Source organism: Pinus tabuliformis, chromosome J, assembly GCF_031772625.1.
Source record: "Pinus tabuliformis cultivar Carrire ecotype Pingquan chromosome J, CPIR1, whole genome shotgun sequence".
NCBI classification, from domain to species: domain Eukaryota; kingdom Viridiplantae; phylum Streptophyta; class Pinopsida; order Pinales; family Pinaceae; genus Pinus; species Pinus tabuliformis.
The window spans coordinates 309,778,091-309,850,179 of record NC_142295.1 but is presented as its reverse complement, the minus strand read 5'-3'; the positions used below and the strand labels follow the sequence as shown (position 1 = coordinate 309,850,179).

Sequence of the window (72,089 nt, the reverse complement as noted above, 5' to 3'; positions counted from 1 at the left end):
GCACGCAATATCGTTCAATATCTACAACCACTCCATTTAGGCAACTCAACAGAATTATGTTTTGTTGGTTTTCCATGCGCAGCTAGATTGGCGACCACTACAACTTAGGTTTCCCCATACGTTCCCAAGTCTATTTTGGTAGTACATTAGCATCAAATCCTAATCTAGAATTATCTGATCCATGTTAAAATCACCAATTTGTGTTATCAACTTCATCTCCCTACCAATCCTTTTCTTGCTTCGGTTCACCTTATTTACTATGTGTTGTTCTAGTAACAACTTGTCCTTGCTAGCGCAGTTATCTATCAGTTCTTGTAGTCCCTCAACTACCTTCTAGTTCCTCAGAAACTTCATGCATGTCTTCAGAAATGACTTCAGCACTATGGGATCAGAGTCCTCCATCGTAGTACTTTATTCAGATTTCTCTTTTGTGGGACTATTGGTATCTAAGTTTTAGAAATGAAACACCTAGATCCATAAAACATTTTCTTATCTCCAGAAACATCTCATTTTTTCTTTGTAAGTCAAATCCAACATTCTTCTTTCCAACCCTATGAACCCATGTATCCAATACCGGCTCCTTGCCTTCTACCTTGTCTTCACCAGTGGCTATACCACTTCGCATGGCTATATTGACACTAGGATTTTCTTCACACAGCTCAGATCTCATTATCTGAATGTTTTGTTTTTCTTGTTGGTTCTTCTTTTCCTGCATCTTTGCTATTAATACAAGACAATCTTCTATAACATGATCAAATTTCTTACAGTATTGACAAGAAGGATGAGTTGGATTCTGAAAGTCACACGTAAAATGGCCTGGTTCTCCATAGTTGTAGCAGATTATTTAGGCCCAACCTCTTCCAGTGCCTCCTCCTCCTCGTCTTCCCTATCCTTGGAATCCTCTGCGAGCCACAAGTGAGACTTGGTCATTCTACACGCAGTTTTTAGCATTCATCATATACATCGGGGTTCTTTCTATCATTAAGTCATAGTTTTGGTAATCTCTTTCAATGTTGCCAACCGATTTACAAAACTTGCAAAATAGTTGCTTTGGTGATTTTACAAACTTTTGCAATAGATAACAATTGTCTGTCGTATGCATTCCTGACACTTGGCAGATACTATACTAGACACTTGAACAAGCACTTGATCTAGCAGGAGATTTTGGTTTTAGAAAGTTAGGACCTCCCATAGCTATATAGTCCTAGTACACATGGCACTAATCCTTATAGTGGCCTATAGCCTTGCACTTCGTGCACCAAACTTTATGGCGTAGTCCTGACTAGACCTCCTTTCCATTCTTCAGATCCTGCAATTCCATGTGAAGACTTGCTAACTACGAAAGGATCTATTGGACTTCTCTATTTGTATCCTGGATCAGTGAAGCTTGTAGCTTCATCGTTATCTATAATGCTTCGGCCTGATATCCAATATTTTGTTGAGACAATGGCAGTCTTAGGTGTGGAAATAGTGAAGCGATGTACCATTCCTTATGTTGTTCATCTAAAATTTGAAGATTAGATTGTATCAATAAGCACTTCAACCTCTGATCTATATTCCATACAGACTCATTAGCTGTCTACTTGATCTCCTTTATTTCAGTAACACATTGGGCTTCTGATTTCGGCTTTCTAAATTTTGCGTTCAGTGTAATCTTTGTCTCAGCTAACATAGCATTCAGATTGGTTGTACTATATTTGATATACCATGTAAGTGCCTTATCCTGGAGCACTATAACCAGTTGATATTTCTTCATGTCACTATCATTGATATGCTTCTCCTTCCACATAGCTTCTACTACAAACCAAAACTAATCAGGATCCTCTGATCCCTAACCCTTGAATACAAGCATTTTCATTGTATTCTCCATACTGAAGAATGAAGGTGGAGGTGGAGGTGGGGGTGTAGTTGTATGAGGTGGTGATGAAGGTGGAGATGGGGTGGATGGATGCTTAATCCCAGAATTTCACTGACCTTCTGTCTACGGCACACCTCCAGGTGTGTTAGGGCTTGTCCTTTCTCCTTTATTGTCTAATTATCCTAATAATGGATTGTACATGCCCTCAATATATTTGTCCCAATTGGATATGAATATTTTTCTGCTTCACATAGATCCAGTCTGACCTCTTTTAAACATCAATTCAAATGCGTAACACCATTTATGCACAACAACATTTTAATCTATGTTTTTAGCGAGCTTAGGTACTTTCCTCTCAGACCCTTAAAGAATCGGTGTTCAACTTTGTGATAAGATACTGATGTATCAATTTCAAATTCAGTGATGTAACCACCCAAAATACTATCGATCCAATAGTTGAAAGCCCTTGCAACCTTATTGGATCGATAGTTACTAAAAATGACTAAAATTTTCATATAAATTACCATTTTTTAGTCAATGACCAATAGTGGCTAATTTACAGTATCTTATAATGCGACCAAATTTTAGTCGTATTTAGCTTATTCATTAATTGGTTTTCTCAATTTTATCATCTAGTAGTATATTTACTCATAAATTTGTTCATTAATTCAGTCATCAATTTAGTCATTAATTTCCACAATTAATGACCAAATACAGAACAAAATATACTACTACATGATCACCCAAGAAAACCAATTAATGACCAAAGAAATATGACCAAAATGTTGGTCGCGTCATAAGATACTATAAATTAGTGACTAATAGTCATATATATGCAAATTTTAGTCATCGTTTGAAACCAATTAATGACCAAAGAAATATTACTAAATTTTGGTCATGTTATAAGATACTGTAAATTAGCTATTAATAGTCATTTATATCAAAAATTTAGTTGACATTTGTAATCACAAATTAATCATTTACAGTAGTCATTTATCTTTTTTTGGTAGTTTCATATTCATTATATAAATGACTGATTTAGCAGTTTATATTCATTTCATTTACTTTCATTAATAACCATTAAAAACAACTAATTTAGTTGTTGTATACTCGTTTTATTTGCATTCATCATTAATCAATATAGACTACTAATTTAGTAGTTTTAGTTTTAGATTGGTTTTATGTGTTCATTATTAATGAACATAAATTAATTAGTACGATTTTGCGACTAAATTAAAAAAAATGTCATAAAATGTGCATTTTCACCTAATATGAAAATGCAAAGTTACATAAGTTAATTATAATACTAAATAATATCAAGTACAACTATAAATAACTACAACCACATAAATTATATTATATGAAATAACAGGTATTAGAATGAGTTTCCAACTTAATATTGGTTGGGCTACAACTTACACCTGAAATATTGTTTTATCATTGCAAACCATTATCATTGTGTTGTCAAGGCATTGCAGGTGAATTCACCAACTCTAAAGACTTCACTATCATTATGCACGATATATATTTTAAAGGCATCACTAGACCAACTCTCTTCTCTCTCTTTCTGCATTTGTTGCTCCAGTGTTATTGTTCTCCTCTTTCTTCAATTCCTACTTCTTACCATCAATAATAAGTTTCTCTTCTAAAAATGAAAGAAGACACAATGTAAAGTATAAGACATGAGAAACGATGTGTTATCACTTAGAACTATAGTTCATGTATATAAGGTTGTCCATAAGTTTCATATAAGGGTTTTCAGTTTTGTGAATAGGTTTATTGGTGTATGTCAATTTGAAATTTGAATTTCAAAGGGTATTGATGTGAATTCGTGTAAGGAAAAAATCATTAGATACTCTCCATCATTGTTAGTTAAAGCATGTCATGTCATTAGTACTTTGCGCAGTTTCGCAGCGCATGTTTGATTGGTCAGTTTAGCTGCGAAATGATGTTTTCGTTTTTTCGCAGCATTCTGTTTGTCAGCCATTTAGTAGCGCATCTTGTTAAGTTTGAACTGTCCGCGCTACGAAATCGGGGTTTCAGGGTTTTTTGTAGCGCTCTTCCTTTGAATGTCAAATCCGAGAGAGGTGAGTCATAGGTCCGTTCATGATTGTCAGTTTACGTCCTCTCCATGTCATGATAAACCATCATTCCGCCATAAGGTCCAGAGTCATGCATTTGAGTGTCAGTTTAAGGGATTTTACAAGGAATGGTTATATCATAATGGGTTTTTCATAATGTGTAAACATGTTTGCTGTATGAGAAGCCCAAGTTCTTATTTAAAGGGATCATTGCAAGCGAGCCTGCACTCCAAAGTCGAAGTTTGTTTTCGCGCTACAAGCTACCATTAGTTCTCTGTGTGAAAATATTCAAAGCAAGATGGAAAAGAGGGAACATCGATCCGGTAAGTGTGTGAGGACAGAGCCGGAGGGGTTAGATGTTACTCTCAGGGATGAAGGTGTAGCAAGAGCCTTTCGAAATGCTGGTTGCTGGAGGTTTTGCGAAAAATTGAAGGGAGGACATGCAGAGGTAACGAAGGCTTTCGCATTAAATTTTACTGGACTGAATTCGAAGGTGTCAATGTTAGAGTTTCCTGTGTCTCCTGAAGTTATTTCCACTGTCACTGAAATTCCGAGAGGTGGTCAAGAATGTTTCAAAAACTTCAAGTTCGACATGAGTCCCTGTAAAGAGTTTTTGAAGGAACCTTATGTAGATGAAGACCTCACCAAAGCGGTGCCAAGGAGTTATATAAAAGAAAATTATGCTATGCTCCTCACATGCATCCAGAAATACCTGACATGCGAGGGTAGGTACAATAAAGTTTACTCCTACCACTTCAAACTTTTGTTACATTTCACAGGTAAGGTTTCAATAGACATACCTTTCTATTTGTTCAGGAGCATTAGCAAAATGTGTGATAAAATTCAGTTAAAGAAAGATGGTTGTGAAACATCCCTGTTTCATCATGGTCTAGTAAAGTTGCTGGTGTTGGATAGTTTACAAAAAATTGGCAGAGATTGGGATTCATTTGTGTTTATGGCCGGCTTCCCAAGAAAAACAGGCCTCACTCCATTGCCTATGAGAGAAAGGGAAGAAAGGAGTGAAGAACCCACTTTGGCTGAACTTAGAAGAGAAGTGACAGACCAAAAGAAGCCTAAAACTAAATCAAGGAAATCAGAGAAGTCTGTGGCAGCTAAAGAGACACCTGAATCATCAGTGAAGAAAACTCCTAAGCCATTATCTAAGGAGACATCTAAAGTATCAGAAAAGGAAACTCCTAAGTCATCATCTAAGGAAACACCTCAGTCATCAAAGCAGAAGATTCAGAAAAAGAAGGATGAAGCTAAATCAAGTGAAGTTGAAAGGATTTCAAGGGTGAGAACCAGAGGTCAACTAAACAAGGAGAAAGGTAAGTCAATTACTGTGGAAGAAAGCCCTATTTCAAAAGGTAGTTTAAATGACTTACTTGAAGCCATTGAACTAGAGCAAGATCAGCCAATACAAATTGAACCACTAGAATTTGAGCAAGATCACTTGGTGCAGCCAATGCATATTGACCTCACTCAGTCTTCACCTGAAAGTTCTAAAAAATCAAGGGCTTCTAAAAGGTTGAAATTTGAAGAACCTAGTAAAGAATATGCTTTTAAGCCACGCAGACCAGTCACAAGAAGGCAAATCAAAGAAGTGGAGAAAGCGCAGAAAGAAAAGGCACCTTTAGAAGTGCCTAGGACAGAGGTACTTGAGGTTTTGACCGGAATAGTTCAAGCAGCCAAAAGTAAGAACAAGGATGATAGGGTTATCATCAGTCAAGGTGGAAATGTTATTGCTATCAAGAAACAAGCTGGAGCAACAAAAGAAGAAATACCTCAGATTAAAAATGTTTCTAAGGAAAGGGCAGTAAGATATGCAAATTATAAAAAGGCTGTAATGAAAGGCAGAACAAGTTTGATCAGCCAAACTGACTCAGTCTCTGATGCATATGTGTGGACGGTGCCAGCTCTGAAGCAGGCAAAAATCATGAAACAGATGAATACAAGCTTAAGAGCAGAAAATAAGATTTTAAAGGAAGAAGTCAGCAGTTTAAAGAAGAAGCTAGGCAAACTAGCTAATTAATCCAAGGGGAAATTTGCCTTTCAAGTTTTGGTAAATTTTGGCTGTCATCATTTTGAAACTTTTTGAAACTTTTTGAAGTCCTTACACCTGTGTAAAATAGCTGAAGAAATCACAGAGTTAAGTCATTGTTGCTTTAAGGTTCATATGCTTAGTTTTGATTACCTACAGCAGTTTCGTAGCGCGCTACGAAACTGCTGTAGATGACTGTTTATGTGAAAAATTTGAGATTGAATGCTGAAGTCAGCGAATCTTAAAGGGATGACTCGAGGCTAGCATGGAGATTATATAAAGCCATTCAGATGTTTAAAAGGTGACAGGTGTGAGTATTTAAGGAAAAGGTGAAATTTTTGTCTTTTGTTAAAGTCTTCACTTTATATCCGAATTTTTAGGGTTCTGGTAGGGCTACCGAGACTTTGAGTGGTACACCTGTTCAGTTTATGAGATGGCCAGATCATAAGGTTTCTTCCATCATACGTGATTATTAGAGGATTAAATGGCTTGAAGCATAATCTTAAATGCATGAAGACTAATGGGAGGCAGAGACCGTGAACATAGGGCACAGATTCTTATCAGTTGATGAATCATCCACATATCAGGCATCCGAAGCTGCTCATTCAGTGAATGTTCTTCCAGCATGGCTTGGCTATTATTGAAGTGATACAGGTGTCAAATTTCAAGAACGCATCAATGCACACGAGGAGATAGACTTGAAGTTTCAATGGGAATGGAACCCTCTGTTTTCACAGCGCAATACCTTTGTAATTAATTAGTTTGTTTAGATATGGATAAGATAATTAATGATAGGATTCCGAGCTCCCTTCATGCTTGTTGAGGAGTCTCAGGTAGTAGTATTTTGGTTTGCTATATATAGAAATGACTGTGATGTAAAAAAGGTTGGACATTTTATACAAAAACAGAGTTATTTGGGCCATTGTAAGACTTGTTACAGTAATAGTAAAACAGTGTTTATTTCTTCTCAAGATTCTCGATGGATTATTGTGTTCAAATATAATGGTGGTGTTTTATATTATATGTTCTTTTACAGCCTTGTTATAGCACAATCACTCAGAATTCATATCTTATGCTCTGACTTCCTGTGTGTTTGGCAAGTTGTGGTTTTTATGGAGTATGTTTGAACATTTAATACAAAGAGCCTTGACTTCCATGAAATGACTATGTTTTTCTTGTTTACTTAGTGTATGAGACTCCATAGCCCAATGAGGACTAGTTTGATATGTATCCAACCAGCTTTTGTTTTCATGAATGAGTAAAGAGTTAGCCATCTGTTGTAGTAAAGGATTTTTATCAAGAGTTTGTGAGAGAGCCCTCTCTGACCAAAGAGGCTAATCTTTGGTCTAAAGTCTGGTTGAAAGAGTTACATGAAATCTTGCTTGGTTGCAGCCCTCAGTAGTGATTTTGTGATAACACGATGAACACTACAATATAAACTAAATTAGTCTACAAAATATTTATATGAAATATACCTCAACATCAACAATGTCAATGTCATTTTTCCCCAAAAAAGAAAGAAACTCAAACAATGTTTCTTCAGTTGGGCAATAGTGGCCACTATGTGGCTAGATGACCTGTATAAACAAAGAAAATAAAATGTTTCCATAGAAAAGAATACATTACAAACATAGTATTCAACCATCAGGAAAATCTTAGGCACAATCATGCCAACTAAATTACATTGTAAAAAGCTCAAATTGTAGATAGCTAGTGAAGAACTTGAGTGTTTTGTAGTTGACTTAGTGATACAATCTTTGAAATTTATTATGATTGGCTTTCCAGTTTTTTCAATGTAGTATTTTTCACAAAATTTATATACTTAAATATTTCGCAAGGTTTGAAATTTTTTTTGAATATTCCTATTATAAATATTATAAATATGATAATGAGTATACCATGGATATACAAAAGGGAAATTAGTGCTAGGAGTGGGATAGTCAAAGGAAATGTTCTTTATTTCAAATAGAGCGATAAGTGAAAGTCTTTTTCAATTTGAGGGATGGATTAACTATTGTTATGAAGGAGTTATCGAGATGACTTTTTTTTTCTCTTTTAAAGCTCTAAATGACTTGAGTAATAAAGACTTTAGAATAGATTTTGTTTGGGTAGTATATATATATATATATATATATATATATATATATATGAATTTATTATCAAAATAATTATAGACAAAAACATTAAAAAAAACCAAAACATTTTCATTATTTTGATTTATATTTTAATAGTAATAAAATATCAATAAGTTCCCATTGCAGCTCAATTAAAAAGTACAAACCCAAATTAATTGCCTATTTCCCTAAATACAAATATATATGTAGATACAAACTTAACATTTAAAAACTACTTAACTTAATTTTCAAAAAAAATGAATTACAATTATTAAAAATTTTATATTTATAAACTGACCATTCAATTTTTATGAATATAGAAAATACAAAAAAAAAAAAAGAGTTTTTTAATGAAAATACATGCATTTATATTAGGTCACGCAACCAACAAAAATGGAAATGAATGTTGCACATGATGAAGGTAACTTCGTTAAAAATAATTGAGGAGAAACCCTCATAAGTTGGGCCCTTCAATTTGTGTGTCATTCGATTTTTATGAATATAAAAAATACAAAAAAATAGTTTTTTAATGAAAATACATGCATTTATATTAGGTCACGCAACCATCAAAAATGAAAATGAATGTTGCACATGATAAATGTAACTTTCTTAAAAATAATTGAGGAGAAACCCTCATAAGATGGGCACTTCAATTTGTATGTCAAATTCTTCACCAGTGTAGTGGAGGTGATTGTCAGCCAAGGATCGACCTCATTAAACATTTGGTCAGCATGTGTGGAGTAGACAGAATTTCTCTCAAATTTATGTTTACGGTATCAATCGTGTGGTCTGCACCATGTGCACCGAGTTCATCAACTAGTTTCAAAAGTGAAATGAATCCTCACACAAATGAATTAAAAGTGAGTAAAAAGGGAGTAAAGGACACTTATTGTTAGACCACAAATTGGGAGTATATAATCAGAGGCAAGGCTGCCCTATTTTCACAGTTCATTGCAACACCCCAAAGAGAGTCTTTATTTTTTAATTCTTTCAAAATCACTTATTTCACAACATAAGTAACTCTTGTGATCTTTAAAACTGGCTACCTTACTTGCCATAAAACAGAACTCCATTGCAGGCCTCAAGAATATATCAAACTGCACTCCCAGAGGCTCTCCATCCACTCTAAATTCGCTGAAGAACCCTTCACAAAAGAACTTAGTTTGGTCTAAACGACTGGGCTACAATAACCCTTCCCTTCGCTTGTCTTTCCTTGAGACTTAGGGCTAGTAAGATACCCTAAGTGACCTTCACTTGACTTCCTTTCTCTCTTTCCTCCAAGATCGAACCAAAGATAGCCCCATCGCAGAAACCCTAACTTCGACTTGCACATGGGAGAGAGAGAAGTAGCCCAAGCTCTTCGAATTTCTTCAACCTATTCCTCGTCCTTCTTCTTCGACCACTCTTAGCCCGCTTATTCGCATAGAATGAAATGTGAGTGAGTGAGGCTAATGGAGGACAATTTTTTGTTTATATTTAGGCTTCTTCAAGGGTAGATGTGGCTCTTCATGTAGGCCGACTTGACAACTTATAGGTCAGCCTGATCTTGGAGGTATTTTTACACTTTAAAGACAAAATACTTTTTCCTTTACAAGATACAATGTTCCCATAGGGTCTTCAATATATGAAAATCTCTCTTAAACCTAGGAAAAACCCTAGAAGCACTCAATGGGTGCTTGACCTATAAAATAAAAGAACTTGAGCATGAAACCCATGCTCCAATAATAACAATTTCTCTTCATTTTTAGGCCGATAGGTCTTCTTTTGAATCAGTGCATCTCTGGTTTCCATCTGACGTTTGTGCACAATGTTTTACACCCACCCTTATGCTCCACCCGAAATCTGTGTGCTTGGAGTTCTAGGAGGGTCTGACAGATTAGAGTGTGCGTAGAAGAAAAAATGGTTAGGCACTTATGCTTCATGTTAATGCCATGATCCTCTCAGCGGCTCAATTGTACTGTTTCCACCATGCATTCATTCATGTGTGTAATTAGGAGCAGTCTTGTATCCATCAAAAAGGTTTAACTATCATTAAATAATGGAGTGCTCCAATCCCACATGCGTAGCATCAATTAACTTGCACTCCGGAATAACTGGAATTTTGTTTGAAGAAAAATTTCTTGTATCAAGCAGAAATTAAATTAACTCCACTCCCACATGCCTAGCATCAATTAACCTGCACTTTGGAATAAATGGAATTATGTTTTAAGAAAACATTTAGGCATCAAGCATAAATTAAATTCATATAAAACCTACAACTGTTTATTTTAAAAGCTTGCAACTATTTGTTTTAAACTTGAACATAAAATTTACATTCCAAACCTCACTCAATAGAATGCAAAATACTATGGGATAACCGTTGTCCTGTGTCAAATTTTGTGATTTAGTAATTTATCTGCACCGTTGTTTGTAGCTAGCTTGTCCAATATTTCAATATCCGAACAAAAAATAATCTTCATGAAGAATATTGTCTCACCAGGAAAGTGTTTTGATATTGGAACCTCTTATGATTTAGGAATCACCAGATAAGTTTTCCTAAATAACTGGAATTCTATTTGAAGATTTTCTTTTAGTATTAAGAAAAAAATAAATTCATATAAAGACTTCAACTATTTCTTTTCACTCTGAATGGAAAATTTACATTACAATCCTTAATCGAATGCAAAATCTGGTGGGATAATCGTTGTCTTGCATCAAATTTTGCGATTTAGGAATTTATCTGCATGACTTGTCCAATCTCGGAATATCATAATGAAAAATAATCTTCGTGAAGAATATTATCTTGCCTGTTAAGTGTTTCAAGCTTGGCACCTCTTACAATTTAGAAATCACCAGATAAGTTTGCCTAGGGCCAGCAATAATGCTAGTAAACCCACTTGTCGAGGGTCACCTATAGTGTTGGAAAACGAGATTAATGCGTACTAATAGCTTCGTCGCCTCATCTTTGTCAGTTCGGTAAAAATATGCATTTAGAATCCCTTATATTGTGGTGGAGTTCGAACTCAAAGAAGGTCCAACATAAGTAACAGAAGAAATGCTAAAATCAAACAAAGGATTTCTTATTCAAACCACAAAAGTTAAGGCCCATAGATAACATTCAAGGCTAGGCTTCTAACATCAAAGGTCACTTTTCTGGAAATCTTGACTTCAACTATAACCACCAAATCAACTATGGAAATCTTCACTTCCATCAATACTTGCATAAAAAACAATGAGCAACTCGGAAAACACCATAGATGAATTACAAATAAATGTTGATGAGTGGAGCAATGTTGTTTCTCCTTTCCTTCAGAGCATTAATAATTTGACAAAACTTACACCTCACTCACATAACAAAATCTACAGTCTTCAGAAATAGTTATCTTTGTCTTCAACTCCCATATGAAAATAACAAAATGTTGTACAACCAAACACAAAAAGGGATGCAAACACCAAAAACATGGCTCCCAGCCCAATAACATCAGCATGATTTAGGATAGAAGGTATTGCAATGCTCCCAATTATAGAAGCTCCAGTCAAGAATTTTGCTGCATCCACCCATCTGTTATTACAAATGTTGAAAATGATAGAAAATATCAGTTGCACACTACTTCAGAATTTGCAAAAATGCTGAATAGAGTGGATGTTGTAAAACATGCCCTCCACCTTCTGTAGAACTAATAACTGAAGAATCTCCAGGTCCAAAAAATAACAATGGTATTGGCAGCATTACATACATAATGGCTGCAAAAAAAATCCACCTTCCAACATTAGTTTCACACTAGTGCAGTTCATATCTTGAATTGTGTCTTCCATGATACCAATAGGAAAAAAAATCTTTGGTCTCAAATAGACACAAGAAATAGTACTTATTAGCATAGGCCACCAATTCTTGTATAAAGCACAAGCCTTCTTGTCACATGAGTGTTGGCATTATGAGACAAGTGTTGTCCTTGATGGAAAATCACACAAATGACAGATCATAGTGCAGCAGGTCAGCAACAAGGATTTGATGATCAGACTACAATAATGAAGAAAAAATATATATACGCAGGTTCATCGTGACCGAGACACGTATACACGCGAGTTAGACGTTACAAAGGCGTGTATGCATATACACGCACTTTCATGCAAGGAAAAGTGTGTATATGTTGGAGAACTTACTTTTGGTCTGTGGTAGTTAGTCCTTGGTATTTGAACCTATGGTTTTGGACCATAGTATCTCGTCAGATGTGTTGATCCCAAGTATTGGGTCCTTGGTATTGGTTTGTTATGGTTTTGGACCATGGTATTGAGCAAGGCCTAAGACTATAAAAGGAGAAGAAGATCATTAGGCAAGGGTATGGAAAAAGTCTTGAATATCTGATGAATGAGGAGATCCAGTATGCAGGTTATGGGTTGATGATGCATTGCTTGATCTCAGCTAAGGAGGGATCTCACCGGTTGATGGAGAACAAGATCTAAAGATAGATCGGGATCAAATGGTTTGAAATGAACTATCTCTATATGGTTGATTATGCTTATTCTAGATCTGTATACTGACGCATGTAATGAACTGAACTGGGTTTAACTTAAGTTTGAAATCACTGCAAGTCATGATTGAATATTTATAGATCTATACGCAGGTTGGATTTGATGTAAGCACGTATGTACGCGGGTTTAATTCATTGTAGTAGCGTATACCATTTGAGCTATGATGTCTGAAGTTACAGGTGGTTCTGATTGTTGATGACAGTTTAATGGTGTCAATATTCTGCATATTCAGATTGGTTGATTGTGTTTAGCTTCAGTATTGAAGGATGAGAACTAATATTGGATCAGGATCATAATGACTCATATTTATGTGATCTGATGGACTAGATCTAGGTGCTAACACATATATTACCCTTGTATACGTAATGATCTGGGTATGTCTGAAGTCAGGAAGTGCAGCGAAGTTATGAATAAGTAACTAATGACATATACACTGGTTCGCTTTGGTGAAGTTGCATATACACGCTGGTTCGGCACTTCCAAGTAGCATATGCACTCTGATGCATGATTTTGATGGTACAGTTGGTTCTGATTGTTGTTGCAGAGTTATGTTGTCTGCTCTGTGTTTTGGTGGCTGTGTTGATTGACAGGGTTTCAGTGTTTCAGTGATTCAGAGATTGATGATGCTAGTATTGATTGTTTTGTGCTTCAATGATATTTATGGGTCGAGTATGAAAATTTTATGAAACGTGGCCTTCAGATTATAGTGTTGTGCTTCAGGAGTATCCAGTCTGAAAATATATGAAATGTGGTCCCTGGAGGATGAAAAGAGATTGTAGGCCGGCGCCTACTTACTAGTACATCAGCTAGTACAAGAGCAAAGGGGTGGTAGCTCCCTTCCAGTAGCAGCTGGAGATCGAGTGAAGATTGGAGCATTCAGTAGGTAGGCACCTACGTACTAGTAAATGGATCAGCTAGTACAAGAGCTAAGGGGGTTGTAGCTCCCTTCCAAGAGAAGCTGGAGAACGAGAGAGGGTTGTAGCTCTCTACAGGTAGAATCCTGCGTACTGGTAAAGGACTGCACCAGTACAAAATATTGTAAAATGAAGTATCTTATTGAAAGAAGATAGAGACGACTTGCAGCAGGTGGTTTTCACCCACATTGGGTTTCCACCTTATATCATGGTGTTCATGTGTGCCTGTTGTGTGTGATGATCTATTATGTTTTACTGCACCTGCTTACTGTTCATATGGTTAATGAAGTTCTGATGCACTAACTAAAGATCAACATTTAATGGATTAACTGAATCATAAGTATTTTGGATATACGCTAGTTGCATTAGACACAGTTGCGTATACACGCAGGTTCCCTTGAATGAAGTAGTGTATATGTATCTAAGTATGGAAATGAAAAAGTTTTATTGATCTGATAATACTGATTCACCCCCCCCCCCCCCCCCCCCCTCTTAGTATTATTTCCAACAATTGGTATCAGAGCAGGTCCTTTGGTAGAATCTTGATCGCTTAAAGGAGATCCGTGGAACAATGGGAAAGAAGCTTAAGAAGAAAGCGCCTAAGCAGAAGAAGACATCTCAGAAGAACTATGACAGTGGGAGAATCGATTATGGATTATGTGGAAGAAGCACTTCAGATTCAGAATCATTTCAGAATGAAGATGAACTATCAGGTATGAATTTGTTATCCTTTGATGTTCCAGCTATCTATCCATTTGGAAAAGATGAAAGTGATAGCGAAACAATTGAATTTTCTTTTATGGGTGAGCAAGAAAGATATCAAATAGAGGTAGAATTTAAAAGGTTTACTGACAAAATTAGAGATCAACAAGATCTATTGAACAAAAGGGAATGTGTCTTCAAAGAAGAAGCTGCCAAACTAAAATCTCAACTAGAGGAAGGAAACAAGGTAAGAAAGTTATTTAAGGACAAATATCAAAAGTTGCAGGATGAAGTAACATCACTAAGAGATGAAGTCAATGAAAGAAGCACAACCATCAAGAAACTCAGAGATAGATCGAGTTACTATGAAAGTATTGAAGCCACGATTCGCTCGCTAAAATAAGATCTTGAAGAATCAAAGAAGTAGAATAAAAGACTACTCCAAGCTCATGAAAATGAAGTTCTTGAACTAAGACGTCAGTTGGAAGAAGAAAGAAATGCTGAAGAAAACATGAAGAAGCAGTATCTTGAAAAGGAAGAACAACTTCAGATTGAGGTAAATATCTTAAAAGGTAAATTAGAAGAAAAGGATAAACTGTTGCGATTTCAAGATAGTACTAAAGCCTTGGATGATATTCTTAGTAGTCAAAGGTCTCCTGCTATCAAGACTGGTCTTGGTTTTCATGAATCTATTGAAGGTGAAACTAGTTCACAAGGTGAGGCAAGGAACTCTAAAGAGAAATCTAAAATGATCAACAAGGAGATGAGAGAGATGAAAGGTCAACCCCATCAACAATCAAGGAAAGAGATTCTTCAAAGAAAATCTTTCACTCCTAGCTATGGAAGTAATAGTCGGCCATTTACTCAGATGAATAATATTGAATGTTATGAATGTCATAATCTTGGACATGTTGCAGCTAGATGCAGAAGAAGAATGGTTCAAGATCATCACACAGGAAGATCATCACATTCCAGGTACTTTAATGGATATTTCTTTGCTTGCAATATGTTTGGTCACAAAGTTACTGATTGCTACAGAAGGAATATGAAACATGTAAGATGTTATGCATGCAACAAGCTTGGACATACAGCAAAGGAATGTAGAAACAAAGTACGGGCACCATACCAAAAGAAGAAAACATCATCACGCTTGAAGATATGGAAGAAGAAGGAAGTACAGTCAGAAAGATGTGGCACAACACAATATAATCAGACATAGCACAGCACAAACATAACAGAATCAGGGGGAGCTGAAAGTGTAAAACTTCAGTGTCCTGAATCTCATACGCATGTTTCTTAAAGGGAAGGCCCGTATATACGCGAGTTAGACACTGCAAAGTCGCGTATATATGTCAGTCTGAGGAAAAGCAGTAGGGAAAGGCTCAGAAAAAGGGTCTAATAATGATTCAGTCCATTATTTGCTCTATTTGTTTATAGTTACAGTCTGCTGAGGATGTGTGGAAATGCTTTGATACTTGTAAGATTAGAAGTGTTTTGATCCTAACTTGATGATGATGATGTCTTGATGCTTATTGCTGATATATGCATGATCAGATCTAACAAATGGCACAGGTTGAGGGGGAGCATATGCCTTTAATAATGCATTGTTGGCATTATGGTTAATAGTCCTTGGTGATGATGCTTATATGGCTAAATGATATATCTTGCTATGATGTGGTTATGAGTTGTCCATGATAAAATCTCATATGATTCTTGGGGTTACATAGTTGATGTTCAGATCTTATTTGTGGATTGATTCTTAGATGGTGCATATATGATGCTTACATGGTGATCTTCATAAGGATAAGGAGAAGTACAAAGTACTTGGTAATGGGCCACTCATATGCTACTACGGTCATATACATAAAGATCATATAATACAGTTATGATGCAGGCACTCATGTGGATAAGGATTGTTGTTGTTGATGATATCAAGAAGTTTTGTCAAATGAGCTTGAGCTCAAGATACATAGTGTTGATACATGGATGACTACTCAAAGTTGCTTTGTTGGAGACACGATGATGAGTTCTTATCTATATGATACTTACATATGTTGACTGATGCAGATGTTCCCAAGTAATGATACTTGGATCATGTAGATCTTGATGTTGATGAAATGGCTATGGTGGTTTCACACATGATATAATGTGAATGACTCTGTATGACATATGCAGAATTCTGTTCAAAGGGATGAATTGATGCAGACATACCTTGTTATAGGTTGATGACTTATACTCTACAGGACATTTACAGGTTGCTGATCTGGAAGTGGTTGTACGCGAGTTCTATGAGTAATATCCACGTATATACGCTTGTTTCTGTGGATACAGTCATGTATATGTTGGTTTGAAGGAAATCAGTAAGAAGGGTCTGATATGGGTCTGACAGAAACCATCTGGCACAAGTAGATTGGCTGAAGGAGAACATGATTGCTGATGATTGACAGATGCTGCTGATATTAGTCTTGCGCTTGATATTTGGTCTCTATGTCATGTATTTCTTTTATTATCAAGGTCATGTAACGGCCTATATTGATTTCCCCACTATGCCTGGGATGGATGATGTAATGTTCTTGCTTTATCATGTGTAAACTTTTGATATATCCCCACTTGGTTGGGAGATGGATGTATGAGTCTTTGGTGCTAGGAAGGTCACTTATGATGTATAGAGTCATGTTCTTTCTTGTAGAACATCTTTTTTCAGACCTTGCTTACAGTCAGGGGGAGCATGAACAGCACAATTCAGCAAGAGCAGAGCTTTAACATGTACTCACAGGGAGCATGGTCAAATTGGTACAACTTGGCATATACAAAGGGGGAGCTCATTCAGAGATTTCAGCAGGTACTCAGGGGGAGTATGGTCAGTAGGATGTTTATCACAGAAAGTGAATATCTTGGTCCGCCCTTTTCCCTTGATGTCAAAGGGGGAGAGTGACTTGGTGTTGTTGCCATCAAGTCCAAAGGGGGATATTGTTGGCATTATGATGCATGTGTTGTACTTGCTGGCAACCCACTCATAGAAGAGCATCTCTCTTAGTTATAACTATATGAATCTTCAGAAGAGATATCAGATGTGACTGAATGCATGGGATGCAGGATAGCTCAAAGGAATTAGATGATAGTTCTAAGTGTGACAAGTTAGCTTTGCCATCAAGTCCAAAGGGGGAGATTGTTGGCATTATGAGACAAGTGTTGTCCTTGATGGCAAATCACACAGATGACAGATCATAGTGCAGCAGGTCAGCAACAAGGATTTGATGATCAGACTACAAGAATGAAGAAAAAATATATATACGCAAGTTCATCGTGACCGAGACGTGTATACACGCGGGTTAGACGTTACAAAGGCGCGTATGTGTATACATGCACTTTCATGCAAGGAAAAGCGCGTATATGTTGGAGAACTTACTTTTGGTCCATGGTAGTTAGTCCTTGGTATTTGAACCTATGGTTTTGGACCATAGTATCTCGTCAGATGTGTTGATCCCAAGTATTGGGTCCTTGGTATTGGTTTGTTATGGTTTTGGACCATGGTATTGAGCAAGGCCTAAGACTATAAAAGGAGAAGAAGATCATTAGGCAAGAGTATGGAAAAAGTCTTGAATATCTTATGAATGAGGAGATCCAGTATGCAAGTTATGGGTTGATGATGCATTGCTTGATCTCAGCTAAGGAGGGATCTCACCGGTTGATGGAGAACAAGATCTAAAGATAGATCGGGATCAAATGGTTTGAAATGAACTATCTCTATATGGTTGATTATTCTTATTCTAGATCTGTATACTGCAGGGAAAATTTTAAGAACCCCCTCTAAATTTACATGTATAATAAATGGGCGAATCTCCATGGTATATAGGAAAAATGGAAGGCGATTTTATCAATAATATGATATGTATATATAAATTTTTGGTGAATCTCTCACTAGGCATGGCGAATATTTTACTCAATTATAAAATCTTGTGTTTATTGAATACACAAATGAAATCATCGCATTTCTTTAAAATATCTTTTGAAACCAAAATTACCAAAATTACATATAGATAATCTAGTGGGTGTAGGATAAAATTCACCCGTGCCATTCACAGAAAGCATGAGAAAAAACCTAATACTATATATAAAACCAAGAAAAATTCAAATTCATCACTTCTAGGGACCTCGTAACCACCTTGCCAATACACAAGTATGTTCCTGTTTGCAGTTAGAAAAATTACCCAAATTACAATCTGTTTACTCCAGCATACGTTGGAAAGTTATAGAAGGATGACTAGTGCAATCAATCCATTCCTTTTAGCCCTGGATTTGTTTCAGTTTAAAACAGAAGTATACAAATATACTTGTCCAATGTCTATGCTTTAACCATTCACCTTAAGATGTTTTTACAATATAATTTCCTAAGTCTATTTATTATCTTCATTATCATAAAAACCAACCTATATCCATCTCAACTCCACATCTACCACTCTTAGGGGGATGAAATCTACTTATCCCTCTGAGCACTTGGTAGACCGAGAATTAAGATGGATCTAAGATGATAGAATTTCCCGTTTAAATAGTCTATGCTCACATGAATACCATGGTATTACCATGGGTCAATACCAAGGGTTATCATAAACCTGGAGCTTAAAAATTACTATTAGTAATTTATAAAAATTAATAAAATTAATAGTTCATTTGTATTTTATTTTTTATTTTAACCAAGCTAAAATGTTTAACATACATTAAATTACAACATCCATTTTTACTCTTGATCGGATCAAATATTTTTTCACTCTATGCTAGTTTGCATATCACGATATTTGATACCTCTCGGGGGTTAGTAGATCTAGAGTAAAGATGGATCTATGCTGGTTTAATTCCCCCATTTAAATAGGCTACATTCTAGGTGAATACCATGGGAAAATACCGTGTGCCATTTTGGTGAATACCATGGGTCAATACCATGTGTCATTTTTATTTTTATTAATACTAATATTAGGGTTAATAATGTTTTTGTGCATGGTATTAATAACAATCTAGTCCATGGTATTTGTCCCATAGTATTTTTCCCATAGGTTTCACCTAAATATAACGCATTTTTTGAGTGTTCGTAAATATAAGGTGACTTATGGAGTAAATATATAAAAAATGTTTTATTTGTTTACCATACCTCCCGTTTATTTATAGTTTTATTAATTTACCATACCTCTTTTACAAATATGGTATTTGGCCCATAGGATTCACTTAAATAAAACCTCTTTCTTGAGCCTTCATAAATAGAACGAGGGTTATGGACTAAATATAAAAAGAGGTTTTATTTATTTACCATGCGTCTAGTTTATTTATATTTTTATGTATTTACCATACCTTTTGAGTAAGTATAAAAAGACGTTTTATTTATTTACCATACCTCCACTTTACTTGTACTTTTATTTGTTTACACCCTTGCATGTATATAAGGTGACTTATGGAGTAAATATAAAAAATGTTTTATTTATTTACCATACCTCTCATTTATCTATATTTTTATTAATTTACCATACCTCTTTTATAAATATGGTATTTGGGCCTTTGGCCCATAGAATTCACTTAAATAAAACCTATTCTTCAAAACAGGTGAATGGATTCACTTAAATAAAACCTATTCTTCAAAACAGGTGAATGGATTCACTTAAATAAAACCTATTCTTGAAAATGGGCGAATGGAAGGTTGTAACTCCAAATTTCAAGGGCTAAATTTACCTTGTTTACCCTCTCCCTTAAAATAAGGTGGGCTATTTGAGGTGATTTGTAAAAATGTACTATGATACAAAATATTCGCCCACTAAAAATTTAAAACCCCTTAATTTCGCTAAAGGGCGAACATTCACCCCTAAAATTTTCTATGGTATACTGATGCATGTAATGAACTAAACTAGGTTTAACTTAAGTTTGAAATCGCTGCAAGTCATGATTGAATATTTATACATTTGTACGCGGGTTGGCTTTGATGTAAGCACGTATGTACGCGGGTTTAATTCATTGTAGTAGCGTATACCATTTGAGCTATGATGTCTGAAGTTACAGGTGGTTCTGATTGTTGATGACAGTTTAATGGTGTCAGTATTCTGCATATTCAGATTGGTTGATTGTGTTTAGCTTCAGTATTGAAGGATGAGAACTAATATTGGATCAGGATCATAATGACTCATATTTATGTGATCTGATGGACTAGATCTGGGTGCTAACACATATATTACCCTTGTATATGTAATGATCTGGGTATGTCTGAAGTCAGGAAGTGCAGCGAAGTTATGAATAAGTAATTAATGACATATACGCTGGTTCGCTTTGGTGAAGTTGCGTATACACGCTGGTTCGGCACTTCCAAGTAGCGTATGCACTCTGATGCATGATTTTGATGGTACAGTTGGTTCTGATTGTTGTTGCAGAGTTCTGTTGTCTGCTCTGTGTTCTGGTGACTGTGTTGTTGACAGGGTTTCAGTGTTTCAGTGATTCAGAGATTGATGATGCTAGTATTGATTGTTTTTTGCTTCAATGATATTTATGGGTCGAGTATGAAAATTTTATGAAATGTGGCCTTCAGATTATAGTGTTGTGCTTCAGGAGTATCCAGTCTGAAAATATATGAAATTTTAGTTTGCAGATTACTGTGGTGTGATTTTTGAATGGAGTTCGGATTTTCCACAGTGTTCATGTTTTGTAGTCGACATTTCGAGTCTGAAACTAGACTCATCATCAGGACAAAATGTGAGGAGAAAAGAAGGAAATGTTAGGTATAAATATGAAAAACCCAGGATGTGAAGACCAATGGCCGACTCTTTGCCTCATTGATAATTTAATTTATTATTGTCATTTAAATTTTTTGATTTTACAATTTAATTATTTTAATAACTACCTTGTAATTATTTTTAATTTTTATATTAATATTACAATTTTATATTTTGTCTTATTTTATCATTATGCCTCATAATTAAATTCTTGCTTATTAATTATGGTTTATGCTTATTGATATTTATGATGCTATTCTTAATTGATTAAAATGAGACTTTATTAGTATTGTTATGTAAGTTTGTTTATTATGTCTTCTTATAAATTAATTTATTTGTTATTAAAATCTCTTTTTGTAATTCTTAGATTATTTAGTATTATTCTTATTAGTATTTTAATATTTAATGCTTTTTTGTTTATATTTATTATTTGTTCTTGTTAATGTTATTCTAATTCTATATTATTATTTTGCTCCTATTATCTATATTATTATTAATGATATTTGCTCTGATCTTAGTTGAAGCTCCTCTATATATACTTATTGTTACCTATTATAATTGATATTTATTATGATATTTATTAATGCTCTACTATATGTACTTATTAATTTATCTATTATTTATCTATTATAATAGATGTTTGTTTATTGATAGTTGCTAATCTATATTATTATATATGTTATTTACTAAGATATTTATTAATGTTCTTCTATACATGCTTATTATATCTATTATAATTTTTATTTGTTTTTATATTTGATGAGGTTCATGTTAGCCTTATCATTTATTTAATATTAATGTTATTAATGCTTCTATTATTTGCATCCATTAATGCTTTTTATACCCTTCTTATTAGATGTTTAATTTTATTATTATTGCATTATAGTAAATTATTAGGTTTCTTCTTGTCTCGGATTCTCAAGAGTAGCATGGTTAGTTTTATTATTATGATGGCAGGTTAGGAATTTCTAACATCATTATTAGGATTATTAGCGAGGGTTAGCACGGGGTTCCAATTTTTGCTAATCTCCATGCCACCATCCCTATTAAGGTTTTTAGGATGTTTAATGATTTCAATAGCTTCCCTAACTTTACGCTTGAATTGGTGTTCTACATTAGCAATGACTTTGGTGTCTTCTAAGCAAATATGATGATTAGTTTTACCTACATGCTCAGCTAGGGCTGAGGATTTGGTTCTTTCGTTACGAATGTCTGCACTATGCTCTTTGAGTCTAATCCTAACCGATCTACCAGTTTCTCTTATGTATTGATCCCCACAAGAAAATTTGATGATATAAACTCCTTTTTGCTGAAGTTGCTCTTGGTTATCCTTAACAGATCTCATTCTTTGCTTAATGGTAGACAAGGGTTTGAAAGCAGTTTTTATATTTTTCTTGTTGAGGATTTTGGCTATTTTGTCAGTGACTCCTTGGATGTAAGGAAGGCAGGTATTGGAGGTTGGGTTGTCTTTTGTTTTGTTTTTATTGTTATCAGTTTTTGCTTTTTGAATGGCTTTGTATATGTTTTCATTGCTGTACCCTAGGTTGGCAAAGGTTCTTTTAAGGTAGGAAATTTCTTCATCGGTATGGTTTATATCAGAGATTCTATAAGCTCTAGTGAAGAGGGTTTGTAGTACCCCCATTTTTTGGGCGGGGTGGTGATGAGAGTCGGCATGAAGGTAGTTATCTGTATGGGCTTTCTTTCTAAAAACTTTGTGACCAATGGAACCATCCTTCCTTCTAATGAGGAGAATGTCTAAGAATGGAATGCAATTATTTTCTTCAACTTCCATGGTGAATTTGATGTCTTCAGACAAGCTATTGAGATGATCCAGGAACTTGCTTAGCTCTTTCTCGCCATGAGGCCAATTGACACTGGTGTCATCCACAAACCTAACCCAGGATTTGGGTTTTAGTGGATATGAATCTAGCGCCTTCTTCTCAAATTTTTCCATGAAAAGGTTTGCCATGATAGGTGAGAGAGGTGATCCCATAGCAACACCTGAAGTTTGTTCAAATATTTCGCCCTGGAAGGAGAAGAAGGTTGAGCGGAGACAGATTTCGGCTAATTTAGCGGTCTGGGGATCTGCTACATCTTTAACTACCTGAATAGCATCATCTAGGGGAATTTTGGTGAAGAGCTGGACTACGTCAAAACTCACGATTTTGTCTCCTGGTTCTAGCTTGGTGTTTTTTATGTGATTTACAAATTGATTGGAGTCTTTAATGTAAGAGCTAGTCTTACCCACTAGCGGGGATAGAATGCTAGCGACGTACTTGGCTAACTCATAAGTGGGAGACCCTATGGTGTTGACTATGGGTCTTAGGGGGACATCTTTTTTATGAATTTTAGGGGCTCCATAGATCCTGGGGGTGATTTCGCTGTTAGGAGTCAATCTCTTTTTTATTTTATCATCAAGGCTTGTTTCTTTAATGGCTTTCTTTACGAGGTTTGTGATTTTGGAGATGGGGTTTTTATCTAGCTTTTTGTAGCTACCACTATTGTATAGGTGGTCTTTCATTTTGTTTATATAATCTACATAATCCATAACGACAGTGGCGCCTCCTTTGTCGGCTTTTAAAATGACTATGTCCTTATTATTTCTAAGGCTTTTTAGGGCTTTAAGTTGATCAGGGCTTAGGTTTCTTCTGGGGGGCTTGGCTTTTCTAAGGATAACAGCGACCTCTTGCCTGATGAGCTCTTTGTCATATATAAAATTGTAATATTAATATAAAAATTAAAAATAATTACAAGGTAGTTATTAAAATAATTAAATTGTAAAATCAAAAAACTTAAATGACAATAATAAATTAAATTATCAATGAGGCAAAGAGTCGGCCATTGGTCTTCACATCCTGGGTTTTTCATATTTATACCTAACATTTCCTTCTTTTCTCCTCACATTTTGTCCTGATGATGAGTCTAGTTTCAGACTCGAAACGTCGACTACAAAACATGAACACTGTGGAAAATCCGAACTCCATTCAAAAATATATGAAATGTGTTCCCTGTAGGATGAAAGGAGATTGTAGGTCGGCGCCTACGTACTAGTACATCAACTAGTACAAGAGCAAAGGGGGTGGTAGCTCCCTTCCAGTAGCAGCTAGAGATCGAGTGAAGATTGGAGCATTCAGTAGTAGGCACCTACGTACTAGTAAATGGATCAGCTAGTACAAGAGCTAAGGGGGTTGTAGCTCCCTTCCAGGAGAAGCTGGAGAACGAGAGAGGGTTGTAGCTCTCTGCAGGTAGAAGCCTGCGTACTGGTAAAGGACTGCACCAGTACAAAATATTGTAAAATGAAGTATCTTATTGAAAGAAGATAGAGACGACTTGCAGCAGGTGGTTTTCACCCACATTGGGTTTCCACCTTATATCATGGTGTTCATGTGTGCCTGTTGTGTGTGATGATTTGTTCTGTTTTACTGCACCTGCTTACTGTTCATATGGGTAATGAAGTTCTAATGCACTAACAAAAGATCAACATTTAATGGATTAACTGAATCATAAGTATTTTGGATATACGCTAGTTGCATTAGACACAGTTGCGTATACACGCGGGTTCCCTTGAATGAAGTAGCATATATGTATCTAAGTATGGAAATGAAAAAGTTTTATTGATTTGATAATACTGATTCACCCCCCCCCCCCCCCCCCCCCCCCCCCCCCCTCTCAGTATTATTTCCAACAATGAGCCCAAAAACAAATGAGGAAAACCAAAACAAAAAGAAAGATTTGAAAAAACCATAGACAATATGACTCAAATCATAATTCCAGAAAAAAGTTACACACCAGGAATTGCAAAATGATTTCAGCCGAAACCATAATCGCCAAAATAGAAAGCCTGCATGAATGCAAGCAATGTTGCACATATGTTGGCAAATCAGCCATCTAAGTCTGCCACAACATATAAGAATTTCAATGTCAAACCAATGTCTTTGCACCTACACTGATGCACAGAACATTGCCAATTGTTGTAACCATTTCAATGTCATTGTAAATGCATCACAAGAGAACAATATACATATTAAAATAAATTGTTTACAGGAAATTGATACAATATTGTAATGTTTCAACTTTTAAAGATAGAATGATGCAAAGCTCAATAAAAGTAGGTAGCAAACTTGGGAACCCTGAGAATGGTGCATCTCAGACTTAAGTATGAATCACAAATCAATTATAAAAAGCATAATATTTTAACCGGGTTCAAGGCATTGCAGGGTTGAGTTCTTTGCACTTACATTGATGCATATACCATTGCCAATTGTTGTAACCATTTCAATGTAATTGTAGATGCATCACACAATTTTTTACAGGAAGTTGATATAATATTTTAATGTTTCAACTTCCAATGTTAGAAATTTTCAAAGCTCAATAGAAATAGGGAAGAAACTTGGGAACATTGAGAATGGTGTGACTCAAAGTATGAATCACAAATCAATTATAAAAAAAGCATAATATTTTAACTAGGTTCAAGGCATTACTGGGTTGAGTTCCCAATGAATCCAGACGATAGAAAATTGGGAGCCTATGATGCCTTCATAAAAATGAAACTGATTACCATGAATATGCATTAAAAAAAATAAAATTTTCAAACCAAGATAGTCTAAAAAACTCAGATTTGTAGATGGATAATTTTTAGATTTCTAAGTTTGGCTTCCATAAATCACAACATAATGGGGAGAAGTTTGAGTTAGCTATTAAATTCTGCCAAGAAAATGTTGGAATTAAAAAGAGTGTTGTCTTTGACTCTTTCTAATATTCTACATGCCATATCCAACTATAATTGTATTCCATGAGACCACGTTTCTTGCTAACATACTGTTAAAAAAAATTGTGCAATATGTATCTTCCCACATTTTGGCATACATTTCGATAAGGGAAGTCACAACAACAACATCCAGATCAAATCCATTTCTTAGTATATAACAATAAATAGACTTGGTGTAAAGTTGCTAAATGGGCACATGCCGGAAGCACACTCACCAAAGTCACAGAGTCAGGTAACTCATCAGGTTTCATTTGATTCAAGAATGTGAAGGCTTCGTGGTCATGTCCACTTTTCACATAACCAATAATCATTGTATTCCATGAGACCACATTTGTTGTGGTCATCGTCTCAAATAATTGGTTTGCAGGTTTTATGTTCTCACACTTGGCATACATGGATACAAGGGAATTTTCTACAAAGATATTTGTTTCAAAACTACTTTGAATCATGTAATCATGGATCCATTTTCCTTGTTGTAGAGCCTCCAGATGGGAACATGCTGAGAGGGCACTCATGGTGTTACTTGAGTTGGGTTTTATAGATTTTAATAGCATTTGATTAAAAACTTAAATTTAATATATCAATTGATTTTTTCTTGATTATGGAAACCACGTACAACTTCTTCAATTTAAAAAAATTATCGATGTCTCCTTGCACCTTTTATGGCAATTTATAATATAATTTATAGGAATACATTTCGTACTTATGAAGACTGAACCTAGTTACACATTTTTTCAACATTCCAATAATCAACACTTTGTGTGGCCTTTTAGAAACCAGTGAAACAATTATACATATTGAAGGCATATTTCCCAAGTGGTACTCATGATCTGTCACAACATACTCTTACTGATGCACCATTGTAGGCAAATGAATTTGTTTGGGTACATTACATTCAACCCTTGAAATGTTGTCTAGATGGCTTGTGCATTGGAGACTAGAGGATTTTGTCTATTGCTTAAGATTTTAAATAACCTGAATTTTCACTTGTGTTCATTTAGTATTAAACTTCCACTTCACCCTCTCCCTGACTTCAATAAAGTGGCCTCTAAGGTCACTTTCAATTTTCGAGAACTGGGACTAGAGGTGATTCTTATTCCCATCCCTCCATGTGGACATGCTCATGATATCTTCGCATTTTACAATTGCTTAAATTTCTTGCACTACTTTCTTTTGGAGAAAATGAGTAAATAATATTGATCACCCACAGATATTTAAACTATTTGTGCCTTGGTACATGTTTTAAAGTGCATTAATGGAATAATCATGTTGTTGGATGCTTCCATATATTTATGATCTAAGCAATTGTTACCCCTCAAAACACATGTCTTTCTAAGGCACTTTGCACAATAGTGTGATGGACATTTATAGTAGTTATATTCATCATTCCAAGCAACTATATTTTATATACCTGTTGAGTTATTTTCCAAGAGAGTTCAATTATTGTAAGAAGGGTGTACACTTAGAGGGGGCTTAATACTCCCATTTTTCCCTCATCCAAAGATAGAAGTAAATCTAACAGGGATCATGAAGGAGAAGTAAAATCACTTGCCTTCTTTAGATATATTTAAGGAAGGATTAGGTAGAAGTATTCTCAAGACTTTCAAGAGATATACAACCAAATACATCAAACCACAATATAGTGGGGATATAGTCCATTGGGATAAAAATAAATAAATTTCTCATTCTAGGCATAAGGTTGTTATTCTTATTGCTAGCTCTTACTTTCTCCATAGTTGTTTTCATGTCTTGATGGGCTGAAAGTGTTAACAAGATCAAGTTTCAGACTTCTTCTCAATAAGGAATACACTTATTTTTTTTCCCTTTAGCACTTTGAGAAGATGTTTCCAGCAGAATGAGGTCTTTATGCCAATTCCTTGAGGACAACTTGTGTCTTTGAAACCTAGGGCTGACTTGTGTATTTTAATGATGAACAAGTATTTGTATACTTATTTGGGGGCACCTTTTGGTTTTTTATTCGGTGGCTGGCTCAAAAAAAGAATATTTATTGGGTGATTTTGTTTGATTTTATTATCTCATATAGATTTATCAAAATGGCACCATGGATTAAATCTTTGGAGACAGAAAATTATGATACATGCACACAGCCAGGAATCTTGCTTGGGGGCTAAATTGAAGGTGTTTACAAAGAACAAAAACTTCAAGGAATATGTGGAGGTGAACATCAGGGAAAATCCAGTGATAACTTGCATGGAAAGGCATACCCTAGATGTCACTAAAATAAATATCTCAAAGCACAATCAAAGCTTGGCATAAGTAAGCAACTCGGATTTGTATGCAGGGAGGTACCCTTCCAACATATTGTGGGAAGAAATGTGTGGATATTTTGCAAGAGTCGAAAGAAAAAAACCTAAGGAATGTATCAAAATTTCAATAGGCAATGAATAAAAGAGAACACCAAGAAGCTTGTAAACACACCTATCCATAATGGTCAGCAATTGCTTTCTCACATCCTGGGCTCTCCTTCAAGAGCGAAATTACACAAAATTTTCAAAACACCAAGTACCTAAGAAGTTTTTTTCCTTCCAAACCTCATACATGGATAATAATGTTAAGTGGTCCCCTTCTAGTTGGAAAAAAGTTTCCCTTTTTTGGTCAGCCTGAGCTTGCTTCTCTTGAGGCCTATAGAAAATGTTCTATGTCTGGAGCATTTCTATTATGGTCAAGATATCATCACTACAGCCAAGGTCAACATTGGAAAGGAGCATCTTTGACAAAGGAGGTTGCAATGGAAATTCAACCATTTTTCTCCCCAATTTGGTTAGAAGACCCTCCTCATCCAAAGCTCCTAAATTGTACAGTTGTTCCATTGTAAATATAAGTGCTTGAGGAGGATGGGGATCCATAAAATCAAAGGAGAGGATGTCATTGAGTCCCACCCCTCTCAAATCATGTGCAAGATACCTCTCACCCATTTCTGGCATTGGATCCTCCCATGGTCGATTCAAATCCTTAGGAATGGAATCCATCATGGTCCTTTGTTGTTGTTCTTGAATCTCCCTTCGCTCTTCGCAATGCGATGACTGCATCATTGTTGCTTTCTATAGTGAACCATCGGGATTATTCATAAGTGAAACATCGATCGAGTAACGATTCTGCCCCTACAATAAATCAGGATCATCCTCATTCAACTCAATCTTGAGCTCCTCCTCAGCAGTACCCTCATCTTGGTAAAGCATGCCATCACCATATTTGTCATACATAGCAAATTCGTTCACATCCAAGACCCCAGATGCAACCAGCTGCTTTGCATCCCACTTCTCAGGAGAGCTCATTCTCTTTAGGGGCCTTGAAGAAGGCATGTTTCTCTCCCCATCCAAAATGGTGATACCTGAAAGTCCAGTCCTCTTTGTGAGAGGCTGATTGGAACTACTAGGATTGGCCCTTAGAGTATCATAATCAGTGCTTTTCTTCATTGGCAACAAGTCCTCACCAATTTTTTAATCAACATCCCTCAAGGAAAGGCTCATTTTATGTCTTGATATAGAAATAACCTTGACCCAAACCTCTTGATCTCTCTTAACGACTTCCTTTTCATTAACCACCCTCCTACTTACAATCTGTGAAATATGGACCAAAACCTCTTTCCCTCGAAAATCATTCAACTGGACATAGCACCCCATATCCATGACCCTGAAAACCCTACCCCGATAAACCCCAAATTACTCGGGCTCCTTATTGTAGTTGTTCTGCTCCTTATTGTAGTTTGTTCTAACAAAGGGCTAGCTTGAAAACCTTGGCAAAGGGAAGGTTTCAAAGGAAGCGATGTCTCCCCATGTTGAAAAAAATAAAATTTTCACCATGTTGAAGAAGGTCTTGGACATTAAAGTTGATAAAATGAGTCAAGAAGAAAGCATTTTTGGAGATCGTGCATTGCTAACTGACATTGAACCAACACAAAGATGAGGCTTCAGCTGTGAACAAATGGCTTGAAGAGCTGGAGGCTCTTCTCAATCAATCATAAAAAATTGTGCATCAGTGTACGGTACCAATATGGGATGTTGTTTCTCTATATCGAACCAGCAAGAAGGTCACCAATTTAGTTACAGATATTGACAAATAGCTAATGTCTCCTTTGGATCACATGGTTCAAACTAAAAAGAAAATTCGGAATATTATGGAGGGAAAAACACAAATTAATAAGAATATAGAAGCTTTGGCTATGTCTTCAAGCAGATTTGCAACCATTTCCCAAACGACTCATGCTCCAATGGGCTTAAGGGCTAAGTTGATTGACGAACGCCTTATCGTGAGACAAGAAAAAGCTTTTGCAAATCTGGAGAAAATGGTAATAGATGATGTAGTTAGCAACATTGGCGTGCTGGGCAAGGGTGGATCGGGAAAAACTCTGCTTCTCAAGCAACTCTTCAACAGTGAAAAGGTGTGTAATCACTTTAGCGATGGTTTATTACTTTGGCTCATTGTTTCGCAAAATCCAACTATTAAAATTATGCGGAATGAGCTCTGCACACAAATAACCTTGCAAAAAAATGTGGATTTGGGTAAAAATATGGATGAAGATGATGTAAAAATATGGTTAGAAGACCAAATTATTCATGCCAACCATGTGATTCCATTGTTGGTAGGAGAAGGGTTGCTGGCAAGGAAGGATCACCATCAGCATAGCTACGACAAATTCACGATAGGAAAGGTTTTTGTTAAAGATAACTATTAATAAAAATGGGTGAGAAATATTTGATTAAGGTGAATGGAAGTGTGATAAATTAAAAAAGGATTTACCAAAACTATAAAATCTTTGATTGAAAACCTAAATTTATTTGGTTGAGAACTTCCAAATTTCAAAACCAAACTAATAAATTCTTTCTTGAACACATATAGAAGGTAAAAAGTGGAGAAGACAATTGAAAATAGAGATTATGATAGTTACATCATGTAAAAAAAATTGACAAAGAACTTGTATAAATATATTTTGATTGAAAACCTAATGTAGTTGGTTGAGAACCTCCAAATTTCAAAACCAAACTAATAAATTCTTTCTTCAACACATAGAGAAGGTAAAAAGTGGAGAAGAAATTTGAAAATAGAGATTATGATAGTTACAAAATGTAAAAAAAATGCTTGTTCCAATATTGTCTGGGGGATAGACGTGGGTCTTCATTGTTCAGGTCAACAAAATATTTATTGAGATGGGGAATGATTACATTGTGCGCTAATAAAATAATTTTTTCTTATATTCTTATTTAGTAGTAAATATTGAGGACTCTTTACATCCTTCTAATTGTGATCATTATTTTCAGTATTTGTGGTCCCATTTTGTTACACAATAATTGGTTTTGCAAAGCACACACAAAACATCCTCTATGCCATTTTCCAATAACTATCACAAAAACCCCAATCCTTTGAATTTTGGGTAAGTTAAATAGGTTTGTAATCTTTAATTTTGGGTAAGTTAAATAGATTTTTAATCTTTAAAGTTTGAATAAATATGGAAGGTCAAGAAGAAATAATTTTTGGTCCTCCATTTGAAAATGATGAAGAAGAAATTGAATAAAATTTTCCAAATTCAATGCAAGGTCAAATTCTGGTTTGAGGCATAGATCTTGAAATATTCTTGGGAAAGGTAAATGTTGCACAACCTATGTCCATGTCCAGCCCCAATATAGGCCCTCTTTTGTTCGAGTAGACCCAAGCTTCAATTTTCATAAAGGAATTGAGTAATTTTGATAAAGCTTTGAGAATTTACTATAACATTTTGTCACATGATGGTTTTGGTACAGATTTGGGAATTTCAAATAAGAATTTGTCACATGATGGTTTTTTCCCCTCTAGAAATCAGTTTTGGTCCAAAAATTGTAAAGAATGTAAGGTGAAGCCTCCATGAGTAGACCTGAGCCTATTCAATATTCATTATACATTAGCACAACAAACAAGTCATCCTTAGTCATGTATATGAAAACAGACTGATTATTTTAATATTTTTTAAGTGGGGGTTAAAAGCTGATACATGCCATAAGGTGGAAAAAAACTTTTTCTTATTTCCAAAATTTTGAAAATTATGAAATCAACACTTTCTAACACATGCATTATCCCATGCCTTCTTCTTCGATGATATGTCAGTCTTTGACATTGAGTGTGATAGTGAAAAATACATTAATTTCATTACAGTCATGTCCCAGGGTACCAGTGAAATATAGACAAAAAAATCTGTGGTAGATATTCACCTTGAGAACGAAATGGGTCTCTTTGAGGCAATCGATGAATATGTTGGCTTAGTGAATGAAGAAGAGAATGATGGTGAATTAAAATTATGTTTGATGACATTTATTGACAAGGAACAATAAAAAGAATGCTTTCCTAATGGCATACATTTTGAAGACATGATCTACCCTATGTGTCCCTACACTTGGTCCACTTAAGAGAGAGAGGATGACCTCTATCAAAGATGAGGGCATCTAGTGTGAAGGCTCTCGAGAAGATATTAACCAAGACGACAGTGTCAAAATTGGATCTAGAAGGGCATATAAATCAAATGCATATGGACCCACAAGCCAACCCAACAACCATACTCTTTAACTTGGTGACAATTGAATGAGATCTTTGGGATACGAAAGATGGAGAGATCAACCACGTAACAACCTCAATCAATAGGCATATTGAAACATAGGTATCCTCTTGTTTCACCAATGACACTTTCCATATTTCAAACCTAAAAGTTCCATGCCCTTGATCTGTGACTTCTAATCTCTATGATCTGGTTGATAACATTATGACTAATTTGATGCATATGAAAGGATCTAATTCCATGATGAATCACTACCCTGAGAAACAAATGGCCCTTTGTTTTAGAGAAATCGGAGTGGATGATATTTTCATTAGTTTTCCTAGCCACATGTGTCTAGATGTAGAAAAAACAAAGATGAGAGAAAGGGCTTGCTCTTTTATTTTCACCGAGGGGCATATATTGGATCAATTCATCATGCATTATCACATTAATAAATAAACATCGATCGATTGGTGGCATAAGCATCCAATGGAAAATGTTGTGGAGGAATGTTGTTGACAGAGATATTTGGGACATAAAATATGGAGAGATCAATTAGGTAACAACCTCAATCAGTAGACATATTGAAACAAATGTCTCCTCTTGTTTCACCAATGACACTTTCCAACTTTCAAACCTAGAAAATCCTTCCCATTGATCTATGAATTCTAATCTATGTGATTAGGGTGATAACATTATGACTAATTTGATGCATATGAAATAATCTAATTCCATGATGAATCACTGCCCTGAGAAACCAATGGCCCATGTTTTTAGAGAAATTAGAGGGGATGATGTTTTCTTTAGTTTTCCTTACCACGTGTGCCTAGATGCAGAAAAGAAAAAAAAACATTGATGAGAGAAAGGTATTGCTCTTGTATTCTCACCTAGGTTCATATATTTTATTAGGTCATCATGTAGTATCACATTAATAAAGCAACATTGATTGGCTAGTGGCATAAGCATCTAATGGAAAATGTTGTGGAGGTAAACACAACCACCCATTCTAGTGGCCCTCATGTTTATGATTAGTCACATAGAGGTGAAAATGAGGTGTTAGCTATATCTAAATCAAATACAAGTGGCTTTATACACCAAGCCCAAAATGATGTTGACAATTTAGATATTGGATGGAAACACTCATTCAAAACTGTAATTGATGAAATTGTTTCTATAGACCAATCTTTCCCTAGGGAAATAGTTCAAATATGTGAAGAAAGATTTATATGGAATACAGTTCATATAATTTTGAAAAAAAATGTTGAGATAATAAATGGTCTCTTCTTTTCCATATCTTCATGGAAACCTATGAAAAAACTTGAGGATACCTAGGGCACTATGGTATATCCTTGGTTTCAATTTTAGTCTTCAACACACTTCTTTTCTAAGTTTGGCACAACATTATATATACTTATATGACAACATAGTTACATATCTACTTGGGTTAAATTATTAGTTTACTAGATCAATCCTCAAGATAGAGTTGGAAGCAAAGCAGGGAAATATTTTGTGGTTTGATTAACATAGCCCAATGCAAGGGTGGATCAAAATATCCTATATCATTTCATGTCAACATTTGACATAATAGAAGATGTTTTAGATTGGCAGATACACATGCTTATTCACAAAAAAGTAGTGGACAGAAATTCCAACTTGCAACCATCCATATTTTGACTTCTCACTGTTTCACTTCCTAATGAAGCACATACAAAGGGATAGTGGATTCATGAAGTATTGAAGTGGATACAAAGGCTATTTGACTTCACCTAGCAGCTTAATAGAGCACCAATAGTGGTTTTCTCAATATATTGGTGCTCTCGTATGAGTTTGGCAGAACAAAAACTAGGAACTAGATGGATTTCCACATATATCCAAGAGGATAAACCTTTTACATGGTAATATGAACATTTAATAAAATATATAGAGAAATCTACTCCTATTCCTATTTAACCTAAGCTCATAAAGTTCTTATTTAACCTATTCTAACCCTCCAATTGAGTCAAATATTACATCAATATCATCTATATTTATAACATAACAAGCTATCAAAACATGTAAGAGAAAGGAATCAGAATCCAAAAAACATAGTGCACAATTAAAATGACTAACATAAATGACTAATTTTCAATATTGTAGTACTTTTTAAGTAGTCGTATTTTTGTTCCTAAACTAAATTAGTCATTCACATTAGTCATTTTTAGTTGCGTTACTTATTATCTAGTTGTGTATTTTAACCCGATACTAAATTAGTCGTTTTTAGTTGGGTCACTGAAGATTGCTCATTTTTGGTCGTATTTAACTTGGAAACTTTGTGGGGAATAACTTTTTTAGCCACCTAGTCAATAATTTCATCATTTTCTACTAGTGGTTTTTGTATGCTCTAGAATTCAATCTCAAATATGCGACCTTGGGAAAAACAACATAACTTTCTCTCTCAGAATCACTTTTGAATTTCGTAAAAATTGGCTGAAAGTGCACAGAATTTTGTTTGATTTGTATCATTTTCAAGGCCTAAGGTTGAAAAATTGACACGTGACACTTCGTACAAGTTCACTCTACTAAACCAGTCGATAATCAAGTCATCATGGGAGATTTTGCATAACTCTTTCTTGAAGAATCCAATCTTGGTCTGACTTGTGGTGTTGGAAAGAAGACTCAAAGGGATACCAAAGGATGAAATTTCAAACCTTGGAGATCCAAAATCACAGAGATACAATAGTTTATTATATCGATCTCTTAAAAACAAGAAAAGTGTGTGTGATTGTTTTAAATTTTACATAACTTTTGTTTGAAAAATCAATTCGAAGTGATTCAAAGGGCATAGAGAAGCATTCATATCATTATTTGATTATAAAATTCCTTGAAACAAAAAAAAATAGATACACCTAGTAAGCAACCAGAAATCTATTCTATGATGCATGAAGAAGAGGAAGAAAAGCAACATGATATATCAAAATTACGAGACCAAGTGAAACAAATTTCACTGTCACAAACAGTAACCAAAAATGAATTGGAAGTGATGATGAATGTTGAGATGGATGGTTTAAAAGGAAACATGGATGGTTTAGAATAAAAAATAAAATGGACATGGAAGGCTTGAAGGATGGTTTAGAAACAAAAATAGAAGGCTTGAAAGATGGTTTAAAAGCATAAATGGAAGGTTTGAAGGAAGGTTTGACAAAGTAATGCTTCCTAATGGCAACAAGGTATTCCATGAAACTCATGATGAGAACAAAAATAATATTAATTATGATTTTAGAGACTCTAACTTTGGGTTGAATACCTACCACATTCCAAAGATCAATATGAGGAAGTTTGATGGCAAGGATCTGGTAACATGGATACTACAAATGGAGAAATATTTTGATCTACATGATGTGAAACCTTCACAAAAGGTATGTATTACATATTTATATTTAGAAAACAATCAGTTTGTATGGTATAGATAGATTTGTTCTCATAAACCACTTGTCACCTGGTCAATTTTTACAGAGGAAATGACATCACATTATGAAGATACAAAGAGAAACACCTTCTTTAGCCAATTGATAAATCTCAAACAAAAGGGTTCAATGGCGGAGCACATTGTATACTTCCAAAAATTGAATATTAGGGAAACTGATATTCCATAGGAGCATAGGATTGACGTCTTCATAGTGACTTTAAAGGATAACATCCAACATTAGGTTCATCTTTGGGAACCTATTTAATTGGAGAAGGCATTCAAGGTGGAAAGAAAAGTTGAAAGAAAAAATATGGAAACAAGGAAGTCTAACACTCACAACTATAATGATGGAAGTGTTGTTGCTCCTAGTCTTACACAACCTACAAGTTTGACACCAAAACAATTGGAGGAAAAAAGAGCAAAAGGGCTTTGTTGCAATTATGATAGCAAATACAATAAAGGTCCTAAGTGCGCAGAGAAGAAATTATTATACATAGATTGTGAAGAGGAGGAAGAAAAGGAACAAGAAACATCAAAAGAGGAGGATATACACCAGAAACCAACCCCAAAGAAAAAATAAATGAATCCGACCATATATTATAATGCATTGGCAGGAATTACCACTCCTAAAACTCTCAAGATAGAAGGATATATCAAGAAGAAAAAGGTAATAGTTCTGATTGATTCGGGTAGTACCCATAATTTTGTTCATTGTAAGATAGCCAAGGAATTGAATTAGTTCCTATATCTAGCACTAGAGTGTCAAGTGATCCTTGCAAATGGAGGAACTATAAATTACTCTTGAAAGTTCCATAATATCAAGCTAACCATGGGGGAATATTTATTGAATAGTCCAATGTTTTCCATTCCAATGGGTGGTGTTGATGTTGTACTAGGAGTCCAATGGTTACAATCTTCGGGGACGATAGCTTTTAATTTTCAAGAACTTTTCTTGAATTTTTTTTGGGAAGGAAAGGTAGATGAATTAAGGGGTATCACAGGGAAACTAGGAAATATAGCAGCTCTAATTTCATGAAAAATATTCTAAAGAAATAACAATGGGGTGGAATTGCACAATTATGCTCACTGGAGGTTCAAACATCGAAATCATATATTTCTCTAGATCTCCAAAAAGTCTTGGACAATTATTCCAAGGTATTTGATACTCCAAAAGGCCTCCCACCTATTCATGATCAAGATCATGTAATTCATTTGATTCCAGGAAGTGTTCCTCTAAACATCAGACCTTAGAGATATCCCTATACCCAAAATAGTGAAATTGAGCATATGGTTGCACAAATACTAGAGGCTGGCATAATTCAACCTAGTCAAAGCTTTTTCTCAACTCTAGTAGTATTGGTCCACAAGAATGATCGATCATGGCGTATGTGTCCAGATTATAGGGAGTTCAACAAGATCACTATTAAAGATAAATTCCCCACTCTTGTCATTTATGAAGTGTTGGATGAATTACATGGAGAATTTACTTCACCAAGTTGGATCTTCGTTCATTATATCATCACATTATAATGAATACTCAAGACATTCTGAAAACAACATTCAGAACTCATGAGGGTCATTATGAATTTTTTGTCATGCCTTTTGGCCTTACTTATGCACCTTCCACATTTCAAGGTTTGATGAATTCCATTTTAAAACCCACCCTTAGAAAATTTTTGTTATTATATTTTGATTATATACAAATATACAAGAAGTCTTGGAAGGATCATGTTTGATGTGTTGAAAGGGTGTTCAAACTATTGGAGGACAAACAATTATATGAAAAATCCCCCAAATATTTCTTTGGAGTACAAGAGGCGGAATATTTCTTGGGTGTGTATTATATTCTTTCCACGATTAGTCGAACACGTGGGAGGGGTGTAGATCTATAAAAAGGGTCTCTTTCACCTCTAATTACCTCACATTAATATGTCAATCTGGGAGAGTTTTTTTATTTCAAAGAGTGTCTCAGTCTGAGGCTATCATTTTCCAGAGTAATGCTAGTAGTACAATGTTCAGAAATACAAGAGTAAACGGATGCTTGTCTACAGCTTAACTACTTCAAAAGAGTAAATCACACACTCAAAAGACTAAGCAACTTATCAGTCAAGGGTTCAGTAGCGATAACCCATCCCTTTGGAAACTGATGGAAAAGGAAATCAGAGAACAGATCGTGGATCTGGGAGCCAGACAGTAAATGCCAAGGCTCACTACAGCCTTAGATCGTCTCCCACACCAAAATAACAAATGCCAGTAAATGGAACGACAGATAAGAAAATGGAACAGCAAATAAGAAATCGAACAGCAAGTCTGTAATGGAACAGCAAATCCGAAATGGAACAGCAATTCTTAAATGGAACAACAGCTAAGAAATAGAACAGCAACTAAGTCTCACAAGCAGTAACAAACTTAATCTATCAAATCAAATGCATTAATCGTAATCAAATGGCAATCTTTCACTCTTAAGGCAGATCGAACAGCACACACCAATGGAACAGCACTGATTACTGATAAGTTATGGAACAGCGCTTGAAAACCATATATGCACACAACACACCTAAATAGTAATCTGACCTAAGCATCAATCTCAGCTAGAAGGAATACGACTGCATTTCAAAGTAGAACAGCATTGTTCATCAATTTAACAATCATAAAGGACATAACTCCCAAGATAAATTTGGTAATGTGAATGTACAGCACAAAAGCTCTGTGATGGAATAGTAACAATATTCTATCAAGACCAGTAATATTAGATCAACTCTGAAAAGAACAGTAATATGATGCAGAGTCAATACAATAGTTATGTCTGTGGAAACCTTAATGAATTAAACATAACAGAGCATGTGATGTAAACTTATAAAACACATCAGATTACCAAATAACGATGATAAGCAAACCATGCAGAAGCCAAACGTAATAATATAGGAGCAAGTGTCCTCCAGGGCTAGGCCCTTAGCCTCCAGGGGTACACCGCTTGAGGTTAATCCAAACTCAGAGATGAAGTAATCACCAAGTTTGTATTAATGCATAAAGAAAAATTACAATAAACCAGTTCTTATCGAGACTCGATGATCAAAGTTTTGATCTTAACAGAAATTACATAAAAACATAATCATGTCTAACTCCCTCTCGAGCTAACAGTGTTGTCCCTTTTATAAGGGTGACGGCGGAGATGTCTAAGTGCAAAAATAGATAAAACAACGATCCCTCAGGATCAAGGATCCTGAGGGATTCACCGAACCATTAATCCTTAATCATTTCTTTTCTCTCCTGCGCCGAGCTGGTATCTCCACCTCCTTTTCTGGGCCAATTTGCTTTGATTTTCTTCGCCTTGTTTGCATTCGGTCTCCCATCAAAGGGAAAATAGTTATCTCGTCCTTGTCCTTTCCTTTAGAATGGCAACTTCTCGTTTTCACTCCTTCCTGCATGAGGAAATGAAAATTGTCAGCGTTTTAGTCTTGCATATTAATATCACGTGTTTTGTTATAATTCTTTATCGTTTTCCAAGTTCATGATGCAAAAGGTTTGCAAGTTCTATTGAAAAGATACTGAAATAATCATCAAAAACATACCTTTTTTAGTACTCCACACACCCCCCTGCTTACCCTGTTTCATGCCCTCATGAAAACGTTGTAGTTGACATGCAAGGCAGTGAGAGAATAGGCTGGAGATGGAATCTCATGCGGAGGCCTACAGCCATGATGAGTAACTAGGTAGTCAAAGAAATGGCATGTCTGACCCTCGGGCATCTCATACAGGGCTTGGTATCCAGGTGCAGGGTGCCAAATAATTGGACTCCGGAACCTATATCCTAACCAGGATGGCCCTGCCCTCAAAATGATTTCGCCATAAAGGTGCAAACGGTTGGCAACTAATTTAAAATTCTCATACTTAAACGGTTCCCTGAGTTGGTTATTCGGATTAGAGATTTGATACTGAAATTTAGCTGCATCAATGGCAAGGTCTTTGATGGAAAGAAAGTATTCTAATCCCCGTTGAATGAGTGCTTCATGCATGGGTCCTAATGTTTCAATTACACCCAGAGTCTTCATGAGGTTTCTATGTGCTTTCCACAACTGTACTGGGTTCCTAGGCTCAACCCTTACCCACAAATCGAAGTCGTTTTCTTGCCTCTGGAAAGTATTATAGGCTTTAAGCCATTTAATATGATTAACCCCAAATGAGATGAATGCCTGCAATTGGATGTCTCCAACAAAGGGGCCAGGGTTCAACTCAGTCTCTTGGTCTAGTACAAGGTTATGTAAATAGAACTCACACAGCACTCTCTAGACTTTTACCCCGTAGTGCTTACAGTAGTCTATAAAATCATTGACAGTGTTAATTTGGATGGGAGCACCTGCTTTAACAGCTTTTATTTTTAATTGAAAATACCGTTCCAATAGAAATAGGGCATAATTTTTGGCAGGGGCTCTACATGCTAAGATGTCATTGTATAAAGAACACAAGGTATCCATCTGCTTGATAACAATATCTAGCCTACGAGTTACCTTTGCAACTTTCTCTTGTTCCTTCCGCCAACCTTCAAAAGCCTAGCTTTCGGATTGATTGACATTCCTAAGTTGCTGTTGTAGCTCTTCATACTTTTCACAAGGGACCGTTTGCTCTCTAAGCTTTTCTGCTTCTTGTTGGGCTTGCTTCAACCCCTTTCGCAGTGTTACTATTTTTGGATCTCTTCTCCATGCAGCAGTGGAGGCCGGGAGTTTTACCTGAACTTTCCTATTGCGTTGCTTTGAGTTCAGAACCCTTATCACTCCTGAAGGTGGCGCCTCCGTCTGAATTTCCTTATCACAGGTCATCATGTCATCCATTTCTATTTAAACTTGAATATCAGTCTGTTGTTGTTCCTTTCCAATTGGAACAGCAGCTTGGTTTTCGACAGGGTTTTGAACAGCAGGACGAATTCTGATCCTCCGCCCCTTTGCCTTGCGGGGTTTTGCTGGAGTGGTCACCTTTTTCCTTCCTGAAGTCCTTTTTACCCTCTGTCTTGCTTTCAAATCCCTAATCTGCTGGTGGAGCAGGACTATTATGTTCAATAATCTCTATTGTTCCTTTCGCAATTCTTTGATTTCCAAAATTTCCTTAAAAGGAACAGCAGGCTATTCACTGTGGCTTGGACTGTGACTAGTCCCCGGATCTTCCTTCTGGGGTGTTTCTTCATTTTTCTGCTCTGTCTGTTCTAGGGCAGGAACCCTAACTGGTTCTGTCATTTCTTGGGTGACTTCTCTTTCTTCCCTCGCTTCCTCCGGAATTTCTTCCGGTGTCTTCTGGTTAGCAACGGATTGTTCTTGTTCAGTATCTCCTATTGTTTATTTATCATGAACAGGAAGATTTTATTCTTCTACCTCCTTTGCATGTGGTTCTTCAGGTGCATTTTCCTCCTGGGGTTTCTTTTCGTCATGGAGGTATCATGGGCTGGAAGGTTGGTCATATTCACCCATATTGGCCAAGACTTCGGCCAATTCATCTTCTCCCACTGGGTCCTGCAATGGGCTACCTTCCTACTGTTCCATTTCCTCCTCCTGCTCAGATTTCTCAGCTTCTGTTTCAGAATGCTCGGCTCCTTCCTCATTTCCTTCTTCGGATTGCTCAACCTCCTCTTCAAATTTCTCGGCCTCTTCTTCTGGCCGTGAGGGTTTCTCATCTTCAATTTCTACTGGCCGGCTAGTGTTTTCCAGGAGCTTTTCCAGCCTCCCTCGTATTCGTGCTAACCGGACCGATTTATTACGTTTTTCTGGTTGTTCGGGTGTACCGGTGGCGTGCTTACGCTTTTCCAATTCCTTGATTTTTCTGGACGCTCAGATGTACTGGTGGCATGTTTCTGTTTTGCTAATTCTCTGCGTTTTTCTGGACGCTCTGGTGTACTAATGGCACGCTTACGTTTTGGGGATGGTGTTGTCAACCCCCCATCTATCATTGCAATTAGCTCTTCCCAACTGCTCTGCTGTTGGGTGAGGCTATGACTGAAAATTAACCGAATCAACCCATGATGACTAACAACTGACTCTACATGCTGTGCCTTTTTTATGCTCCGTGCAACGTCATGAAGTAACGAATTCAAAAGTGCAGGTAAATTTACAGAGCATTTCTGCTTTAGAACATCTAAGAGTTTAATATGTCGTGGTCTTACCGCGTCTTTTCTGCCTTCACAGGTGATGTAGCTTTGAACGGTCCTTGCTAATTTTGCCCAGGGCTCTCCTAACGTTGCTGGTAGAACTCCCTTTCCTTTAATTGCCAGGCTCTGGCCTTCGTCTTGGAAGATTTCTATAATCTTCTGCAATCTCTCCTTTTTTAACGTCCATACAGGTCCAGTGGTTGGTAGTCCCAAGACTTCTGTGATTATGTCATCGGTGACTGTTATATGTCTCCCCCTCACTGTGGAGTAATCCTCTTGCAAATTCTGCAGGAATTCAATTGCCACTGTCTCATTAGACTCCTGCAAGCAATTGAGATAAGTCAGCCACCCTGCTCTTGCCAGGATTTCCCGGGCAGCAGCGGAGACTGTCAACACCTGCAGTTCCCTCCGGATCGCTCTTCCTCCCATGGTTTCACTGTAAATTCTCAATGGAACGGCAGCTGTTCATGCTGTTTGAAACACAGAGAGGCTAATGGACACAAGACTTGTTCAAAAAAACAGAGTATACCATAGAAATGGCTTATGAACAACAATTCGTGCAAAAAAAAAAAAAAAAAATAGCAAGCCATTGAGCCATGCCATACCCTAGTACACAACTTTCCCGAATAGTGAGCTGACACGTAATCCAGGGAATAATGAGGTTAACCTCCCCCCCCGGCAATGTGATAGGCTGTCCCATCCATCAAATAAAGGAGCAGCACCCGCTCTGAAACAGAGTCATAAAGGAACAGTGTATAAAAATATGCCATGTTTACAAAAACAACGAATTACCAAAATCGAGGCGTAGAGTTAGATCACTTATTATGTAAGAGGCTATTGTGATATGATGTGAGGCTGGGAAGATAAGACATCTATCATACTTTCTAAATCTCCTGCGTTCATTGAGGCTTGTACAGTTTGGGAAGGGATTTTTATTCATCGGAATAAGAGTCTACTTCAACCAATATGCCCTTAGGCACGGCTATACACAACATAGAAATAACACTTGGAAAGGGTGGACAATTGGCTAGAGCAGCAGGTGCTGTAGCAGAACTGATCGCAAAAGAAGATCGATCGGCCACATTAAGATTACCATCTGGAGAAGTTCGTTTAATATCTGAGAACTGCTCAGCCACAATTGGACAAGTGGGTAATATCACTGCAAACAATAGAAGTTTCGGTAAAGCCGGAGCTAAACGTTGGTTGGGTAAGCGTTCTGAGGTAAGAGGAGTAGCTATGAACCCTGTAGACCATCCTCATGGAGGTGGGGAAGGAAGAACCCCAATTGGCAGGAAAAAACCTGTGACCCCCTGGGGCTATAGTGCACTTGGAAAGAAAAGTCGGAATTGTTCTGCCATGATTGGTGATAATAAATTTACATGTGTTATATAATTCGAGGAATGATATACGATTAATTACTAAGGTATAAGAAACAGAAGGGTGTTAATAACTCACCTATTGGTGTAAATAATGTGACTTCAATACCATTAACAGTGCTCTGCTGCCGACAGGTGTTCATAACCTTGGCAGAGTTGTTTATTTCACCCATGGAACCATGATCCTTTGTGTATAGTTAGGGAATGTAATGTCAAAATGTAGGCCACTATGCTGGCTTGGTGACCAGTTAACCATAATGCCATTCACAAGGAAGGAGCGAAAAGTGGGCAGGTCGGCTTGTGATGAGACCTCCTGTTCCAAGGGTTGTTTATTTGATATACCTTTTGGACCATATCCCTGGTGTGGTGGCCATAGTGGGAATGCCACTTCGCTTTCGTCCTCATGATCATGGTAGGCTAGCTCTTGATGAGACCCCCTATCCTGCATTTAACAACTTATAAGTCATGTTTACTTTTTTTTCTTTTTCATAAAGTACTTCCCTTATTTCTACACAAGGGGTGGTTCAACACTCCTTGAGAGTGGGAATGGTGGAAGAAGTCTTAACATCTCAATAGGAAGATATAAACCCTTTGCTCTTATTCCTAAATAATAATCAAAGAGGAAAAAAAAGGGTCGTCATAATAAAGATGAACAATCATAGCAGAATTAGTAGAATGATGATAGCAGAAGATGATAAATAGGTGTGTCCTTCCTTTTGTCCTCTTACCAATACAGAGCCTTATAAAGATAGCGATTTATGATTAGCTGATTTCAGTATGTTGTGATTGTGTATCCATTGCATAAGTGCATAGCTGTATTCTAAAAGACTGAAAGAACAGGAGCAATAAGCATCCTTAATTTAGATCAGCAAAAGGAACAAGTTGTTTCATAGTGTTGTGGGGAAAAATGCCTATGCAGGACGATCCTATCCACCTAAGGTGTGACAGTGCCTTAGCAACAAACAGAAACAGCTATTCTAGTATTCTTCCTTTATGAATTAAGAATGAAGAGAGATGGATGGACCAACCGGTGTCTTTCGTTTGTCCCTCGATCCAGTTTCTCTTCTCTTTGGGAGTTCCCAGCTACTTTCCTTCTCGCTCGCCCAGCTTAAAGAGGTTTCTGCAAGATCACAAGAAGAGAACACTACACAAAGACATGGATTCATATTCATAACTAGTTCAGGATTAGAAATAAACTAAACATACTAATGCAATCATACATCAAAGATACACCAGTATATAGGAGAAACCAAGATAGCTTTATTGATGAATAACAAGGTTCAGGAAGAGATGCAACCCAGAGGGCTCCAATCCAGCATCTCCTTCCCAGCAAATGAAATTCCTATCTTCACCTTCCTTCAAAGCATTAAGAACCCAATGATTCCAACCTCAAACCAACAGTAATTCTTTGCAATAACAAAATTCCAGCCTCTAGATCTCATGGAGGAGAGATCCATATATAGATGTTTGGAGAGAGGATGAGTCAGCTTGAGATCTGACTAGTGTCCTCTCCCTCTGTCAATTCTTGCTTCCACTTGGAGGTTCTTGCTTCCACTTGGAGATTGAGAACCTCTTACTCATCACTAGTCGAATTAACTGAGGCAAGTATCATTGAGGAAGATTCTAGAAGCTTCCAGGGTCTTGACACCTTGTTGAATGAACTTGCCATTTGTCAATTCCCGCTCAGCGCACCCTAGTAGTGCTTCTACCTGCGTTGCAGTGCAGGTAACCAGTGCAGACTTTGCATTTCAGCACAGACACCTAGTGGAGCCTCTGAATTGATCCTGAATTGACTTGTTTTTGAGCAGTTTCTGGTGGAGAACTTCTGTGAATTGCTGTGGTTTGTTAGCCTTGTTCCTCTAGGGGTAGGAACAACATGTTTAGGGACTTTGGATCCCTTAGATTATGGACATTTCATGCTTATAGCTGTAAGGCACAAAAATGTCTATAATAGTTGCCCCCTAAAGTATGAGGCCGTTTATTGGGTGAAATGCTTTATCAGGAGGATCCGAAGTTCATTCATTGCTGGGAGGAGACCTGTAACACAATATAATACAATGCATTATTTTTCATACTGCTTTCATGACCTAGCTGAGGCGGGCATTCCCATGCTCAGCTTTATAAATTCATTTTTCTGTACATAGAACAGACAATCGTCTGATGGTAGACTGATAATTTTGATGAAATTATCATCCTTTGGGTAGGATGATTATCTGCTGCAATGATGTACATGTCAATTTCTTTATCTTTCCTGAATATATATCGCAGCCCGGATGGATGAAACTAGATCCGGGGTCTTCAAACTCGTTTGATCTTCACTCTAAGTACAAGTCGATCCATGTGAGAAATGTTCTGAAGTCGAACATGGAAAGACATCGCTTGATTACCGGTCAATGAGGTAAACCGTTAACAAGCGCGAGAGGAATCACCGATAATGATAATGACCCTCAAGGTACTATAGTACAATTCACGTGGTGTGAATAAAGGACTTGGAGTCGAACACCACACAAAATCTTTCGGTCGAAGGTCATTGATGTATACCTGTCGCCGGAAGTGAGAAACTTGCCATTGAGGTATGCAAGCTTCAAAGTACTGAAGGGGTTGTTCCTAGATCAACTTCTTGGATAATGAGCTGATGTCGACAAGAAGTGATCCGTCAAAGGAGGGCCTTAATGGATCCCAAATCAGTGACACGGAACGGAGCAAATGATTTTGATGGAGGTGAAAATGATCTGATGACATATGATTCAGGGTGGCGGTCATGAAAGGATGAAGGATAATGTATGGCAGTGGATGGGACACGGTTGGTTTCTCTGAACGACTTCTCTTGAACATATGGCGACACTTATGTGATGGATCGGTAGCATTACCCCAAATATGGATGGTATGGCGAGACCATGGTGATGTGACCGGTGAATGAAACAACCCAACCCGACTCAGGCACGGAGTGGAAGTGTCATGTTCAAGAGCGACTTGCTACCATCAAAGTTTTCTTGAGTTTCTCCCAATTTTTCCCCAGTCATTGCTGACCAGTACCTCTTTATTTTTGTCAAGCTTGAGGAGGATAACATATGCTTGTTCTATAACTTGCCCTTCGGGCAAGCCCATCGCTATGTTTTAACGAGCCTAGCGATAGTGAAACTCGTTCTCGTCTAAAGACAAGTTTGTCGCTATTTAATGTTTTTAACGAGTCTAGCGACAAAGATAACTCGGTCCTTTTCATTTTTAGAGAGTCTGAAAAGGTACGTAAAGTCAACTCCGAAAGTCCTTTTTCGTCATCTAATCCCTTAAGTCCGAAAAAGTATAAAACAATACAGAAGGGATGAGTTTTCGATAGTTTTAACGAGCCGAACAAAACAAGCGCTCGATCTTTTTGTGCAATAATCCCTCAGGTCCAAAAAGATTAAAATCTAGAGGAGGGATAGCTTTTCCGGTCGCTTTAACTAGTTGGAAGGCCAAAACTCGGCAATCTTTTCATATTTTACGAGTCAGATAAAAAGAGCTTAAAGAAGACTCGTCTTTTGAGGAACGAGTGATAAAACGGGTTAGCAGCTGATTCCAGGTACGGTTTGGAATTTTCCAATCACGGCAGTGTCACAAGGATGGCTAGTGAAATCACTCTTCGCAGCTGTTCCTCAAAATGGGTAAACAAGCATATGGAGGTGAATGATCGGCCAATGGAAAAGTGGAGGTGGTGGGCAAACACGACCAAGGCTTTAATGGCTGATGATATTATGTTCACGGTGGTTATTTACCGAAATAGTTCATTTTTTAACGAGCTTAAATGCGGGTGGAAACATTTGCTCGATGTTATGTTTATTTTTTAACGAGCATGAACTATGCGCTAAAACTGCTCGGATCTTGCGTTTATTTTTTAACGAGCATGAAATGTGTGCTAAAACTGCTCAATTCTTGCGTTTATCTTTTAACGAGCATGAACTGTGTGCTAAAACTGCTCGAATCTTGCGTTTATTTTTTAACGAGCATGAACTGTGTGCTAAAACTGCTCGATTAACCCAGTCATATGATAAGAATTTCTCATTGAGATTCTATTTTTTATGGAGCTTCATCTTACAAAGCTTTGCTCTGAATCCTTTCGTTATGCAAGTTCGGAAACGACTAATCCTACAAGTTTAAAGGGTTAGACCTACAGGTTTAAACGGAGGACCTAAAAATTTATAAAAAAAAAATAGTCGCCCCTTGCTTGCACTCCAAAAGGTTTGCATGCCCCCAGGTATAAAATATGATTTCAAGGTTACCCTTACTTTGTCCACCAAAACATTTGTTTAAGCAGGAAATGCCTACCTCTTTCAGGCTACCCAAAGATTGTTTCATTAATCTTTCAAACAAAACACTCCTTCGGCGATATCTACCGAGATAGACAAAGGTGAATGACCTTAGTGCCAAACACGTAACTTTGACAAAAGAATCTTATTCTAGAATAGCCCCTCTTCCAAGACGGACAGGGTACAGACTAGTCATATTCTCCCGCGGAAACCTACCCTATACCTAAGGTTTTCCTGCCGAAGCAGACCAGGACGCATGCCCCCTGGGTTCCAGTCATATCTTCCTCGATTACTCGCGCTCATCAGGAGGACGGACCGTGGGTTGAGACATTTCTTGCGTGAAGAGACCATTTAGGGATGGTATATGACTATTTGTGATGCGTGATCCGGGAAATGAAAGTTGGTCCACGAGCTTGACCACTCTTCCTTCGTGCGAAAAACACATTACTCTAAAGAGTGAGGAGACGATGGCTCCCATGCAATATATATAGTCTCGTCCAAGGAGTAGGTTATAATTCAAGGGTCCTTGAACGACCATCACGTTCATTTGAACGGTCTTCCCTTTCAATGTGATAGGCACATTGGGGAGGATCCCTAAAGGTCGACTGGTTCCTTTATCAAAGCCTGTCAGATTTCTCATTTCAGGCAAAAGCGCTGGCGAACCAAGCGCTTTCCAAGCAATAGAGGAAAGGATACTCACAGATGCCCCTTCATCAATGATGTTGCCAGCCATTACCATTCTGTATATTTGAACGATAATTATGAATGGTATGCTTGCTGGCAAACGGGGTCTGCCTAGTTGGTTCCAGTCGAACGAGACAACTAGGTTGCTTGGTGGTGGGACCGAATAGACAATCGCATATGACTCTGAAGAAGTTCCATCCTGCGATAAAGGAATGGGCAAATTTCCCCCTTGTTCGTCGGAGTCTGTGTTGATGAAGAGAATTTGGACGGTGTCGTCTTTATTCTCCTCTATGATGGTATCATTCGAAGATAGAGCCTCTGAAGGCAAAACCGGGTCAACTGCCGCCTCAACCTTTTGACTTTCGTCGGGTAAGGATTCATACGGTTCATCCTCAATGATAGGTGCTTCGGCTGACCACCTGAGCGGGCCAGCCAGGTTCTCAACTGCTGAAGGACTTGGCAGGAGTTTTTGATATCCAGGAGGAAGTTGCGCTCGTAAAATCAGGCGATCTTCCAAAACTCTTTTAGCCTCGTCTAAGAAGGGACAATGGTGGATGGCATGGTCGCCTTCACACAGTTTGCAGGGAAATCTAGCTTTCCCTCTCTGTCCTGTGGCTTCACTTTCACTAGTTGACGGTGCGCTGTCAACATGACTATCAGAGGTTGATGCCACCGAATTGTGCAAACGGGCAGACCAGTCCCTTAGTATCCGAGGGATGCAGGGACAATCTCTGTGGAAGTGGTCTCCCTTGCATATGACACATGGCGATTTAGGCCTAGTCAGTGCTGTGTGTGGATTTTTGTCAGACGACACTTGTTTGCCCCCAGTCGCTTTTGGCTCCTTCTTCTTCTTCTCTTTCTTCTTCTTTTCCTTCTTCTCCTTAGGAACTTGGTTTTTTGTTTTACCAGCTCCGTCAAGCGAAGAGGAAGGAGGAGAGGAAGAATTAGATGAAGTAGAAGGCTGGTGGGCAACTCTGGTCTGGTCTAACTGTTAATTCGGCTGTTCAGGAATAGCGGTGTTCTGAACGACATTGGTTGAGAAGAGCCAGACTGGCAAGCCAATTGTAAGTCCTGGAAGCGACAATGTGGCCATGTGGGGCGCACCAACATCTCCGCAAGAGGAGAAGGGACTAGGATTTCCACCAAGGGGAATTCCTTGGTTGGTGTGCTCCATTTTCTCAACCTAAAGATCAACGCAGGAAGAAGGGGTGATTGTTCCGTTTAAAATAAATTTTAACGACGCTTTAGACACAACTTGCTTTTTCAATTTTAAAGATTCGAGAAAAAGCTAAATATGACTCTAGTCTCCTTCGATGTTTTAACGAGCCCGAAGTGACAAATGCTCGGATGGACTTTTTCTATTATAGAGTCTGAAAAAGGCCAAAAGGAACTACTCTAGAGTTCTAGGTATAGGGTGTGCCAAACTTTTCGCAAAACCGCAGAATACTTTTTAAGGTACGGGCGGTCAATCTTCCTGAATGTTGTGTTCAGTGCATTGCGATCAGTAGGGCGGCCGACACGGCTTCCTAAGGATAAAGGTTTTATGCCTATAGGGGTCTCCCAATATATACTCGACGGTACGTGGGAGCACAATCCGTACTGGCGCTATCGTCCCTCAGGAGGAATCACCCACCATCAGCGAGATCGACAGTCACCAGGCTTTACGACGTTGGAACACGTCTCTAGCCTAGACCTCTATGTTGTGCGTTAAGTTACAAAGCGTTGTTAAGTTCATTCAATTTATTTTAGGTTGATCTTTTTAGAAGTTTGCCTTTTGAGGTTCACCACGAGATGTATGATACAATTCCTAAATGCAGTCTAAAGATGATAAGCAAGCTTTATATCTTTTCAACTATGAAAATCCTAGCTACAAAGGGAAAAGAAAGACACCATCTTTTCTCAAAGAGCAATCAGCACACTCTAATGCACTTTTCCTAAATCAATCATGCAAACTATCAAGATGCAAATGCACAATGCAGGTGTTTGTTTTCCGCTTTCTTAATATTGATGCCTAAAAAGAAAGCTTTTTGTACAACTTTGAATTTGCTTTTAAATGACAAATACAAAAAAGTTTACTTTTTCAAAACCAGAAAGGGTAGAAGAGAATACAACACTTTACGACTTTCGAAATGAACACTTGTTTCGACACTTAAAAGAGATAAACTCAAACCAAAAGCAAAAGTAAATATATAATCAACTGCAAACAGCCAATGAACTCTCTCCTAAGATCACAATCAACAGATCTGAATCAAGGGCTACAGGATGATTATTTCACTCTTGCAAAGGAAAACTGTAAATGACGCCACAAACACATAAAAACACTCACAGTCTTTTTGTACAAAAGGAGGCAGAATTTAAGCAGAGAAAAGGAGTTATCAGACAGGTACCTACGCTGGTTACAGGCTGCAAAAATAAAAGATCAAAACAAGGCAAAACAGAGGAGAGAACCCCAGCTGCACAAGGCCTAACTGGATCAACGCACCCTCAACACAAGGGTTTTGACATTCAGCGCAGGTAGCCTTCACGGGACCTGCGTTGAAATGCAAAACCTCTTCACAGGGTCTGCGCTGAAGGAGAAACGAGAGTTTCTCACTGGGTTCTGGGTCACAGTTTTCTATTTAATCTACAGTTTCAGGCCAAATCAAAGCAAAAAGCAAGGTACAATCAAAGGGATGCTTTGAAGAAGGGCTAAGATCTATCACAAAGGATCATCAAATCATCTGTGAGTCCATTGTTCAGATCATAGACAAATCCAGTGATTGGATCAAAGCAGCAGCTGTCTACTTTGCATCTGAGAATAGCAGATGTAGTTCGATTGTTGTTGTTGAGTCTATGAAACAAACAATGATAGAAACACAAATAAAATGACTAAACAGATCTCCCCAGCGGAGTCGCCAATTTTTTGTGGGGAAAAATGCCTATGCAGGACGATCCTATCCACCTAAGGTGTGACAGTGCCTTAACAACAAACAGAAACATCTATTATAGTATTCTTCCTTTATGAATTAAGAATGAAGAGAGATGGATGGACTAACCGGTGTCTTCTATTTGTCCCTCGATCCAGTTTCTCTTCTCTTTGGGAGTTCCCAGCTACTTGCCTTCTCGCTCGCCCAGCTTCAAGAGGTTTCTGCAAGATCACAAGAAGAGAACACTACACAAAGACATGGATTCATATTCATAACTAGTTCAGGATTAGAAATAAACTAAACATACTAATGCAATCATACATCAAAGATACACCAGTATATAGGAGAAACCAAGATAGCTTTATTGATGAATAACAAGGTTCAGGAAGAGATACAATCTAGAGGGCTCCAATCCAGCATCTCCTTCCCAGCAAATGAAATTCCTATCTTCACCTTCCTTCAAAGCATTAAGCACCCAATGATTCCAACCTCAAACCAACAGCAATTCTTTGCAATAACAAAATTCCAGCCTATAGATCTCATGGAGGAGAGATCCATATATAGATGTTTGGAGAGAGGATGAGTCAGCTTGAGATCTGACTAGTGTCCTCTCCCTCTGTCAGTTCTTGCTTCCACTTGGAGGTTCTTGCTTCCACTTGGAGATTGAGAACCTCTTACTCATCACTAGTCGAATTCACTGAGGCAAGTGTCATTGAGGAAGATTCTGGAAGCTTCCAGGGTCTTGACACCTTGTTGAATGAACTTGCCATTTGTCAATTCCCGCTCAGCGCACCCTGGTAGTGCTTCTACCTGCGTTGCAGTGCAGGTAGCCAGTGCAGACTTTGCATTTCAGCACAGACAGCTAGTGGAGCCTCTGAATTGATCCTGAATTGACTTGTTTTTGAGCAGTTTCTGGTGGAGAACTTCTGTAAATTGCTGTGGTTTGTTAGCCTTGTTCCTCTAGGGGTAGGAACAACATGCTTAGAGACTTTGGATCCCTTAGATTATGGACATTTCATGCTTATAGCTGTAAGGCACAAAAATGTCTATAACACATAGGGAGAGCAAAAGCATGCAAGTGGTGTTCCTTTTGGAAAAAGGGCCAACAAGAGACCTCAAATAGCAAAAAATGCAAATGTCGTTCCTTTGAAAAAGAAACAGCAAAACACACAGATGTTTTTCCTTTGGAAAAGGAACAACATAACATTCCAATGTCGTTTCTTTGCAAAAGGAACAACAAAATATTCCAATGTTATTCCTTTGAAAAATGAACAGCAGAATCAAAAATGTTGTTCCTTTCGAAAAGGAACAACAAACACACGGAAATGTCGTTCCTTTTGAAAAAGGAACAGAAGTAACTTAAAAATGTTGTTCCTTTGAAAAAGGAACAGCAAAAAGTGCAAGAAATGTCGTTCCTTTGGAAAAGGAACAACAGAAATCAAAAAATGTCGTTCCTTTGGAAAAGGAACAGCAAAACACGCAGATATGCCATTCCTTTGAAAAAGGAACAACAAAACAAGCAAATGCCATTCCTTTGGAAAAGGAACAACGAAAATAAAAAATATTGTTCCTTTGGAAAAGGAACAGCGAAAACACTCAAATGCCATTCCTCTGGAAAATGACGTTCTTTTTGAAAAAGGAACAGCAAAACATGACAGCAAAACATTAATTGAAAAATATTTACAAAAATTGATTCAAAAGAAAGAACTTATGTACAAACTGTAAAAAGAAATGAATTCCTTAATAAGTTACAGGTGAGGAAGACTTCTCTTCCTCCCCCAAAATCTCCATATCAGAGTCTCGGCGTAACTTCTGGCAGAAGGACTCCCGAGTGAGTGGTTTGTGATAGAGACGAACTTGGTGGCCATTTGCCTTGAAGGCATATTCAGAACCATCAATAGTGATTAGAGTAAGGGTCCCATTGACATGTACCTTCTAGATTTCGTATGGTCCCAACCAATGAGTCTGGAGTTTCCCAGGGAAGTCCTGAAACTTGGAGTCGTACAACAGAGCCCAGTCTCCCTCGTGGAAGACTTTATTTTTGATGAGAGCATCATGCCATTTAGCTCGCTGCTGTTGGATCAGGGCAGTATTTTGAAGTGCAGAGAGCCTAATTTCGTCCAACTCATTGATCTGTTGTAATCGATTAATCTGTGCCTCGCTTAGATCTAAGCCGACTTCCTGTGTTGTCCATAATGTTTGGATTTCGAATTCTATGGGAAAAATGGGTTGTTTTCCAAACACTAATTGATAAGGTGAGTAACGAGTGGTGCTTCTCCATGTTGTTCTGTAAGCCCAGAGTGCTTCAGGTAGTCTAGCAGCCCAATCACGTCTATGTGACGCAATGGTTTTCGTTAGAATTGCTTCTATTATTTTATTGCTACTTTCTACTTGTCCATTCTCCTATGGGTGGTATGGAGTAGTGATTTTATCCTGGACATGATAATTGTTGAGTGTTGCAGCTGGTTCTATTTCCAGAAAACTGTGGTCCACCATCTGTAATTATTTCTCTTCGAAGGCCATAACGTACAAATAGATGGAACAGGAACTGTATGACAGAGTCCTCTGTAGCTCTAGGCAATGCTTCTGCTTCAACCCAGTTGGTGACATATTCTGTTGCCACCAAAATATATGTTTTCTAGTTTGATGATGGGTTAATAGGTCCAACGAAATCAAGAGCCCATCGCTCGAATGGTTCAATGACTAACTTTGGTTTCAGAGGCATCTCATCAGACTGACTAGGGCATCCTGCTCACTGGCAGCTGTCACAGGCTTGGACAAATTTCTTTGCATCTTTGAAAACCGTGGGCCAATAATACCACGTCTATAGCACCTTATATCAAGTTTTGCGCTCACCAAAATGTCCACCACATGGTCCATCATCACAGGCTTTTAAAATGTCAAAGATTTCATCTTCTTGAACGCATCTCCTGATATGCATGTCTACCCCTGTGTGAAACAAATAGCCCCCAATCCACGAGAATCGAGCACTCTTCTGAACAATCTGTTTTCGCTCATTAGGGGTTAGATGTTTTGGTAGTTTACCTACTACTATGTAATTGGCAACATCAGCATACCAGGGTGTTTGAATAGCAACAGCAAACAGATGTTCATCCAGAAATTGATCCTCAACTACTGCTGCATCGATTGGCTTTGGCATTCTTGAGAGAAAATCTGCTACAGGATTTTCTTTTCCTAGTCGATCCTTGATTGTAATATCAAATTCCTGCTATAAAATTAGCCAACTAGTTATTCTGCCATTTGTGACAGGCTTATTTGCTAGATATTTTATGGCAGAATGATTTTCATACAAGATAACAGGATATCCAGTAATGTAATGTCTAAACTTATTGACAGCATGTATTACAGCTAGGAATTCTTTTTCAGTAACAGTGTAATTTAATTCAGTAGGGGATAAATTTTTGCTGATGTAATAAATAGCATATGGTTTTTTATCCTCTTCCTGCCCAAGGACTGCTCCAATGGCTGTATCTGAGGCATCAGATGATATCTGGAATGGAAAATCCCAATTTGGTCCTCGAAGGACTGGGGCTGTGGATACGAGCTTCTTCAAATCCTTGAAGGCACATTCACATTTTTCTATCCAAAGAAAATCAACGTTACCAGTTAGTGCATATAGGGGTGCAGCAATGTGCGAATAATGTTCTATAAATCGCCTATAATAACCAAAAAATCCAAGAAAATTGCATACCTCTGTTTGAGTGGTAGGAGTGGGAATAAGGAAAAGTATTTGGATTTTGGCCGAGTCTACCTGAATGCCAGCTACTGAAATATAGTGTCCTAGAATAAGTCCTTCAGTCATCATCATATAACATTTTTCGTGGCTCAAACAAAGCCTGGTATCAATGCAGCATTGTAGGACTTTCTCTAGGGTGTCCAATGCTGGATCGAAATCATCTCTATATGGTGTAAAGTCATCCATATATACTTCAAGTCCGTCATTTATTAAATTTGCAAAAATGCTAAGGATAGCCCTTTGGAATGTGGCAGGAGCATTGCATAAGCCAAAAGGTAAAACTCAGTAGGCAAATGTTCCCCAAGGACAAGTAAAAGTAGTTTTGTCTTGGTCTTAAGGGGCAATCTGAATCTGATTGTATCCATTGAAGCCATCCAGGAAAGAAAATAATTTCTTTCCTACTAAGGTATCTAATACTTGGTCGATGAATGGGAGAGGAAAGTGGTCTTTTTGTGTTGCTATATTTAGCTCCCTGTAGTCCACACAGATTCTCCATTTCCCATTCTTTTTTGGTACCACCACAAGTGGAGAGACCCATTTACTATCAGAGATAGGATAGATAAAATTGACATCTAAAATTTTTTGAAGTTCAGCTTTTACCACATCTTTTAGATGAGGATTAAGTCTCCTTTGAGGTTGACGAATAGGTCTGGCATCTTTTTCTATATAAATGTGGTGTGTACATAATTGGGGGTCAATTCCTTTCATATCAGGGTAATCCCATGCAAATGCTTCTTTATATTTCCTTAACAAATTGATGAGCTTCGTTTCTTGATGAGGTGTGAGGTTGGCATTAATGTTTAAGGTTTTTGCCAGTTCAATTTCCACAATTTTACTATTTGCAACAGAAGTAACAGGTATTGTTTGATCATGTGTATCTTTCATAGGATCGTCTTCTAATTCATTATCAAATGCTGCTTCTATCATGTGACACTATGTGCAGGATCTAGATTCAGTTTGACTAATGAAATTATTAATGGCATCATCTTCTGTTTGGTCTTTAAAATCAAGTGCCTCTTGTATAGTTAATGGAGATCTAATGTTATCAGTAAGGTATGATACAGGGTGCTTATTAGTTTTGATTATTGTGACACTTGGCTGCGCTGGAGGATATATAACTAAATTCTTGATATTTGGTCCTTTGGTTATGGTCATATTTCCTTGCCGGTAGCCAATGTAACCATCGGCAGTGGCAAGCCAAGGTCTACCTAAAATCAGCGGGTGTCCGTCAAGTCGGGTTTTGGGATTCATTATCAGAATCGGTTGGATATTCCTAGGAATCAACAGAGACCATGACATTATGTAGAGTACCCTCTGGCCTAACCATGGATCGGTCAGCCAATTCTAGCAAGGTAGAGGTGGGTTCTACAGATGTAATGCCTAGCTTTTGGCAAGTAGTGGTTGTTAAGATATTAATTGTAGCTCCTAGATCAACTAAGGCATTAGACAGGGTCTGACCATAAATTTGGACAATTACAATTGGATTTCTTGGGTCTTCATATTTAATGGGTGTTTCTTTCCCTGATAGTAAGTCAGATAAAGTGCCGACTACTTGGACTCTTGGATTATTTGTTATATTCCTCCTTGGTTTCTTTATGCACAATTCTTTGATAGTTTTTGCATATATGGGGATGTCTTGAATGGCTTGGAGGAATGGAATTTTTATGTACAGATTTTTTAATTCTCCCAGAATGTCAAAATCAGGATATTGTATAGGTCGAGGTATGACTAATCGTTCTAGGAACGGAGGAGAGGATGTGGTTGCTTGATTATGAGTTTGTTGTTTATTCACATCCTCTTGTTGTGACAGATGTTCTCTGGGTAACTGATCTTCAATCTGAACTGTCTTATCTCCCTCGGTTTCAATAATACGGCTAGATCTTAACTGAAGATCATTGCACTCCCTTAGATCGGCTCCTATTTCTGGTGTTTCTATAATTTGGAGAGATTGGACTGGTCTGTTATTTGGATTGGGGTTTGGTTGGGCTGGGAGTTGCAGTCTCAGATTAGACTAGGGATTTTGTTGTAAGGCTCGCAGTGTAGGTTGAGGGAGTGGAATAGTTCCTACTGGCTGATGCATCGATCTCTGCCAGTTTGTCTTCCAGGCTGAACTTTGTGAAGTAGGGGGAGTCCATTGTGCAGGATATGGGCTACCTTGCCAATATGGTGGAGTATAAGGGAAATTCGGCCAACCAGATTGGCTTGCCTGATTCAACCACGAGTTTGAAGAAGGAAACGACTGTGGTGACTAGTTTGGAAACAGGGGTTGGGATTGACTTTGCCACATATTATATTGTTGAGCATTATACTATGGAGGCTGAAAAGAAGAAGTTGGGTCTGAAAACATACCAGATTGTCTCGGTTGCCACTGACAGCGCTAGTTGATCAAATACACAGATTTTGTTTCTTCTTCCGCTTCCTTATATACCGCTTTCAATCCAAGAAGTGAGGGGTAGCTCTACGTAAGGTGATATTTTGTACAGATGGTGCATGTTTGGATTGTATCCAGTGGACACTCCTTGTGACTATGCTTTTTCCTGCATCAGGGACAGAAGATCGCCAAATTCTGTTCTGCCTCCATTTGCTTCTGTTTGGCCTGCATAATATCAAGTTGTGTAGTTAGTGTCCCTAGAATATCCGTTTTAAAATTTTCCAATAAATTTCCAATTTCTACACGTGTTACTCCTTCTGTCGAAATTTTATTATCTCTTACAAACCGATCATGTTCTGCCAGTTTTACTTGGTGAGCCCCAGTATTGTAGCAATAATGTTACAACTCCCGGAACTCCCTTCTTTAATTTTATCAACCCGGTAGTTCGTAACAAACTTGGAAGCGACGGTGTTGTATGCACAAGTACTAGCTCTTGCCGCAGCTGTCACTTGGTCAGCTGGCACAAGTCCACTATGAGCTTAAGCCAACTTCTATGAGCTCTTAGAAGAAGATTTTTAATTGATGGATGAAAGCTAACTCGAAGGAAGCTAATCTAATCGCAAAAAGAAACTCAAAGCCAAAAAGAAACGCAAACCCTAGCAAACCCTAATTCTACCAGCTAGTCCTACTAACGCAAAGGAGAGCATGAAAACTACTAAAAGAGAGGCCATTACTTCTATGCAGGTAAAATACATGTGTCTAGACTACCTCTATCTGAAGAAAACATCTTTTTGTATTTTTGTTTAAGTTGTTGGAATTATCCTGCATGTGCTTCTAACTATTTTTGACTGTGCAGAGGTGGATCAAGGAGGAGAAATGCTTGGGAAAGGTTGGGAAGGTTCATATAGGGTCTAAGGGGTCCCTAACACCCTTCTAGAGAGTCTCACAAAGTTTGGTTGCCAAGAAACCACGTTTATGAGCTTCTACAGGAAGTCTGCAGGGGTTCTACAGGATGTTCAGGATTTCTACAGGATGTTCTGTAATTCTTCTACAGGATGTTTCGAAATGGGATTTTGGAGCATGGATGGAGGGAAAAAGAGGGAGGAATGAGTATGGAGGTGAAATAGGGGTGTAGGGGAGTTCAAGACTTGGAGGATGGAGTTGAGGAGAAGGTGTAGATGGCTGGACTTGTTCCAAGAAGACTGGAATAATGTTGCACAAAAGGTAGGGTTATGAGGGCAATGTGGCAACGTGAGGCAAGAAACCAAGTTAGGAGATGGAGAAGATGGGTTTGAGGGAGTCAGGGCAGATAGAGAAGTGGTATAGGTGCTCTGCAATTTTTGTTTCCAACTGAACCAACAAAGACATGCAAGAAAACAAAGATCTAGTTATGCTACCCTAATATGATCTAGCTAACAGAAACGAGAATGGACAACAGCTTTATTTGCAAGGAAACCATGTATATTAACTATGAAATGAAACATTCAAAGATCTGAACATGTAACCAACCTCTGCAAATGAAAACAACACACTAAGGATTGCATGGTAAAGCAAACTAGTGTTTTTGTTTGGGACAGCACGGTTATTCCAACTCCAACCCCTGATCCAATAAGGAAGAGGTGAAACCAAAAGTGTTCGTTGACCCTTTTTTGGAGCCTTTTTCTTGTTATTATCCTACCAATCTATTCTAACCATGAGAAGCTACTTTAACCATCAAAATAAATCTAAATAACAAAGCAAGATTTAAATATAAATAGCAGATTTTATTCTAAGAATGCAGCAAAAACACACAAAGATAAACAAAGGAGGTACTGGGCGCTTGAGATGGGCCCAACCCCAAGAGCTGTAGCCTCCTAAGAGAGATTTAGAGCTGGTGCAAAGCTAGATTCATCTTTATTGAGCAAGAAAAGAAGAGTTACATCAAAACTGTCCACAAGGAGAACTTGAAAATGAGCTGAAAGCAAAGCTAATCTATTGCCTAAAAATCGAAATACAAACTAGCTAACTTCTACCTACAAAATGACTAACCATTGGCTAACTACTAGCTCCCCAAAATGACTAACTGAAATGAGGCCCTAAGCCCTCTTATTTATACAAATTGAGGACCCCAACAGTCCTCCTAAACTTTAGGGACTCGGCTGCCCAAGACTTGTACTTAACAGCAGTCCTACTTGACTTGCTTGGCTGCCCTTGTGCTAATTGATTTGGTGGCCCTTGAAATCCGAGCTGATGGTGGAGAATTCGAGGTAAGGGCCCATAAATGAAGGGAACACCTTGCTAAAAATACTCTCCACGAATTTGGCTGCCAAGTGCTCATTTAAACCATTGATTTTGTCTCCAAATTGACCAAAAAGACTACACAAAGCACACATTAGACTTGTTGGCATAATGACTAACCCAATTCACTCTATTAGAATAAATATAATCAAAAACATGCAATAAACTAATGAGAATGGTGGATTAAGTCGAATTAGGAGGTTGAATGAGCCCAAATAATTATCCATTTTTGGGGCTCATCATTACTCTTATGCTACCTCTCGAACTCTTGATACATAAATCAATAATGTCAGCAAAAGTTTTTGATAAATATCCCCTTTTCCCATGATGTTTAATGTTTCGATCCATTGTTCCTTCATGCCCCTTATCAATGTTGTTTTTAACACATTATCAGGTAAAGGTAGTGATGCATAAGGAGATCTTTGTAGATTATACTGGAAACGTTCCACATACTCCTCTAATGTTTCATTCAGTCTAGCTGTCATCTGGAATATTTCATCCTTTAGTTCTCTAGACCTGCAATAATCCTGATATTTTTTAGAAAAGATTCTTTCATTTGATCCCAGTTATTTATAACCCCACCACCTAATCCCATAAACCATCTTAAAGCAGCTCCTTTTAATGTAGAGGGAAATAGTTTCAGTTTCTGGGGGTCGGTGGTGTAATCATATCCCCTGTCCAAAACATCAAATTCAAATAAAAATGCATCCGGATCTTCTAATGTAAGACCGTGAAATGTAGGGATATGTTGAAGAGGGATTTCTTTCATAGGCGCATTTGCTGCAGAATCCACTATAGGGTATTGTAATGTAGAGGTTTGAGTGTTTGGCTGATTTTAAGCCATAGGGTCGAATATATGCCAATAACCTTTTGGAATATCTAGGAGGGTATTCCTAGGTTGAGAGGGAATGGCTTTGACAGAAATAGTTTTAATAGCACTTCCTCTATCTGGGAAAATGAGAATGCCTGATGTCTGAGGAGATTGAGTTTCTTCAACAATGATTTTTGCAACACTTCCCTTGTCTGGGTTGTTTAATGGCTGAGTTGTTCCAATAGGAGATGTTGGTTCCTTGGTTTCCCCTGTCTCTCCTTCACAAAGGTTGCTAAAATTCCCTTCCTGCAATAGTTCTGGAGTAGAATTTTCAATTTCTTGAAAGTCATGTTCTTCAGTTTGACTATGCACCTCAGCAAAGGCTACAGATGGTGATCCTGTGGCCTGAAGGGAACTAGTAGGCTATTTAGAAATGATTTTCCTGGGTCCTACTGATGGCTGAGATTCTGCTTTCTTGTAGATTTCGTCTATGAAGGTCGTTCGGCCAAGGGTCACCGACCCCTTAGCTTTTTCTTGCTTGGGTAGAGGTTTGGTATTTTCTCTGGTTTTTTCTGCCTAGTCATGCACTTAAATTAACTACTAAATTCTATTCAAACAAAGCAACAGCAAATCTATTAGGAAAGCGGACAGAGGAGCAGGGCTTTTACCTGCTCCGTACGTAGGTTCTTACCTTCCATTTTTAAAATCCAACTCTTCCCTAGCAGGTTCGTACACTACTCTGAAAAAAGGACAAATGGCTACACTCTTTCCACGGCAATGGCGCACTATAAAAAGGGTCTCTTTCACCTCTAATTACCTCACATTAATATGTCAATACGGGAGCGTTTTGCTATTTCAAAGAGTGTCTCAGTCTGAGGCTATCATTTGCGAGAGTAATGCTAGTAGTACAGTGTTCAGATATACAAGAGTAAACGGATGCTTGTCTACAGCTTAACTACTTCAAAAGAGTAAATCACACACTCGAAAGACTTAAGCAACTTATCAGTCAAGGGTTCAGTAGCGATAACCCATCCCTTTGGAAACTGATGGAAAAGGAAATCAGAGAATAGATCGTGGATCTAGGAGCCAGACAGTAAATGCCAAGGCTCACTACAGCCTTAGATTGTCTCCCACACCAAAATAAAAAATGCCAATAAATGGAACGGCAGATAAGAAAATAGAACAGAAAAGAAGAAATCGAACAGCAAGTCTGTAATGGAACATCAAATCTGAAATGGAACATCAATTCTTAAATGGAACAGCAGCTAAGAAATAGAATAGCAACTAAGTCTCACAAGCAGTAACAAACTTAATCTATCAAATCAAATGCATTAATCGTAATCAAATGGAAATCTTTCACTCTTAAGGCAGATCGAACAACACACACCAATGGAACAGCACTGATTACTGATAAGTTATGGAACAGTGCTTGAAAACCATATATGCACACAACACACCTAAATAATAATCTGACCTAAGCATCAATCTCAGTTAGAAGGAATACGACTGCATTTCAAAGTAGAACAGCATTTTTCATCAATTTAACAATCATAAAGAACATAACTCCTAAGATGAATTCGATAACGTGAATGTACAGCACAAAAGCTCTGTGATGGAATAGTAACAGTATTCTATCAAGACCAGTAATATTAGATCAACTCTGAAAAGAACAGTAATATGATGCAGAGTCAATACAATAGTTCTGTCTGTGGAAACCTTAATGAATTAAACATAACAGAGCATGTGATGTAAACTTATAAAACACATCAGATTACCAAATAACGACGATAAGCAAACCACGCAGAAGCCAAACGTAATAATACAGGAGCAAGTGTCCTCCAGGGCCGGGCCCTTAGCCTCCAGGGGTACACCGCTTGAGGTTAATCCAGACTCAGAGATGAAGTAATCACCAAGTTTGTATTAATGCATAAAGCAAAATTACAATAAACCAGTTCTTATCGAGACTCGATGATCAAAGTTTTGATCTTAACATAAATTACATAAAAACATAATCATGTCTAACTCCCTCTCGAGCTAATAGTGTTGTCCCTTTATAAGGGTGACGACGGAGATGTCTAAGTGCAAAAATAGATAAAACAGTGATCCCTCAGGATCAAGGATCCTAAGGGATTCACCGAACCGTTAATCCTTAATCATTTCTTTTCTCTCCTGTGCCGAGCTGGTATCTCCACCTCCTTTTCTGGGCCGATTTGCTTTGATTTTCTTTGCCTTGTTTGCATTCGGTCTCCCGTCAAAGGGACAGCGGTTATCTCGTCCTTGTCCTTTCCTTTGGAACGGCAACTTCTCGTTTTCACTCCTTCCTGCATGAGGAAATGACAATTGTCAGCATTTTAGTCTTGCATATTAATCTCACATGTTTTGTTATAATTATTTATCGTTTTCCAAGTTCATGATGCAAAAAGGTTTGCAAGTTCTACTGAAAAGATACTGAAATAATCATCAAAAACATACCTTTTTTAGTACTCCACAAGGGGGAATCTCCCCTTATTCATTGCATCGGGTGCTACAGGGGGGTCACAGGGGGTGGGGGGGTGCAGCCCCCCCCTGTCAGGGGGTTTTAGGGGGATGGTATCCCCCTACATGGGGTCCGAGGTAGCACCATAGGAAAAAATTAAAGGACCCTATATTAGGTGGGAAAACCTGCCTATGGTTTTGGGCATGATGGTTTTCTACCCATGGTATTTTATAGATCCAGTCAAGGGAACTACGGATTTGTTCTAATCCGGGGTTAATGGATTGGGGTTTATGAATGCTTCAACATGTATATATATGTATTGTAACATTGAAAGGAACATAACGAAAAAATCAATTTAGTAGTCCCGGTTTTAAGATCTAGGGGAAAATCTTTGTGTATATTTTTTTTATGTTTTATGTTCTTGCCATTGTTTATTTTCTATTTTTAGAATTAATATGCAGGTGATTTGTATACAGGGTTAAAAGCTACAATAATTAGGTCATATTGTATCTCATGAGGGTGTTAAGGTAGACCCTAACAAAATTAAATCCATTAAGAAATGGAAAATCCCCACAACCATAAAGCATCTTCGAGGACTTTTTAGGTTGACAGGGTATTATCACAAGTTTACTAAGAATTATGGCAGAATAACAACACCTCTAACAACATTAATGAAGAAAGATTCATTTTGTTTGACTCTAGAACCAACTAAGGCCTTTGAACATCTTAAAGAGGCAATGTTCCAAGCACCAGCATTAGCTACGCCAAACTTCACAAAAACATTTATTGTGGAATGTGATACCTCAGGAAATGGAATTGTTGTTTTTTTAATGCAAGAAGGAAGACCCATTTCTTTTGATATTTGTCCAATCAAAGGAAAGTATTTACACAAACCTATTTATGAGAAGGAAATGTTCGAAATACTACATGCGCTAGAGCAATGACGACCTTACCTAATAGGAAGACACTTCAAGGTAAAAACAAATATTGATAGTCTTAAATACGTTTGTGAACAAAGATTATCCTCAGAAGAGAAGGAAAAATGGGTCGCAAAGATGTTGGGTTATGACTTTGAAATCATCTACAAAAATGGAAGCAAAATGTTGTTACAGATGCACTCTCAAGAAAGGATGAGGATGTAGAAGCATTTCTTTGTGCTATTTCTATTATCCAACCTGATTGGATAACCAAAGCAAGGGATGAATTGAAGAACGATGAAGAGGTGTGGACATGCATTCAAAAGTTGCAGCAAGATCCCAGTACATCGGATACATTTAGCTGGAAAATTGATTTATTATGGTACAAAGATTACTTATATCTTTGTAAGAATTCCCAACTCAAGCGAAAGATTCTATTGGAATTACACACCTCCCCCTTAAGAGCACACTCAGGATTTTTAAAAACTTACCTCGGGGTTAAGAAGGATTTTTTTTTAGATGGACTTAAATCTAATATTCAAAAATTTTGTGGTAGAATTTTTGGTTTACCAACAAAATAAAGTTGATACAATTAATACCATGGGTCTGTTACAACCTTTAGCCCTTCCAAATTAGCATTGGGAGGAGGTCCCAATGGATTTTATCACAGATTTACCCAAGTCTGAAGGAAAGAGTGTCATCATGGTGGTAGTTGATAGACTTACCAAGTATGCACACTTTTGCAAATTATCTCATCCTTTTAAAGCCAATATAGTTGCTAATGCATTTATGGAAATAATTCAAAATCTACATGGAAACCCAAAGATTATTGTAAGTGACAAAGATCCCATTTTCACTAGAAATTTTTCGACAAAATTATTTTCTTGTCTTGGTACTCAATTAGCTTATATCTCATCTTATATTTCTCAATATGATGGGAAAACTAAGATAGTGAACAAATGTTTGAAAGGATATCTTGATTTCTTTGTATCTGATAAACAAACTGAATGGGTCAAGTGGTTACCTCTATCTAAATGGTGGTATAACACTTCCTTCCATACTGCAACTAAAACTACCCCATTTATGGCACTTTATGGATATCATCCACCATCCACCACATCATCTTTAAGAGAAAATTCTAAGGTTCAAGCAGTGGAAGATCACATCGAACATCAACAATAATTTCTCTAACTCTTAAAGGATAACCTCACTCTAGCACATAATCAAATGAAACAACAGGCAGATCATCATCGTAGTGAAAGAAGTTTTGATGTAGTCGACTTGGTGTTTTTACGGATACAACCATACAAACAAATGTCCCTCAAGCAAGCTAAGAAGGATAATAAATTATCACCCAAGTACTATGGTCCTTATCAGGCATTGCAAAAGATTGGTATTATGGCATACAAATTGGCACTGCCTACATCTTCCTGAGTACACCTAGTTTTCCATGTTTCATGTTTAAAGAAGGTTATTAGTGACAAGCTCCCAGTTCAAACAATGTTTCCAGAACTTGACGAAGAAGGAAAAATAATATTTGAGCCAAACAGTCACAAAATAATAACCCAACTGTTATGCAACCAGCTCACAAAAATAAAAATCAATGAATAAATATCCTCTTTGAGGTGGAAACCTCCTTTACACTAAATAAATGAAAAATTATTGGATGATACAAATGACAATACCTCCTTTCTATATATAGGAGTCTAAGGGGTCGCAATATAATCAGATCCTACATAACAATAATTATGTAAGGGCACAACAATAACAATAATGGGCTTCTATGGGGCACAATAATAACAATATGGGGACTACATGGACACAGCAATAAAATTAAGAGGGCTACACTAGCAATAACAATAAGGGGCTACAATACTAGTATATGGACCTAACATTCCCCTCTCCTTCAAAAAATTGTTGTCCTCAATGCTTGAGTAGTTCTGGATGCTTCTGTATAAAATTCTCATTCTCCATGTGGAATCTTCAGTAGGTAAGTTCTTCCACTTCATGAGATACTCTGAATTGATCGATTTCATCGCTATCGGTTTCTTGTTTCTATGACTGCTTTAGGTTCCAATGTGATTTTTCCTTCCTCGTCAAGTTCTGGAAATATTGTTTGAACTGGGAGCTTGTCACCTATAACCTTCTTTAAGCATGAAACATGGAAAAATGGGTGCACTCGGGAAGATGTAGGAAGCTCCAATTTGTATGCCATAGTACCAATCTTTTGCAACACCTTGTAAGGACCATACTACTTTGGTGACAATTTATTATCCTTCTTAGCTTTCTTGAGGGAAATTTGTTTGTATGGTTGTAGCCGTAAAAATACCCTATCACCTACATCAAAAATATTTTGCTACAATGTTGATATTCGTATTGTTTCATTCGATTTTGTGCCAAAGTGAGGTTATCCTTTAAGAGTTGGAGAACTTGTTGTTAATGCTCGATGTGATCTTCCACTGCTTGAACCTTAGAAATTTTTCTTAAATATGATGTGATGTATGGTGGATGATATCCATAAAGTTTCATAAATGGGGTCATTTTTGCTGCAATATGGAAGGATGTGTTATACCACCATTCAGCCAGAGGTAACCACTTGACCCATTGTATTTTTTTATTAGATACAAAGCAACAAAGATATCCTTTGAAACATTTGTTCACTATCTCATTTTTCCTATTAGATTGAGTTTCATAAGATGAGTTATGAGATAATTGAGGACCCAAACAAGAAAATAATTTTGTCCAAAAATTTCCAGTAAAAATGGGATCTTTGTCACTTACAATAATATTTAGGTTTACATGTAGCTTTTAAATTGTTTCTATAAATGTAGTAGAAACTATATTGGCTTTAAATAGATGAGATAATGCACAAAAATGTGCATACTTGGTAAGTATATCAACTACCACCGTGATGACACTCTTTCCTTCCAACGTGGGTAAATCTATGATAAAATCCATTGAAACCTCCTCCGAACATTGGTTTGGAATGGCTAAAGGTTGTAACAGACCCGAGGTCTTAATTGTCTCAACTTTATTTTGTTGGCAAACCAAACATCCCGCCACAAACTTTTGAATATCAGATTTAAGTCCCTCCCAAAAAAATTCCTTCTTGGCCCAGTGGTAAGTTTCTAAAAATTTTGAGTGCCCTCCTAAAGGAGAGGTGTGCAATTCCAAAAGAATATTTTATTTGAGTTGAGAATCCTTACAAATATATAAGTGATATTTGTACCATAATGAATCATTTTTCCAGCTAAATGTATCATATATACTAGGATATTGCTGCAACTTTTGAATGAGCTTCCACACTTCTTTTTCATTCTTCCATTCATCCCTTGCTTTGGTTATCCAATCTAGTTGGATAATAGAAATGGCACAAAGAAATCCTTCGACACCCCTATCCTTTCTTGAGAGTGCATCTGTAACAATATTTTTCTTCTCGTTTTTGTAGATGATTTCAATGTCATAACCCAACATCTTTGTGACCCATTTTTTATTCTCTTATGAAGATAATATTTGTTCCAATAAGTATTTAAGACTATCATGATCTGCTTTTACCTTTTAGTGTCTTCCCGTTAGGTAAGGTCATCATTGCTTTAGTGCATGTAGTATTGCCAACATTTCCTTCTCATAAATTGGTTTTTGTAAATACTTTCCTTTGATTGGACAAATTTCAAAATCAATAGGTCTTCCTTCTTACATTAAAAAAGCACCAAATCCATTTTTTGAGGCATCACATTCCACAATAAATTTTTTTGTGAGTCTAACATAGCTAACACCGATGCTTGGCACGTTGACTCTTTAAGATGATCAAAGTCTTTAGTTGCTTCCAGAGTCCAAGAAAATGCATCATTATTCAGTAATATTGTTAGAGGTGTTGTGATTCTCCCATAATTCTTAACAAACTTGGGATAATACCCTGTCAACCTGATAAATCCTTGAAGATTCTTTATGGTTGTCAGGATTTTCCATTCCTTAATGGCTTTAATTTTGTTAGGGTCTACCTGAACACCCTCATGAGATACAATAAGACCCGGATATTCCTCTTCATGTACTCTAAAGAAACATTTGGCGGGTTTTGCATATAATTTTTTCTCATCCAATAGTTTTAGCACCCTGTCAACATCTTGAACATGATCCTTCCAAGACTTATTTTTGATTAGTATATCATCATAAAATACTACCACAAAATTTCTAAGGAAGGGTTTGAAAAGGAAATTCATTAAACCTTGAAATGTAGAAGGTGCATTAGTAAGGCCAAAAGGCATGACCAAACATTCATAATCACCCTCATGAGTTCTAAATGTTGTTTCAGAATTTCTTCAGTCTTCATTCTAATTTTATGATATCCTGGACAAAGATCCAACTTGGTGAAGTAAATTGCTCCATGTAATTCATCCAACAATTAATCAATGACAAGAATGGGAAATTATCTTTAATAGTGAGATTTTTGAGCTCCCTATAATCCGGACACATGCATCATGATCCATCATTCTTATGCACCAATACTACTGGAGCAGAGAAAGAAATTTGACTAGATTGAATTATACCAGCCTCTAGCATTTCTGCAACCATACGTTCAATTTCACTCTTTTAGGCATAGGGATATCTGTAAGGCATGATGTTTGCAAGAACACTTCCTAGAATCAAATGAATAGCATGATCATGATGAAAAATAGGTGGGAGGCCTTTGGGAGTCTTAAATACCTTGGAATGATTTTCCAAGGCTTTTTGGAGATTTGGATAAAAAGATGATTTCGATATTTGAATCTCTAGTGGGCATAATTGTGCAATTACACCCCGTAGTTATTTCTTTAGAATATTTGTCATGCCATTAGAGTTGATTATCTTTCATGTTCTCCCTATGATACCCCTTAATTCAACTTCCTTTCCTTCCCAAACAAATTTCAAGAAAATTTCTTGAAAATTAAAAGTTATTGTACCGAAAGATTGTAACCAATTGACTCCTAGTACAACATCAACACCACCCATTGTATTGGAAAGCATTGGAATATTCAATACAAATTCCCCCATGGTTAACTTGATATTATAGCACTTTACAGAAAAATCTATAATTCCTCCATTTTCAACCAACACTTGACACTCTAGTGCTGGATATAGTAAGAAATTCAATTCCTTGGCTATCTTACAATGAATAAAATTATGGGTACTACCTGAATCAATCAACACTAATACCTTTTTCTTCTTGATATGTCCTTCTATATTGAGAGTTTGAGGAGTGGTAACTCCTGCCAATGCATTACAAGATATGGTTAGATTCATTTCTTCTTTCTCTAGGGTTGGTTCCTGGTGTATATCCTCTTTTTTTTATGTTTCTTTTTCATTTTCTTCCTCCTCTTCACATTCTGTGTAAAATAATTTCTTCTCAACACACTTATGACCTTTAGTGTATTTGATATCACAATTGTAACAAAGCCCTTTTTTCTCTTTTTTCTTCCAATTATTATGGTGTAAGCCTTGTATATTTTGGAAGGCTACTAGCAACAACACTTCCATCTTTAGTTGTGAGTGGTAGACTTCCTTGTTGCCATAATTTTGTTTTCAACTTTTCTTGCCACCCTGATTGCCTTCTCCAATGAATCAGGTTCTCAAAGGTGAACCTCATGGTGGATGTTATCCTTTAAATTCCCTATGAAGACATCAATCCTATGTTCCTCTGGAATATCATTTACCCTTATATTCAATTTTTGGAAGTCCTCAATGTGCTCCGCCATTGATCCTTTTTTTTTAGATTTATAAATTGACTAAAGAAGGTGTTTCTCTTTGTATCCTCATAATGTGATATCATTTCCCGTGTAAAATTGACCAAGTGAAAAATGGTTTACAAGAAAAAAGGCATTGATACCATACAAATTGATTGGGTTCTAAATATAAAGTTGCAATGCGTACCTTTTGCGTGTGTTGCACATTATGGAGATCAAAATATTGCTCCATCTGAAATATCCATGTTACTGGATCCTTGCCATCAAACTTCCTCATATCTATCTTTGGAATATGATGAGTCTTCAATCCAACATTATAGTCTATGAAATCATGATTAACATTTCTTTTGTTCTCATCATGATTTTCATCTAATACCTTTTTGCCATTAGGAAGAATTTCTTGTAGCAATTTTGTCAAACCTGCTCTCAAACCTTCCATGTATGATTTTAAACCATCCTTCAAACCTTCCATGCCTTATTTTAAACCTTACATGTCTAATTTTAACCATTCTTCAAACCATCCATCTTAGGTTCCATTTCATTTTTGGTTACTCTTTGCGAGAGCGAAATTTGTTGCATTTGGTTTCGTAATTTTGATATATCATGTTGCATTTCTTCCTCTTATTCATGTGTCGTAGTATAGCTTTCTGGTTTCTTACTTGGTGTTTCCATTTTCTTACTTAGAGTCATTTTGGAATACAAAAATGATATTTATGCTTCACTATGTCCCTCAAATCACTTCAAACTGATTTTTCAAACAAAACTTATGCAAATTTTAAAAAAATACACACATTTTTCTTTCTTTGTAGGAGCTCGGTATTGAATGTACTGTATCTCTATAAATTTGGATCGAGAAGGTATGAAACTTTGTCCTTTTGTATCCCTCTAAGTCTTCTTTCCAATTTCACAAGTAAGACCAAATTTGAAATCTTCAAGATAAATTTATGCCCAATCTCCCACGATGACCTGATTATGGACTAGTTCAGTAGAGCAAAATTGTATGGAGTGCCACATGTTACTTTTTTTACCTTCGGCCCTGAAAATGATAAACAAGATACTACAGCATGTTCCCTTTCAGCCATTTTTTACTAAATTCAAATTTGATGCTCATAGAGGAAGATATGATGATTTTCCCAAGGTCACCTATTTGATACGAAATTCGGGAGCATGCAAAAACCCTAACGTCTTTGGATCATATCTCCGAAAAAGTGAACCAAGATCTGAAATTTGTACATGAATTTCATCAGGATTTCAGCTCATCGTGGTAAAAATTTCAACTTCGGAACCTTCGTAGAAAAAGCGTTATAGCGAAAATGTCATGATGACCTATTTGTAGCGGCAAAACTCTAGAATCCAAAGCTCTGAAACCAAATGTTATGCAACTAGCTCACAAAAAGATAGATCAACAATAGAAAAATTATCCTCTTTGAGGGGGAACCCTCCTTTACATTACATAAATAAACAATCCTTGGATGATACAAATGACAATACCTCCTTTCTATATATAGGAGTTTAAGGGGTCACAATATAATCAGAGCCTACATAACAATAATAATGTAAGGGCACAATAATAACAATAGTGGGCTTCTATGGCGCACAATAATAAAAATATTGGGACTACATGGGAACAAAAATAACAATAAAGGGGATACACTAACAATAACAATAAGGGGCTACACTAGTAGTATAGGGACCTAACATCGATAGCTACCGAATCGATTAATTTCAAAGTATCTCATTAAGTGGAAGAGATTACCCACTGAAGGATCCACATGGGAGGATGAGAATTTTATATAGAAGCATCCAAAACTACCCAAGTGTTGAGGAAAACACTTTTTTGAAGTAGAGGGGCATGTTAGGTCCCTATAATACTAATGTATTCCCCTTATTTTTATCGTTAGTGCAGTCCCCTATTGTTATTTGTGTGCCCATGTATCCCCCATGTTGTTATTGTTGTGCCCCATAGAAGCCCACTATTATTATTGTTGTGCCTTTACACTATTATTGTTATGTAGGCTCTGATTATATTGTGACCACTTAGACTCCTATATATACCAAGGATTTCTTATCATTTGTATCATCCATGAATTTTTTATTTATGTAATGTAAAGGAGGTTTCCCCCTCGAAGAGGATAATTTTTAAGTCGTTGATCTATCTATTGTATTGTTTTTTGAGCTGGTTGCATAACATGAGCTTATATATACATATATATGTGAAAATGATTAAAGAGAACTCTTTTTCATACATGCGACTTGAGAACTTCTAAGGAGATGAATTTCCATACCTAGAAATAGGAAAACAAAAATGGGATAATAGACCCCAAAAAAAAAAGCACTAAGATAAAAGAAAACCATGATCTAAAAAAAAAATTGTAAGATTTATTGTACCATTGGTAATATAAGGACAAAATATAATTTAAACACATGATGATGTGTAAAAGAAAATAAGGCACATGAAACTAGTATGTGTATTGAATACTCTCAATACAATGTATTAAAGTAATAGAAAATGTTTGTGTACAAATTATTGAGTGAGTAGTGGTAGCTAACTCACAAGTTGTAAAGATATAGAAGCTCATAAGATAATCTAAACCAAAAGATTTAAAAAAAATTCAGGAATTCTCCTGAATACTCATAAATAAAATACATAAATATTGGACCAGGGAATCTG

General features: G+C 37.1%; 1 protein-coding gene and 1 pseudogene across 1 annotated transcript; both read right to left on the bottom strand.

The window, feature by feature from the left end:
• Positions 1–11,380: 11,380 nt before the first annotated feature.
• LOC149226974 (vacuolar protein sorting-associated protein 55 homolog) lies at positions 11,381–24,874 on the bottom strand. Its single transcript, XM_089375395.1, has 4 exons — positions 24,758–24,874; positions 11,943–11,982; positions 11,733–11,817; positions 11,381–11,635 (listed from the first exon to the last, which is right to left on the bottom strand). The coding sequence occupies exons 1-4, from the start codon at positions 24,854–24,856 to the stop codon at positions 11,443–11,445; spliced, it is 417 nt and encodes a 138-aa protein (XP_089231521.1). The 5' UTR covers positions 24,857–24,874; the 3' UTR covers positions 11,381–11,442.
• A 3,123-nt stretch (positions 24,875–27,997) lies between these two features.
• On the bottom strand, positions 27,998–29,581 carry LOC149226973 (putative pre-mRNA-splicing factor ATP-dependent RNA helicase DEAH5 pseudogene; annotated as a pseudogene).
• Between the last annotated feature and the right edge of the window lie 42,508 nt (positions 29,582–72,089).

Coding starts and splice junctions, on each gene's coding strand:
- LOC149226974 (XM_089375395.1), bottom strand. CDS start 24,856: ATGGCTGATTTGCCAACATATGTGCAACATTGCTTGCATTCATGCAGG. Junction 11,818..11,942: donor TTGGTGGCCTATGCTAATAA/GTACTATTTCTT, acceptor TTTTTTTTGCAG/CCATTATGTATGTAATGCTG. Junction 11,636..11,732: donor AGTTCTACAGAAGGTGGAGG/GCATGTTTTACA, acceptor TTGTAATAACAG/ATGGGTGGATGCAGCAAAAT.